Genomic DNA, 70,641 nt, shown 5'->3' on the forward strand with positions numbered 1-70,641 from the left:
CATCCTTTGCTGTGAGGTTAAGTAGTGTGTACTTGCGAATGTCATCAGCCTCAGCCATCTTGCATAGATCGGTAAGACCAATCTCAGTGACGGTCCACAGTTTGCTGTCCATAGCCATGAGTCACTTCTTCATCATGGCCTTCCACCGAGGATACTCATGACCGTCAAAGATGGGACAGGAAACGTTCCTCGATCCTGCAGTCGACATAACTAGAACTCCAGGTGGTTAAACCAAAATCACACAGAACAAGGGAGTACCTTGCTCTGATACCAATTGAAAGTGCGTTATATCGACTAGAGGGGGGTGAATAGGTGATTTTTATGAATTCTTCACTGAGGAATTTGCTGGTGAGGAAATTCCTAAATGAAGAACTACTTACATCGGAATAAGTACTCAGAAGGGAACATAACAGAACACAGGCATAGTCATCATGATGAAATGAAGACAAGCATAGAGTACAGAAAGCGTAAACACAGGATAACACAAGGAAGAAGACGATCATACTGAAGAAGTAGAACTGAAGAAATTGAGAAAGTCTTCAGTCAAAGTCTTCAAACAGATATGAACAGGCACACAACAACATACATGAGGAATTTAAAGAGTTGAGGAAATAGAACCAGTAAGCTCGGTGAAGACAATGATTTGGTAGACCAGTTCCAACTGTTGTCTCAGTTGTACATCTGGTTGGAGCGGCTGAGTATTTAAACTCGAGGACACCCAGTCCCGGACACACAGTCCTCACCGTATTCTCCTTGAGCTAAGGTCACACAGACCTCGCCCAATCACTCGTGGTAAGTCTTCAAGTGACTTCCGAACCTTCACAAACTCGGTCACTCGGCGATCCACAATTCCTCTTGGATGCTCTAGACCTTGACACCTAACCGTCTGGAAGAAGCACAGTCTTCAAAGGGAACAAGTGTCGGATCCACGCAGGATCAATCTCTTCAGTGATGCTCAATCACTTGGGGTTTTGTAGGTTTGGGTTTGGGATTTCCTCACTTGATGATTTTCACTCAAAGTCCTCGGAGGATGGGTTGCTCTCAAATGACAAGTGTTAGTTTCTCTCGGAGCAGCCAACCAACTAGTGGTTGTAGGGGGCGGCTATTTATAGCCTAGGAAGCAGCCCGACATGATAAGACATAAATGCCCTTGTCTGATATGACCGTTAGGTGGGTAGATATTTTGGGACAGCTGGCGCGTAGCACAGCATTTCTTTTTGATCGAGTTTTTCGAAGATTGATTGGACTTGAATTCCCGAGACTACAACGTATAGTGTTACCGACGATGTTTCGCTTTCGTCTTCGGTGCCTGGCGTGGTGCTATCATCACATTGATCTACCCGCCCTTCTATTCCCTTCCCTAGCTTTCGTGTTTGAGTAGTCATGCCAGATTTTGATTCGGATGCAAACTTAGGTCGAACGGAGTGGTGCCAGAGCTCTAAAGTGGCTCTAAATATCCATTTCTTTGATTTTCCTGTGTGCTTTTTAGGCGGCTATCTATATTAGCCAGAAAGCACTTACATTTGAGACCGGGCACTTCGTCATCAGGTGGAACAATTCCCGAGGCACTCTTCAACGATTGAGGAGATTCCCGAGGCAGTCTTAGTGCTATCGTCAGGGTCACCAGCCTACTGTACCCCTTATTCTGGCTTAGCCTTGCTTAAACAGAAGAGGTTGCAACGCTTGGAATATTTGAGGTTCGAATTCCTCAGGGCTATCATGTTCCTCACTTGGTAGGTAATCCGCACTGGTGAACTCCTAACTCTTCAGTCAGAACAAATTTCTCAAAGACCAGAAGAACTTCGTCTCTGTCACTGAAGAATATGGCTGAACTGTGCAAGATTTCCAATGGCTTCACTCGAAGGGATTGGTAGGTGTAGTATTTGAGCTGAGCATCACATGGAAATTTCTCCTTAGTATTTCCTCGACCCCCTTTAACAGTACGGTGTTTCCTATGACTCAAGAAAGAGAAAATGAAACTATGAAAACAAAAGTCTTCGCGCTTCATGTTCCTCGAATGAATACCAAGTCTTCAAGGTCACACCAATTTCTTCACTTTCAAAGTCTTCAGAAAGTCTTCAGAAATCCAAAGTCTTCAGTCGAAGAACTTCATTTTTAGGGGTCGACTTTCGCTGTAAATATCAAACTCCTCATAGACTTATAGACATGTGTACACTTACAAACACATCAGTCTCTTAACCTATAAGTCTTCAATACACCAAAATCACTAAGGGGAACTAGATGCACTTACATGGGCATAGGTGGAGGCGAGACGACAATGCGGCCAGAGTGCGGTTCAGCCGCCATGAGGCCCGCATACAATTTTTTCTTTTTTCAGGACCCCACTTTCGGGCAGCCCCTTCAGAGAGATCGGATAACCGGACTCATTACATAGGGAACACCAAGGAGGCAAGAAGGTTTGCACACAAGGGAATACTCAGGTGGTCTTCTTCAATGATCATTATACCTATCCTTACATACCCACATGTAGCCTGCCCTTGGATAGGACATGTCAAATAGTCCTATTTCTTTCTACTTAATGCATTAATTGTACACCTACGCCTTGTCGTATTGTCCAAATAAATTGGAAGTAGTACACATCGTCAGCTTCTTATTACTATCTTCATATTTTCTGTTGAATATTTATTCAATATTGCATCCGTACATTTTGGTACGGTCAGTTTGCCAGGGGCTTCTTATCGAGCCCCATAATATGGCAAGAAAAGTCCGAACACTTTCGACAGTGCGGCACCCCGAACTTATAGCATTATATGCATCAGCTTCGAATCATGTCTTGGGTCAATAGTTGGGTTAGCCCGGCTCCCTTGTTTTGGTACCTTACGTTCCGTTATATCGGCTAAGGTAGCGCAGGGAGAACTACTGCGATTGTGTCCCGGTTCTTCCGGACAAGCACCTCAGTAGAGAAAGCCAAAAATTGACCGTCATGATGCGGCGAGAGCTGGTCGCTGTTCGCGAGGTACTAAATCCCTAAAGATTTTTTCTGCTTAAGGTGAGGAATCGGCCTTGCCCAATTTAGGCGTGTATAACGCCCCAGTTCGGCCTTCCGAATACTAGGGGCTTCACCGAAATTTAAAATTATAGACTTCTATGGCCAAGTGAGAGTTATAAAGCCGAATAGTTTGATTGCCTTGTTCGCTGCGCTAAACACCTCCTTAAAGGACCAAGAATTTGGAAAAAGAGTGTTTGGGTTTTCCACGAACAGCCCAGTACTTGTTACAAGGGGGCGGAAGCCGACGACTGGCCTACTTTTAGATTTTGATAAACGGCCGCAGAGAAGGTAATATTTTAAATCAAACAAAGCGTTATATAGCGCAATCAAACTCGTCCTCATATTACACAAACGACAGGAGTACATTTACTCGAAAATAATGTTCTTAGGACATTCATTCGCCACAAGCCGAGCGCCTTTCATAACGCCATTATAATATTTTTTGGGGTAGCGATGCTCCTTGCCCTTCGGGGGTCTATCCTTCACGAGCTTCTCAGCATCCAGTTTGGCCCAATGCATCTTCGCGCGGGCAAAGGCCCGTCGAGCACCCTCAATACATACGGACTGCTTGATAACTTCTAGCCATGGACAGGCATGCACCATCTGCTTCACCAGGCCAAAGTAGCTGCCGGGCAGGGGCTCGCCAGGCCACATCCGGACTATGAGGTCCTTCATGGCCTGTTCGGCCGCATTGTGGAGTTCGACCAGCTGCTTCAGTTGGTCACTCAGAGGCATCGGGTGTTCGGCCCCAGTATATTGGGACCAGAACAGCTTCTCCGTGGAGCTCCCCTCTTCAGCGCGATAGAACTCCGCGGCATCCGAAATGCTACGTGGCAAATCTGCGAATGCCCCTGGAGAGCTCCGGATTCGTGTAAGTAAAAGAAATGACTCCTCCACATGCTTGCTTTGCATAAAGAATGCCTTACCCTCCGCTATCTTCTTGGCTGCCTGGATTTCCTGGAGGGCCTTTTGGGCTTCGGCCTTAGCGTCGGCCGCACTCTGGAGGGCCTTCGCAAGCTCAGACGCTTGCGTTTTGAAGTCATGCTCCAAGGAGTCGAACTTCTTGCTGAGCTCCTGGAGCTCTTGCTGTACCTCTCCCACCCGAGCATCTTGCTTCTTACGCTTGGTGCGCTCCGTATCCGCCTTGGCTTCGGTCGTGGACAGCGCTTCCTTCAGGGCTGCCACTTCGGTCACGGTTCCTATCAAAAGCCATGATGCTTTTTATTAGCATCACCAACTTTTTATCCTCTATACGACATATGGACGGGGTTTCACTTACCTTTGTTCTCCTCGAGCTGCTTCTTCACGAGGCCGAGCTCTTCTTTGGCCTGCCCCAGTTCACGCTTGAGTCCGACAACCTCAGTCTTGCGTGCAGCAGCGGTCAGCAGCAGTGCCTGTTTGTTCATACAAACAAGTATTATTAGCTTCATGTGGTTTTTTAGTTGACCCTCCGTTTGGCTTTTCTTTCCGAACACCAACCAGAGTATCAGGGGCTACTGTCTATCGGGTGATATTTCCTCACACTTTTTTACCTCAAAGCCTATTAGCAGGCTGGTGCAGGCTTCGGTCAATCCGCTCTTGGCGAACCGAACCTTCTCAATCACCGTACCCACAAGCGTACGGTGTTCATCGTCGATGGAAGCGCCTTGAAGCACTTCCAACAAATTATCCGATGCCTCTGGCTGGGCGGAGGTCATCGGCATGGCCGGCTCTCCCTCCTTCGCGAGGGACTGCTTACTGGAATCTGGAACCTTTGTAGGCTCCGGCGTAGTAACCGGCTGGGAGCCAGACTTGTTGTGGCTCCTGTCAGCATAATCCATGGGGGTCTCACCCCCCATGTGTCCGGCGCCCGGGATTTTTCCTTGAGGCGTCTCCGGAACCATCGCCTCCTGCTCTGGCATCCTCCGGGACAAAACCTCGGTGTCATCCGCAGGTCGTGGGGAGGTGGCCGTCGGGAGTGAATTCATCTCCGACTCGTTCAGAGACTCCTCCGAAGAGGACACCTCGAGATCGGACCCGGCCAGACTGCATATACGTGATTCGGCGTCATTACAAACCATGAGGTCAAAGTCGCACGGAAAATATTATGGAATGCGGATACTTACGACCTCACTCGGGGTTTTCCCCTGGGCAGCCACTCCTCGTCGCTGAAAGTGGCGGTAGTGGAGTGATCTAGAAGGGACACCTTTCCCTTCTTCGGCGTCCCGACCTCCCCCGATGAGGTGGCCTTCCTTTTCTTCTCCTCCCTAGCACGGGGAGGGGCACTCTTCATGTTTTCCCCCGTCTTCAGGGGGGAATCTTCCTCGTCATCTTCGGATGATGATTCTATCATGGCCTTGCGCCGGAGACCTTTTCTGGTCCCCACGGCCACCTTCTTGGACCCTTAGGCCCCCTCAATTGAGGTGGCCTTCCTCTTCCTCTCCTCCCCTTCGTGGGAGGAGTGCGCCTCGTCCTCTTCCTCTCCCCCCTTTGTGGGAGGAGTGTGCCTCGTCCTCTTCCTCTCCTCCCCTTCGTGGGAGTAGTGCGCCTCGTCCTCTTCTGGCAAGGCGCCGGGTGCCGCCTCGCGCCGAAGCCCCTTCCGGGTGCCCATGGACTTCTTTTCGGACTTTTTCTCCGGCACCTTGTAAGGCGCCGGAACCAGCATCTATGCTAGGAGTGCGTCTACTGGGTCCTCGAGCAATGGAGCCGGACAGTCAATCCGCTCCGCCGTCTCCACCATCTCCACCCAATCCTGTTTGGTCAGCATGGTGACTTAAAAATCCTCCCCCGAATGTACTAAAGGAACACCTTGTAATAGTCAGAGGACTTACCAGACTGGCAAGGCGCTTTGCGTTGAGCCCACGGTCCTTGGAAAGGGGAGGAGGAACTTCGCCGGTCTTGAATAGCACCTTCCAGATTTCTTTGTGCATTGTGTCAAAGAGCTCTAGCAGCATCTGGTGTTCGGCCGGGTCGAACTCCCACATATCAAATGCCCGTCTTTGACACGGGAGAATCCGGTGAATGAGCATGACCTGGACCACGTTGACAAGCTTGATCTTCTTGTCCCTCATACTCTTGATGCAGGTCTCGAGCCCGGTCAGCTTCATGGGTTCGCCCTAGGCCAGGCCCTTCTTTTCCCAAGAAGTGAGCCGCATGGTGATTCCGGATCTGAATTTGGGGGCCGCCACCCAGTTGGCGTCACGCGGATCGGTGATGTAGAACCACCCTGATTGCCATCCTTTTATGGTCTCCACGAAGGAGCCGTCGAGCCATGTGACATTGGGCATCTTGCCCACCATGGCGCCTCCACACTCCGCTTGTTGGCCGCTCACGATCTTCGGCTTCACGCAGAAGATTTTCAACCACAGGCCAAAGTGAGGCTTGATGCAGAGGAAGGCCTCGCACACGACGATGAACGGCGAGATGTTGAGGACGAAATTTGGGGCCGGATCGTGAAAATCTAGCCCGTAGTAGTACATGAGCCCGCGGACAAACAGGTGGAGTGGAAATCCTAGTCCACGGACGAAATGAGGGAGAAATACTACTCTCTCCCGAGACTTTGGAGTGGGGGTGATCTGTCGCTCTGCCAGAAGCCTGTGCGCGATGCTCTCGGCCAGGTATCCGGCCTCCCGAAGCTTGGTGATGTTCTCCTCTGTGACAGAGGAGGCCATCCACTTGCCTCCCACTCCGGACATGTTGCGGTCCTACGAAGAAGGTGAGAACTTGGGCGCTGGAGCTCGAGGGTGCAAGAACGGATGAGCAAAGGAGGAAGAAGGCGTGGGTGAAAACGGGAGATCTCTGTCCCTTTATAAAGGCGATGTAGAATGTGCGCCTCCCCACTTGCCTCTCAAAATCTCTTATTTTTCCAAGCGCCTCGATTGATGGCGCTGGTTGGGTTACCCATACCCGTATTGATGGAGATCCCGCGATAAGGGGACACGATCTCTGCTTTGACAAGACGTGCCAAAGAAACCGCCTCGCGATGTGTACGGAAGCAGGTTGTAGACAACGGTTCGAATAATTACCGAGTCGTGGCGTGATGTCACACTACGAAGAGTTGTCAGCAGATCAGATTCGTGGATTATATTTCTCTCTACGGTGGTATATGGAATTTATCTTGCAGAGCCGGACACGGTCCTTGTGTTCGGGACTTATCTTGAAGTATTCGGAGATGGAACCCGCCTCGCAATGCCGAAGACAATTTACGTGCCAGACTCATCGTCATTGAAGCCTGGTTCAGGGGCTACTGACGGAGTCCTGGATAAGGGGGTATCCGGACAGCCGGACTATATACTTTGGCCGGACTGTTGGACTATGAAGATACAAGATAGAAGACTTTGTCCCGTGTCCGGATGGGACTCTCCTTGGCGTGGAAGGCAAGCTTGGCGATACGGATTATAGATCTCCTTCTCTGTAACCGACTTTGTGTAACCCTAGCCCCCTCCGGTGTCTATATAAACCAGAGGGTTTAGTCCATAGGACAAGAACAATCATACCATAGGCTAGCTTCTAGGGTTTAGCCTCTCTGATCTCGTGGTAGATCAACTCTTGTAATACTCATATCATCAAGATCAATCAAGCAGGAAGTAGGGTATTACCTCCATCGAGAGGGCCCGAACCTGGGTAAACATCGTGTCCCCAGCCTCCTGTTACCATTAGCCTTAGACGCACAGTTCGGGACCCCCTACCGGAGATCCGCTAGTTTTGACACCGACATTGGTGCTTTCATTGAGAGTTTCTCTGTGTCATCGCTGTAAGGCTCAATGGCTTCTCCAACCTTCAACAACACCGTCCTGGGTGAGAATTTTCTCCCCGGACAGATCTTCGTGTTCGGCGGCTTCGCACTGCGGGCCAACTTGCTTAGCCATCTGGAGTAGATCGATAGCTACACCCCTGGCCATCAGGTCAGGTTTGGGAACCTAAACTACACTACCGACATCTGCGGAGACTTGATCTTGGACGGATTCGGGCCTGTGTCAGGAGCGCTGAACGATCACGACGTGCATGACCTAGATCTACAGTCGGACAGTATTCGGAACATCGCACCTGCTATAGCTCTGGACTTCGTTCCAGAGCAGGTCGTGCCTTTCGAGGACGGGTGAATGGACCCCGCCCCAGAGGCCACACACTCCTCGGCGTTGGAGCCGAAAACAGACTCCTCTCCTAAAGGAATCTATATCTCCGGACCCCCCAGATTCATCTCCGGTGGTGTGTTCCGGACAGCGCGCATCCGTGCCCATTGAATCTAACTGGGCTCCGGTTATGGAGTTTTCCGCCACGGATATCTTTCAGCACTCACCCTTCGGAGACGTGCTAGATTCATTAAGGACTCTCTCTCTGTCAGGAGACTCCTGGCCGAACTATGTCCGGCTCAAGTGGGAGGCTGACGACGAAGAAATTCGTTACCCACCCACCACCCACTTAATAGCCACGGTCGATGACTTAACCGACATGCTTGTCCCGTGTACGGATGGGACTCTCCTTAGCGTGGAAGGCAAGCTTGGTGATCTGGATTATAGATCTCCTTCTCTGTAACCGACTTTGTGTAACCCTAGCCCCATCTGGTGTCTATATAAACCGGAGGGTTTAGTCCGTAGGACAAGAACAATCATACCATAGGCTAGCTTCTAGGGTTTAGCCTCTCCGATCTCGTGGTAGATCAACTCTTGTAATACTCATATCATCAAGATCAATCAAGCAGGAAGTAGGGTATTACCTCCATCGAGAGGGCTCGTCCTGTGTCCGGATGGGACTCTCCTTAGCGTGGAAGGCAAGCTTGGTGATCTGGATTATAGATCTCCTTCTCTGTAACCGACTTTGTGTAACCCTAGCCCCATCCGGTGTCTATATAAACCGGAGGGTTTAGTCCGTAGGACAAGAACAATCATACCATAGGCTAGCTTCTAGGGTTTAGCCTCTCTGATCTCGTGGTAGTTCAACTCTTGTAATACTCATATCATTAAGATCAATCAAGCAGGAAGTAGGGTATTACCTCCATCGAGAGGGCCCGAACCTGGGTAAACATTGTGTCCCCAGCCTCCTGTTACCATTAGCCTTAGATGCACAGTTTGGGACCCCCTACCCGCCGCCGTTTTGACACCGACACCCTCCAAGCACCATCATCCGAGCCTCTTCGCCTTAGCCCCATTTCCGCCTTAAGCCATCTGCCAAATTGGGCCTCCTTTCCTTTTTTAAGCTTTATGGAACAATCCTTCTCTCCATGCCCCAATGATACTGCAAGTATAGGAGAGATCCGGAAGGAACTCGTACTCAAAGCGGCACCATGCACCCTCTTCCTCCTCCTCTCCCACCTTGCCCTTCTTCTTATTCTTCATTTGTTGGGCCTCCTGATCATCATCCTCGAGGGTAAAACCCCTCATGATAGGCTTATCAATGGACATCCTCACCTTCACTCTCATAAACTTCCCCACCGCTTTCCATCCTTGTCCGTGTCTGCCTCGACAAAGCTCCCAATAAGATTGCCGATCGCTTCCGCCGACTCCTCGTTCATCATGCCAAGAGGGAGTCCAAACACCCTCACCCATATTGGGATGTTATTGAATTCGTAGTCCTCCATTCTTCTTCTCGGCACATAATCCTCCACCACCACCAGATCCTTATCAAACATCCATGGCCCATCCTCGATCGCCTTCCTCTTACCGGATTGTTGATTGAATGTGAACAAGAAGAGATTATCCCCCACATCCTTGCAGTTCGTGCCCTTGATCGGACACCACACCCGCCCCAATGAGAGGGAGATCGCGTCCTGATGTGCCAGCTTATCCGACAGTACCTTACCCACTGCAAGGCACTCCTCGCCCCGGCCCTTCTCCCTTGCAGGGACCCGGATCTTCACTCCTTTCCTCTCCTCCTCCGAGAGCTTCAACCCTTTCATCATCCCCGCAACCCCCTCCATGAGACACCTCGCGCCCCCCTTCTCCTCCTAGGGTTTTGGTGTATTACGACGGCGCGCCCTAGGGAGCATGCCGAAGATTGAAAAGGCTAGACCTAGACTAGATCGCGTGCGGATCACCGATCACACAAGTTGGGGGAAACGGCAGACTCTCGTACCCCTAATCGCCCCTAGATCGCCAGGGCGAACTCTAACCGTCACCAGGAGGGACGGACTCTGGGCTGAGGAGTTGAGGAGTTTGAGGCTGTAAAGGGTTACCGAACACGCCCTTAAGTACTAGAGAGAATGAAAAAGAAATACTAAACTAAGCGGAGAAATAAACTATTAGCCACATGTGGTCTTATTAAACCAAGTGATGGACTGGATAAATGTGTTGTCACGTACTACTCTTGGTGAGGGAATAGATTGACGTCCATAGGCAAGCTGCACGGTAAATCCAATTTGACGCCTCCAGCACTCGTTATACTGTTTTCCGCAAAAGGGCACACACTACCACTCCGGGACGGGCCGTTTATCCAGCTTCCGTTATAGTGTTTTCCGCAAACGGGCGCACACTACCACTCCATGCTGGCCCGGCCCGTTTATCCTTTCTTTTTCTGTTTTAAACTGCAAAAAACAAGCTCGTGCAAGTGACTCTGAACCCATGACCTCCATGTTTACAGTTCGCAACGGTAGCCAGCTAGGCATCTAACATGATGTGATTTGTTACATTTTCTTTCCTCCTTTCTTCCTTCTTCTTTTTCTTTTTCTTTTTTACTTTTACTTTTATGCTTTCTTTTTTTCTTGTTTCTTTTTTATTTTTCAAAATACGCAAAGTTTGTCTTTCAAATTGATGGACCTTTTCAAATTCCTGAACTTTTTTTTTCAAAATCTAGTGAATTTTTTCAAATTTGTGAAAGAAAAATGAAATTTGATTTATTTTTTTTGAATTCGTGAACATTTTTTTAATCAAAATTGATGAACTTTTTTCGCAAAATCCGGTGGAATTTTTCAAAAATGTGTGAACTTTTTTATCATAATTGGTGAAAAAAATTCAATTCCAGTGAACTTTTTTTAAGATCCCGTGAACCTTTTCGCATTAGTGGAAATTTTTTAAAATTGATAACCTTTCCGATTTTGTGAACAATTTTTTGTTAAATCTGTGACTTTTATTTTTCAAAATCGATGATCTTTCTAAAATTCGTGAATTCATTTGCAAAAATGCATTTTATTTTTCAAATAATTTATAATTGCACTGAAAACAAGGGTCAAGTACCGCTCTTTTTTGATATATGACATGAAAGTCATCGCGGTGCAGTAGTTATTGCGATAATTCCGTCGACGATGGCATGTGAGTTCGAACCCACCATAGTCGCAGAATAATAGTGTTGATTATTTTTTCCGTTGCCTCATGCGAGTGATGCTTGGCCAGGCCAGTACCGTCGCCTTCGAGCGCCCACTTACCTAAATGGCGCTGTGGGCGTCGAACAGGAGCTCCCAAGCTGCACAGTTCTCGTTTTGATAGTAGAACCGGGCCCTTCCCTGCCCTGCTTTTAGTTAGGGTCGTAGCTAGGGGAAAAAATGAATAACCTGCACCGTGAAGTTCTGCAATTAAGCTCACCAACAACTTCCCTCCCAAGGGAAGATGCTAACCGACCAAAGTTTCAACCTTGATAAGGTTAAACAGCCAATTTTCCGCACCGTTTTTTTCTGTTTTATTTTGTTTTCTCCAAGTTTTCTTCTTCTTTTTTTCGTTTTCTTTTGTTTCTTTTCTTCTCTGTTTTTTTTCACATTTGTTTTTTCATTTTATTTTTCGTTTTTTCTTTGTTTTTGTTTCTTTGGTTTTCTTTGTTTCTCTTGGATCTCATTCTACATTTTTTGATATGTAAAAAATATTTTTCTAATACACGTTGAACATTTTTCAATACAAATTGAACATTTTTTAATACATGGTCAATATTTTTATACAGATTTTTAATATTGTTTAAATGCTTCATTAACATTTTTCAAACATAAGATAAAGATTTTTTGAATACGTGGTCAACATCTTTCATAAACACACATTTAAACTTTTTCATATGCTTGATTAATATTTTTTTAATACAAGATTATAACACATGGTCTACATTTTTTGTATGCTCCTTTAACATTTTTCAACTGCTTGGTTAACATATCCTAAATACAGTATTATCATTTTTTGAACTCATGGTCAACATTTTTCCTAAACACATTTAACATTTTATAAATGCTTGATTAATATTTTTAAATACATGATCCGATTTTTCATCATTTTTAATAGATCGTCAACATTTTTTCTATACACATTTAACATTTTTCAAATGGTTGATTAACATTTTTTGAATACTTGTTCAATATTTTTTTCAAATGTTTGATTAACATTTTTATATACATGATGACAAAATTCATCAATTTTTAAAACGTGGTCTGCATTTGTTCTATACATATTTAACATTTTCCAAATGCTTGATTAACAATTTTGAAAAACTTGTGCATTTTTTTTCAAATACTTGATTAATATTTTTTAAATACATGATCAAATTGTTTCATACACATTTTTTTCCTATATATATTTTTTGTATATGTGATAAACATTTCTCTATACACGTTTAACATTTTTTTATTCTGTATATGAAGTAATTTTTATTACAGATATATCTATAAAATTACAGAGTATAAGCAAAAATTTAAAGGAGTAAAATACAAGGCAAAAGACTGAAAAGGGAAACATAAGAAAAAATGTTGAATGCCCATGCTCCCCGTTGGGCTGGCCCATTATGGGTGGTGCTTGAGCGAGTGCCCGCTTCATCTCGCGTGAAGCGAGGCATATCAGCACCCTTCCCGAGGCAACAAGTCTATCGTTCGATAACGGCTACCCGGGTCTCATGGGCTCGTTCTGGGCCGCAAGTCCGCACTGCAAGCAATGGGGCAGCTCGCCATTACCAGCACTAGCAAGCGCCCAACGTCGTCGCCCCGGTGGCGGTGACGCTCATCGAGGCCGCGTGGTTCAAGGAGATCGCCAATAATTGGAATCAGGACTCACGCTTGGCGATCTCAAGAACCTGGTGCTCAAGTGGAAGCAATGACGGAACCAGGGGAGAGGGGGGGCATCCCCCCCCCCCCCCAAAAAAAATTCAAAGAGAGCCTTCAAATTTCTAAACAAGGACGTGTGGGAGGGGGAGCAACGGAGCCACCCAACTAGGGAAGCTTGAGGTCGGGATCGGGATCCACACCAAGCAGAAGTTGACCAATGATGCTCTTCTCGTGCTGCTCTGGCCTTGGAAGCAGAAATGCATGAACAAAATTACGTGGCTCAACTAGATGCTCGATCGCCACGAAATAAAATACTACTACTATAGCAGAAATGCACCTTGGAAGCAGAAATCCAGCGTGCCTTCAAAACTTCCAGTCCTGAATGATTTGCCAATGTAGGCTCTCGGTTTCTCCAACATCGAGATACCACCATGACAGCGAGGAACATCACAGCCACAACAGACAAGTGTATGTTCATTGCAGAAAAAAAGAGCGTGTCAAGAAATTGCATGGCAAACTCTACAACGCGTAAATTCAAGGTGTGTTGGAAATATGCCCTAGAGGCAATAATATTGTATTATTATGTTTTCGTGTTTATAATTAATAGTTTATATTCTATTCTATAACTGTTATGATCCCGGAATGTGCGGTTGAGTGGAAAACTCATATGCACGTGTGGCATGACAAACGGTAAAACTTGATTCTTAGTCTCGCCTCTAAGACTAGCTCAAGTGTTGTTAGTGATCATGTTTTCCGGATTTTAGGTTATAGTTAAGTGTAACGATAGTCCTAAAACAACTTTGAGAGTGTGACTTTGGAAGAACGATCATATTGAATTGACCCAAACTTGTTTGTTATACTTTGAGATACAATTGTCACAAGTCAATTGTTATAACACAGAGAGTTAATGTATGCCTTAGTTCCTTAGACCATGAGAGTATCGTATTCACTTCTTACCATACGATGGACTTTAGGGATGCTTAAACGTCATCTGTAACACGGTGATCATAACGACAACTACATGTTCATCGGAAAGTTTGACAAGGTGCTAGATAGCTCAAGAGTGGGATTTTCACCTCCGACGATGAAGAGATATTCTTAGGGCCCTCTCAGTGTGGCAACATTCATCATCGTCTCACCAGGCACAGGTGACTAGGTCACAGGGATGCCGGAACATGTCAATGAGAAAGAAGAACAAAACCGGTAACGAGGAGACCGGTACAGTGAGCATGAGAATAACTCAAGAGTATAATGATATATATATATATATATATATATATCACCACAGGTTTTTTAAAATATTGCGAAGCAAAAGGAATAGCACATGATAACCAAAGGTTCACTCGAATGCCATTCTTGTATTCCTAGGGATCAATATTGATGTCCATGGTTCTGCTATTGGTCATTGAACGAAAGGGATTTTGTTCATGTCTATGTTCTACGGAACATACAAGGTCACAAGGATAAGGGAATCACGATCTGATGAGTGTTAGTGGAGCAAGAGTTATGTGAAAAAACTTATGTAATAGTTTCATTAATGTTAGGAATAGTTTCGAGACAAACCGGAAGCATTCCGGGGTTATCGGAAGGGTTTCCGGAGATGTTAAATTAATAATAAAAGGCTCTAATAATGATTAGGAGGCTTTTATAATTATTTAAATATTAATGGGCAAGGAAAATACTTAAAAGGCCAAATGGTGGAGAGCTATTGGAGATAAAAGTTTTGTAGATGATCTAATTAGAGCTAGGCCTAGATCTCTCTAATCCTTAAAATAGAGAAGCCCTGTGCGGTTCTCTTCTTCTTCTTCCTCTAATTCTTCGGCGACGATTAGCTCTGGACGGTGAAGCGCTGCCGAATCGTGAAGCCCGAACGCTTGCAATCTGTAGAGAGGTTGTGCTTTCGGTCTTCGGTTAGAGGGATCGTTCGTGAATGGTTGGAGGGACTTCATCGACGATCTAGACCAACTCTTCTTCCGCTACAACTCATAGTTAGCAACGATACAATATAAACCCCTTGTGCATCTTCATAGTGTTCTGGGACTGTGATCGTAGGATGATTTTTTTTCTCTAGTTCTGTGCCTCCATGAGAAGTAAGCATGTGCCTCTCGTGAAAGCAAAAAAAAACACATGTTTTTTCCTTTTCTAAGATGTACAAGTGTAACTCTCGCAAGAGCAAATATGTGCCACCACGAGAAATAAATCCATGCCTCTCGCCAAAGAAAGAAAATAATAAAACACATTTTCACGCATTTTTTCCCAAAAAAAAATTTTGTCCAAAAACCTATGGAAAACAGGGCAAAAGTCGAACCCCCCCCCCCCCCCCCCCCCAAACCCATCTAAAACCCAAAAACGCATACAAAAAGAACACACAAATCTTGAGGGAATGCCCAGCACTCTACACATGGCGGTGGCTTACAGCGCGCCACATCAAAAGTGACCGTTGTGGGAGCCCACAATGAGTACTCCTCAGCTAGTTGATCATGTTGTTCTCCTTCACAATGCCAACACAAAGGGGAGCCCCTATAGGGCGCCTTCAGCGCTGGCTTGAGGGACTGGCGCCTAGGCGCTCGCGAACTGGGCGGCCCAGGTCGCCTTGTTTGCTCGTCCCGCACGTCACCCCGTTCGCTCGATCATGGTTGACTTTTGAAAAATAAGGAAAAAAATTGAAAAAATATAGGTAATGAAAAAATGTTCACGAATTCTGAAAGAAATTTCACAAACTTCAAAAATAGTTCACGAATTTTAAAAAAATTCATCCATTTTAAAAAAGTTCATCAAGTTTAAAAAAGTTCATCAATTTGAAAGCAGTTTGTTGATTTTGAGAAGAAAGTACATTTATTTTGAAAAAAAGTTCATCCAAATTTGAAAAAAGTCACCAATTTTGAAAAAAGTTCACACACTTAAAAAAAGTTCACAGATGTGAAAAAAGTTCACCAATTTGAAAAAAAGTTCACCAATTTTTAGAAAAGTCATCGAATTTGAAAAATGTTCAGTGAATTAAAAAAAAGTTCATTGATTTTTAAACAATGTTCACCGAATTTGAAAAAACGTTCATAAAACTTAGTGAATTTTTTTCATCAAGTTATAAAAAAGGAATAATAATAAGAAGAAGAAGAAAGGAAAGGAAAAAGAAAAATAGTGAAGAACAAAGGAATGAAAAGGATGTAAATAGTCACATCGGTTTGATTGGTCTAGTTGGCTATTCTAGGTAGCTTGCATGAGGAGGTCGTAGCTTTGAAACTTGCCGGTCTCTCTTTTTTGCACCTTTTCAAACAGAAAGAAAAGGGAAAAATGGCCCAGCCCAGCGCGACGCGGCGGGCGCACCCGTTTGCGTACATTGAAGGGATAGGGGCACCGTTTAGGATTTACCAGCATAAAGTCGGAAAACCCTATGTGCCGCTCGCTGTGTCAAAATGTCGACGCAACACGCACGTGAAGAGCCGCATCACTAGCAATGGGCCGGCCCACTATAAAATCTACGCAGCTGGTTTTGACCGTTTTTATCTTTTTGACCGGTTTTTCTGTTTCTTCTTGGGTTTTATTGTTTTTCGGTTTTTTTCTATTTCTTCTTCTTCTTTCTTTATTTTGTTTTTTTCTCCGTTTTCTTTTTTTTCGCTTTTACTTTTATTTTATTTTTCAAGTTTACTTTTTAAAAGATCATGTTTCGAAAATTGTTCTAAATTTTCAAAAAATGTTCCTGTTCTCAAAAAGTTAAAAATTTTAAAAAATGTTCGTGCTTTATTATTTTTCAAAAATTAAAAAAATGTTCCTGTTTTAAAAAGTTCAAATTTGAAAATTGTGCGTGTTTTAGAAAATTGTTCATAAATTCCAAAATGTTCCTGTTTTAAAAAGTTGTTCGCATTTTGAAAAAATTCCGAAAATTATTCGCATTTTTCAAAAGTTGTTCTGGAATTTTAAAAAATGTTTTTGTTTTACAAATAATGTTTGAATGTTTTCTTTTCAAATTTTTGACAATGTTCAAAAAATGTTCCTCTTTTTAAAAATTGTTCACAAGTTTCTTCAAAATCATGTTTTCAAAAAAAATTCAGGAATTTTCAAATATGTTCACTTTTCCCAATTTTGTTTTGGAATTTGGAAAAATGTTCCCGTTTCAAAAAATTGTTCATGATTTAAATTTTGTTCCTGTTTTCCAAAATATTTTTTCACAATTTTGAAAAGTGTTTGTGTCTGATGGAACAATCCGTTTTTCTAAAAAAAATTTGCTTTCATAATTTCTAAACTAATTCGCATCTGCTCAGCGTATTTGGTTCTGCCCAGTCGAAGACATGGCCGTGCGAATCCTCAACAACTTTTTTTTGAAAGATCCAGGTTCGCTGCATTCATTGATGATAGCAAAGAGCAACCGAAAACAACAAAGGTGGTGAAGGTCCTAGGACCAAAAGACCCGAAGGTCAAAGAAAAAAAAAGAAAAAATAGCAACCCTAATAGCTACAACACAACACTCCATACAATCCACACAAGACAACGCAGCTCCGACTCCGACGAGGAACTAGGCAAGGTTGGCGTCACAGAGGATCACCGAACGAACCACCTGTCACGCGTCATCGTATACCACCTGGCCACCGCCACCGCGGCTTCGACTTCACAGCAACAAACAGTCGAAGCAACCCGACGGACACGACGGAGAAGAAGAGCCGACTACCACGACCAAAACCACGCCTCTGACATTGCTCACCGTCGTCATCATTGCCACAAAAGTCACCATGCACGTCCAGACGTAGGAGGCACCAAAGGGATCAAGGTCTTCAAGACGACGCCCTAAAGAGGGGAATGACGTTGAAGACGACGCCACCGCCCGATCCTGCAGCAGGATCTGGGCTTTCACCTGAAGAACTTGATCCGGGAGTAGAGGCTATGAAGATTCCTGACAACGCCTCCAAGGAGGATGGCGACGCCCACGGGCACCGTCGCCGCCGGCCAGCTTTCACCCGGTGTAGCCACTCCCACGCAGCAGGCCAAGGTCGGCCCGTACCTCCACTGAACACACACACCCCACACAACGGGCACGCCACCGCCGTGCAGGGCCACCAGCTAGCCTCTCCAACGACGGGCCTGCATACACTAGACGAGTCCTGAACCCCGCATCCAACCGCGGCCAGAGCCTCCCTGCTCCAACAAGCGGCATCTGGGCCCCACCAGCAGCCGGTAGAGCCCCTCCCGGGCCGCCAGCCACGGACGACCTTCCAGATCTAGGCCCCTCCTGCCGGAAAACCACGCGTAGAAGCCCAGCGACCCTTGACGCAGAGAGCGTCACATAGGACATCTCCATAAAGTCCTAACCCACGGGTGAAAAAAAGCCTAAAGAGAAGGCATCCTATTTAAATGAGCGATGGGCCTAACAACACGGAAATGAAGGTTGTCCTATTTTCTTTTGTGAAGATGGGCCCAGTAGGTCAACTAAAAATTGAAGAAAACTGGTTGAGCGACCCAACGAAATTCCTACGGCGAGTTTTGAGTTCTTGCATGCGACGAATAAGCGGTAGTTAAACAAATTAATGGAGAAAGTAAAAGTATATATAGCTAAATTCTATATGAAATCAGCATCCGTCGTCAGTCAAGAGTTCAAAGAGGTCTGAATTTTTCATGAAGGCAGGAAGTCCAATTTGAAAGCTCACAATTTTGTAAAAAGCGCTTTATCGTCACTCATGATCGATATAACTGACTGCTGCAGCCGAATGACACTATAATTGTACCATATATTATCATGCAATAAAGAGACCATGATTTCTCTAAAAAAAAGAGTTCCTGCTTGTGAGTAGTTTGATAATGCTCCGAAGGAACTCAATCCTCTCCTAGTAAACGGTTAACAATTATTGCATGGTAACGATGTGTTTTTTCTTTCTTCCACGTAAAGAAAGAAAGTCACTCAAACATTTAGAGTTTCCTTGCATCTCGTCGGTGGCGCCGCCGACCTGCCTCATCTGTAGATCCCGACCCTTGTCGGCGGGATGACTCATGCTTCGTTGTTAGGTGCCATTTGAGTCTGCTTAGGGTTTGTGTCCTGTTCATGAAGGTGAGGCGGCGGGGACTCTCTGAAGATGGAATAAGGTTCTTCCCGTCTAGCCCCCATCCTGGCGGTGCATTTTGCGTCGTCGGAGGCAGTTCGTCCGAGGAGCGCCTGATAACCGCTACGAAAGGGTACGATGTTGAAAATTAACTCTTCGCTTCGGAAGTTATCCGGAGTACCGAAGACCACGTCCAAGTTGATGCTGCCCGAGCATTGTGTCTCAACTCTTGGTATTATTTGGTTAAAGGTGGTAGTGTTGGGGCTTGATTCTTGCCGGATCCATATGCATTTTGTTGATGCTGTCGGTGTATATCAAGTTGAGACTGCTACCCTGTCAATGAGGACTCGTCTTAGGTGAAAGCCGTCCACTATGGGGTTGAGAACCAGGATCGCAGTGCCTCCGTGACAGATGCTCGTCGGGTGATCCCTTTGGTCAAAGGTGATCGGAATTTCCGACCACGGGCTATAGGTTGGCGCTGCTAGCTCTACGGCGTAAACATCTCGAAGCGCGCGTTTTCATTCCTTCCTTGTGACGTGTGTGGGGTAGATCATATTCACGTCTTTGAAAAACCCAAAGGATGATGTTCTCCCCGGTGAGGAAGGGGCGATGATGGCGGTGCGTCTCTGGATCACTTTAGTGATTGTAGCGTCGCTAGGTGGTGTTAGATAGGCTAGTAGTTGTGTACGTGACATAGTTGTCACGGTGTAACTTGTGTACGTGTGTGGAGTTGTATCCCGAGCAGGTTGTTGTGTAGATTGATCTCTATCTTGTGTATAGACTTGGACTAGGGGTCAAGCCACAACAACAACCTGCCGATCTTGTATCTGGTTCATTATATAAACACGTATGCGTCCCTGTCACATATGACATACGCTTCCACCATCGTAGTTTTTACATGGTAACCAGAGCCATCCTCGAGCACATCCATGGCGTCGTCTTCAAGTTCCTTCCCATCCTCGCCATTCGCGCACGCTGCCACTAAGAAGCTCACGAAGGGCAATCAGGCCCTATGGCAGGCGACGGTGCTCTCGGCCATCCGAGGCGCACAGATGGTCAAGTACCTCGACGTCGAGCAGCCACCGCCGCCCATGCAGATTGATGTCACTTCATCTGATGGCAAGACAACGATGAAGGCACCAAACCCTGAATTCCAAACCTGGTATGCTCAAGATCAGTAAGTTTTCTCCTATCTCCTGACGACACTGCCTCGTGAGATCGCCATCCAGGTTGCATCATGTCACACCGCGGCTGAACTCTGGAACACGGTGGAGGGGATGCTTGCATCTCACACCCGTTCTCAGACCACCAACGTCAGGATTGCCCTCGCCAACCTGCAGAAGGGCAACTCCTCCATCACCGACTATGTCGGGAAGATCAAGTCCCTCTGCGATGAGCTGATCACTGCAGGGAAGAAGGTGGATGACGACGACATCGTCTCCCACATCCTCGCCGGGCTAGATGAAGATTTCGACCCGGTGGTGTCCGCCATGTGTTCCCGGGTGGAGCCGGTGACCGTGGCCGAGCTGTTTTCACAGTTGCTTAGCTTCGAGACGAGGCTCAATCTTCGGGGTGGAGGGTCTCAATCCTCTGCCAATGCTGCTACTCGTGGCTATAGAAACGGTGGCGGCGGTGATCGCGGTCGCCGCCAAGGCGGCAATGGTGGTGACCGCAGCGGGCGCGGCGGCGGTTACTCCAAGTCAGGAGGGCGCGGCGATGGACACAACGGTGGTGGCGGGGGCAACTACAACAACCATGCCTCTGCCGCCCCTAGAGTCCAGTGCCAAATTTGCGGCAAGATGGGCCATCCAGCTTGGAAATGCTGGAAGCGCTATGACGAATCCTACCAAGGCGTGGAGGAGAAGTCGGCCAACCTAGCTGCACCGCAGTATGGGGTTGACACAAATTGGTACTTGGACAGTGGTGCCACCGATCACATCACTGGAGACTTGGAGAAGCTGACCGTGCGTGATCGCTACAATGGAGACGAGCAGATTCACACTGCCAGTGGGTCAGGTATGGTTATCAAACACATCGGTCATTCGGCAATTCACACTCCTGATTGTGATCTCCTTCTAAATAATATCCTTCATGTGCCTCAAGCAAACAAAAGTCTAATTTCTGCTAGCCGCCTTGCTATTGACAACAATTCCTTTGTTGAAATTCATCCCTATTCTTTTCTTGTCAAGGAACGGGGAACGAAGAAGGTGCTCCTTTGAGGCAGGGGTAGACGAGGACTCTACCCGGTTAGGCACACGGGATCTGACGTCAAGAAGCATATGCTCAGTGCCACCAAGCTATCTCCGGATAGGAGGCACCGACGTCTAGGCCATCCATCTCCTCTTATTGTTAGCAAAATCATTAGCAAGAATAATCTCCCGTGTGCAAATTCTTTCAATAAAGATTTTGTATGTGACGCATGCCAAAAAGGCAAAAGTCACCAGTTGCCTTATCCTAAGTCAATAAGTGAATCAAAATTTCCCTTAGAACTTTCTGATATTTGGGGTCCTGCTGTTGAAACAGTAGGAAGAAAGAAGTACTATGTGAGTTTCATCGACGATTTCAGTAAATTCAAATGGATCTATTTGATCAAACACAAGTCTGAGGTCTTTCAAAAATTCCATGATTTTCAGCACCTAGTACAACGACAATTTGATCAAAAAATACTTGCCCTACAAACAGACTGGGGAGGGGAGTATGAAAAATTAAACTCCTTCTTCAACAAGATAGGGATATCTCACCATGTTTCATGTCCTCACGCTCACCAACAAAATGGGTCGGCTGAGAGAAAACATAGACACATTGTCGAAGTAGGGCTATCTCTTCTTGCTCAAACCTCCATGCCTTTGAAATTTTGGGATGAGGCTTTCATTGCTGCTCCTTATTTGATAAACCGAATCCCTAGCAAGGTTATCAATTTTGAAACACCCTATGAAAAACTACTCCATGAAAAACCCAACTATTCTATCCTTCGAATCTTTGGGTGTGCTTGCTGGCCCAATCTTCGACCCTATAACAATCACAAACTTCAGTTCCGGTCTAAGCAATGTGCTTTTCTTGGATACAGCAATTTGCACAAAGGTTTTAAATATCTTGATATATCTACTGGTCGTGTCTATATATCCAGAGATGTCATCTTCGACGAGAATGTTTTTCCTTTTGCTAGCCTCCATCCAAACGCCGGTGCACGGCTACGTGCTGAAATTTTGTTACTTTCTCCGGAGTTATTAAATCCTTCTGATCATGGGGGTGAATGTTTTGCTGATGATCATGTGTTTAATAATCCTAATCCTGCCACTAACAGAGGCTGTGCTGAGAAAGACAGTGAAAAAAACAGCACTTTCGATCGTCATTTTATGCAGCACATGAGGCCAAATTGGACCAGCGCTGGACACGAGGCGGAGGCGGATCCTCCTGGAGTTGCCAATCGCGAGAGATTCGGCGGCGGCGCAGAGGAGCCTGACACGGGCACGCCCCCGACACCACCAGGCGCGCCAGCCGGCAGCCCGTACGCACGTGACACACGGCGTGAGTCACCCGTGCGGGGCGGCGGCACCGATATAGGTGGGTCCCCCACCGACAGCAGGCGGCGTCTGAGTGGGCCTGGGTCGCCATCCGCCACAGGCAATGATGGTGTGCGCCGGTCCCCTGGTGCTGATTTGCCCTCGCCAGATCTGGTGGGCCTGGAGCGGTCGCGGGATCCGACGTCCGACCTCGCGACAGACGAGGCCGATTCTCTGGTGGTACGAGGTAGCGGATCTTCTGCGCCGACCACCGGATCCTCTGTGGCTACAAATCCTGAACGTCCTAATACACGTTCTAAACGAGGTATTTTCAAACCCATGGTTCCCAAGGATGGAACAGTCAGGTATGATAAAAACTTTAAAGTGGTAAACGTTGCTGCCACTCAAGAACCTCGTGATCCAATTGAAGCCTTGCAAGATAAAAACTGGAAAAATGCTATGGAAGTAGAATATGATGCACTCATGAAGAATAAGACCTGGCATCTAGTTCCACCTAGGCTAGGTAGAAACATTATAGATTGTAAGTGGGTGTATAAAATAAAGAGAAAATCTGATGGGACAATAGATAGGTACAAAGCTAGGTTAGTGGCTAAAGGCTTTAAGCAACGCTATGGCATTGATTATGAGGACACGTTTAGTCCAGTTGTTAAAGCTGCTACTATCAGATTGGTTTTGTCTATTGTTGTATTCAGGGGGTGGAGTCTTCGTCAATTGGATGTACAAAATGTGTTTCTACATGGCGTTCTCGAGGAAGAGGTCTATATGCGACAACCACCTGGTTTTGTGGATAATACTAAACCACAACATGTGTGTAGGTTGGACAAGGTTCTGTATGGGTTAAAACAAGCACCTAGAGCCTGGTATTCAAGACTAAATTCAAAGCTACAACAACTTGGTTTTCGGCCATCCAAGGGAGATACCTCCCTGTTTTATTTCAAGAGAGGAAAGGTGATCATTTTCATGCTCATTTATGTAGATGACATAATTGTTGCTAGCTCCTCTCAAGAGGCCACCGTAGCTTTGCTTAAAAATTTGAAGAGTGAGTTTGCTTTGAAAGATCTGGGAGAGTTGCATTATTTCCTATGCATTGAAGTAAAGAAAGTGAATGATGGTATTCTGCTAACCCAAGAGAAGTATGCAACAGAAATACTTAAACGTGTAGGCATGAAGGATTGTAAACCCTCTAGTACACCTCTGTCTACTACTGAACATCTGTCATTGCATGAAGGAGAATTGCTTAGTCCAGAAGAAGGAACAAAATACAGAAGTTTAGTTGGGGCACTACAATACTTGACTTTGACAAGACCTGATATAGCTTTCTCTGTTAATAAGGTTTGTCAATTTTTGCATTCTCCTACATCTTTGCATTGGACAGCTGTTAAAAGGATATTAAGGTATATTCAAGGAAGTGCTGGAATTGGTCTAAGGATCTGTAAATCACCCTCAACAACAGTAAGTGCCTTCTCTGATGCAGATTGGGCAGGGTGCCCTGATGACAGAAGGTCTACTGGTGGGTTTGCTGTTTTCTTTGGTTCTAACCTTATATCTTGGAATGCAAAGAAACAAGCTACTGTCTCACGTTCTAGCACTGAAGCAGAATACAAGTCTTTGGAAAATGCAACAGCTGAGGTAATGTGGGTAGAAACTCTGTTGGATGAATTGGGAATTGCAAGACCACGAGTTTCTTGTTTATGGTGTGATAATTTGGGGGCAATTTATCTGTCTGCAAATCCTGTATTTCATGCAAGAACAAAGCATATAGAAATTGATTTCCACTTCGTTCGTGAAAGAGTTGCAAAGAAGCTCTTGGACATCAGGTTTATTCCAACAGGAGATCAAGTTGCTGATGGTTTCACAAAGCCTCTACAAGCTCGACAACTTCAAACCTTCAAAAACAATCTCAACCTTGACGTGTTTAGATTGAGGGAGAATGTTAGATAGGCTAGTAGTTGTGTACGTGACATAGTTGTCACGGTGTAACTTGTGTACGTGTGTGGAGTTGTATCCCGAGCAGGTTGTTGTGTAGATTGATCTCTATCTTGTGTATAGACTTGGACTAGGGGTCAAGCCACAACAACAACCTGCCGATCTTGTATCTGGTTCATTATATAAACACGTACGCGTCCCTGTCACAGATGACATACGCTTCCACCATCGTAGTTTTTAAAGGTGGCCTACAAACATGGATGTGATTGTTACTTCTCATGCTCTTTATGCTGCCATGATATTTGATGAATAGCTCAGAAGTTTTTCTAAAAATAAAATAAAAAAATAGAGCGGTATTATGTCAAATGAAAAATTGGAGCTCCAAGTTTCCAAGCATAAAAATCCATAGTAGTACACATCGCGCGGTGGCTATTGGACGACAAATTATCTGACCCAGTGACCAACTGACCATGATCGATCCATCTACATAGATATACCAATCTCATGCATGCATGCCGTTTGATCTTGAAATGCATCTCACAGTCGGCGCGTTACATGGCTTAATTATGTAGCAACGTCGTCGACGGATGATCTTATGTCCGGCGCGTACCAGCCGAGCTCCTGCGCGACAGCGCCGACCCTCTGCTCCTGGCCCCGCGAGTCGCCGAGGGCGGTGGTGAAGGGGTAGACGAAGGTGACCTTAGTGGCCACGCAGCGGTAGGCCACCACGCCGGCGTTCTTCTTCACGAGGAACTCCATCACGTCCCGGCCGAAACCGCCGTCCACCTCCGCCTGGATGTACTGGCCTGCATACACGCATATGTACATTACATTTTCGGAGATGCATTCAGATTTCAGAATCACATATACATTCTTGAGCTAAGCCGTCTGTAACGGAATTCAGTATGTAGTTTGGTTCCAGCTAGGCTAGTTGAGGTTGCAACTAATTTAAATGCAGTGCGTAGCGTACCGTGGGGAGTTTGCTGGTCAACGTTGAAGCTGACATTCTTCTGCGTCTTGAGGATGGCTTGCCGCAACAACTGAATGAATGAATGGAATTAGCTAGCGATGCAGTCTGTAACAGACCGATGATGCTGCATTTACAGTCCCTGCATGAGATTGATCGAATAGGTAGCTAGGTGGATTAGTATGGGTACCTGAGCGGCAGCGTCGGCGGAGGTGGAGTCCGGGATGATGAGCGGGGAGGCGACGGAGGAGGAGGCGCCGACGGTGGGGTTGGTGCACACGCACCCGGGATTGGTGGAGGGGCATGTCCGAATCTTCCTGCATCCATCGATCCATCGATCATACGCATGTGGTGTGGTGACTGGAATGAACAGCAAGAAGAGTGGACGATCATTCAAAATCCATGGAAGGTACCCAACCCGTTGGTGTCGAGGCCGAGCTGCAGCGTCCGGGACTGGGAGTAGGGCGTGGAGAAGGGGTTGGCGGCGGCCTGGGCCACTGCAGGAACGACGGCGGCGAGCGTGAGGGGCGAGGTGGACAAGAGCAGTGCTCTCCTGGTTGTGGCCGGGGGAGCAGAGGAGGAGGGAGCCGTTGCAGCGGCGGCAGCAATGGTAGAAGAAGAAGACGACGCCAGCGGCGGCCTCATGTCAGTCCAGCTAGCTTAGCTCGCCTCTTGTTTTGTTCCCAAGAAAATAATAATTCATTTGCACATTTATCTTGGATCGTGGACACGGATCTTATCTCTCCAGGGTGAAGCTGGTCCACAAGCCACATGTGTATATACTCCAGCGATCTGGTGTAAGTGGATCTCTTCTTCTCAGCTCAGCTGTCGGATTAGATCATTCCGGACACGGCAGATCGAGCTCGTCACGTGGAATTGGATCGCCGTCGACGACATGCCGGCGGCCGGCCACACTAAGGGATCCACCACTAGCTAATTTAATTCATATATGCAGTGCTTAGTAATTGTGTGATCGCAGTTAGGCCAGCACATGCAGGTATTGTACGCTACCGGACGACCTCCCGTGAGCGATCGAGCTGCCGGCTGGGACATTTGGTTCGTGACTGGTCTCCGTCGTCTTCCTGCGCACCAAACTGTGGGCTCATACGGCGGTCCGAAGTCGAGCTTTCTAGCTAGGCGGCAATGTGGTTGAATTGAGAGCATGTACAGCCCGATCCTTCAAACTGCCCTTACTCGTCGGTCACGAAAACGCAACTCAATTATACCCCTCACAAAATCATTATACATGTCCGGACTCTCGTGCATCCTTCAAACTCAGCCCATATCTGAGGCAGATATAGGCAGGCCCGATCACATTGGATCCAGACCAAACTGGCCCACTTCGACCCCACAAATATCCCCCCCCCCCCCCTCCTCATTCGCACGAAACGCTAGCCACTTGCTAGTCCACTTCACTTTCACGGCTCATCTCAAATGATCAGCCTTCTCCGGCATGACAGGCAGTGGATCCGAGTCCGGCAACTTCGGGTCCATCGACTGAGACATTGTCCCGTGTGAGGATGGGAGGAGTTTGCCATCCACCTGGCTCTCCTCATCATATTGTCAACATATACTCTGTACAACTAGTATTCATCCCAAAACACTCCATAATTTTTTTTAAACGAACACAACATCCTACTACTTTGTACAACAAGAACAAGGAGGGGTGGGGGAGTAGAGAAGGAGGGAGGGAGGAGTGTTGACTACCTCATATTTTAGCTCTGCTCGTCGGCATCGCGCCGGTCATCGACGTCCGTGGTTGGACAGTTGGGTGGGAGCGGCTGCTCGCGGTAGGGCCTCGCTGTCTGCCGGCACAAGCAACTCGACGGGGGAGCAGAGGCTAAACTGGTGCGGGGGATGGAGGCGGAGGGTGGGCTAGGCGCGCGGCGCTTGAGGGACACAAGCAGCTGCTGCTAGGAACCCTAGCCATCTGGGTCCGGAGTAGTGGTTGATCTGTTCGTTTGGAGGTGATTGCCTAGTGGGTTTGCTCATGGTCTTCTATCCATCCCATCGTTTTTCGCTTGGGAGTGGCAAAAGTAGGTAAATACTGCCTCTGTTCGGAATTACTCGTCCAAGAAATGATTGTATCTAGATGTATTTTAGTTGTAGATACATCCATTTCTATCTATTTTTGTGACAAGTAATTCCGAACGGAGGGAGTAGTAAGCAATTTCTAGAGGACGGCTGAACGGTTCGCTAAGAATCTCGAGAAGTTGAGGTAGGCTGGCTGTGAGATTTGCACCACGTGGAAGTTATAGGTTTTACAAAAGTTGATGTCAAAATTTTCCCTTTGGTTAGCTTCTAGCTTTTTGAAAGCCGAAGTTACAAAAATAAGCTCAACCAAACACAGGCTAACTCATGCTTCAAAACTGTACTAACCATATTTCAAGATTGTACTAACTTGTGCTCCCCCATTTTGAAGCACAACTGTGCTACCATGAAAACACATGTGCCGGAGGCGCGGGCCTCCCGCACGACGGCGGTGGAGGTGGTTTCCTCCCGCTCGGCCTTGATGTTGCTGCTCCCGTCACTCGGATCTTCTCTCCGGTCCTCTTGTCCTCGTGGTGGTGTTCGCAGCGAGACAGTGTTGGAGGCGGCGCAACCGTGTTGGCGCATAGTTGGGCGGTGGTTTGGTTGGTCGGTGGGGTTTGGCGTGCGGGAGAAATCCTTGCCGGTTCGTCCGGCTCCGATGCGGTGACACCGGCGGGTGCCACTATCCCTTCGTGGAGGGTGTCGGGAGTAGCTATCCCCCACCTCCCTCTGCGTACTGGGGGAAACCCTAGGACTTGTCCGGGCAGCAACGTCGTCGGTGTCGCATCCCTTCTTGGAGGTGCTGCTTAGTTCGCGGTAGTTCGGAGCCTTGGGCTATGGTGGTTTGTTTCCGGAGGGCGCAGCGGTCGCGTGTCTTCCTCGCTTTGTCGAGCTGCCGTTGTTGACATTTATTTCTTCTTCTTTTTTTTGGGCTTGTTGTGTTGCTCGCCCCGGCATTGCGATGTGTATTATGGTGGTTTGCTTTGGAATACAAAGCGGGGAAAACCCTTTTTCGATAAAACACATGTGTACTAAGTTGTGTTCCTATATATTGAAGCAAAATTATGCTCCCATAAAGAAATGGGCATGTGTTTCGCAAAGTTTACCAACTTTGTGCTCCGGTGAAGCACATATGTGCTTCACTTTTGAAGAAGCACGGTTGTGCTTTCACACAAAGAACCGGACGAGAATTTAGGGCACGCAAGTGCGGGGGCACTTGGGTCCCTGGTGCCGCCTTTTTATTTTGGCTTCCGATTTTGAAAGTTCTATAACTTTTAAATGAAAATTTTAAATTAAGTTGTGTTTTCATATTCGCATTTCTCGTGACCAACTCTTTGAAATAAGAACCATTTTGAATATATTTTGACGACTTTTAGAAAAAAATATGTTAAGTTTTAATGTTGAAACTTAGTACGAGCGGTCGATAAAAAACAATTATTCTGTGTCTACGACCAAGAGGAAAAATTACCTAAAATTTTATCTCTAAAACTTGTTGAAATTGGGCATTTTTAGATGCAAAAACCGTAAATTTTATCCTTGAATCTTAAAGTTTTTTGAGAGATTTTTTTACTATGCTCTCGTGCGTGATTTCAACTACTTTATGAATCGTGATGCAAATCCAACGAACGGCAGGGCTTGACAGTTGAGTGCCCTCGCACTTACGTGGCACTGCAAATTTCCGATAAAGAAGCACATATCTACTTCACACGTGAAGCACACCCTATGCTCCATGAAGAAACCCGACGAGTAGACTAAAACAAAAGGAGAAAAAAAACACAAGAAAAAACAAAGAAACAAAACGTCACAAGGAGAAAAGTGTTTGCCATGCGACACGTGGCACGCTAGCCCCACGGATGGCACCATTCAGCTCAGAAAAAGGACGAGAGGGGAGAAATGCTTGGTACTTCCTTTAGATCACTAAAACTAAAGTAGTGATCTAAATGCTTTTATATTTCTTTACCTTTTTAAGGGAGGACGAAAATGATTGATATATTTTTCAGGAAAGTTGTTCTCTTTGTATGATTTTCGGGAAGCTGTTTGTCACACGAGATGAACGGCCGACTACTTACTGACACGGTCGTACGCCACAACTTGTACATGTAGCACGGGAATACGCAGGGCCCAACAGTTCATGGGCCCAACAGATTAAAATAAATATTCGAGTACGAACTGGACCGGATACCGCCAAAAGAGGCCAGGCCAGCCCAACTTCCCTTCCTCTCCGTGCTCCGCGTCCACTCCCTCACTCACTCACCGGCTCACCGCCACCGCCACCGCCACGGTAATGCCGCCGCCGATGGGAATGCGGGCGCTTCTGCTGCTCCTGATGCTCGCCTTCGCCGCCGGCACGACCAGTGCCCGCCCTAGCGGAGAAAGCCCGATCAAGAACGTGGTGGTGCTGGCGCTGGAGAACCGGTCCTTCGACCACATGCTGGGCTGGATGCGCCGCCTGCTCGGCCTCCCCATCGACGGCCTCACCGGCGCCGAGTGCAACGTCGACCCCACCAACTCCTCCCTCCCGCCCGTCTGCGTCTCCGCCGACGCCTCCCTCGTCGTCCCCGACGACCCCGGCCACTCCTTCGAGGACGTGCTCGACCAGGTCTTCGGGTTCCGCCCCAACTCCACCGCCGGCGCCGCCGACCAGCCGGATCCCCCCACCATGTCGGGCTTCGTGCGCTCCGCGCTCTCCGTCAACTCCCTGCTCTCCTCCGCCGTCATGCGGGGCTTCACCCCGTCCCTCCTCCCGGCCTTCTCCGCGCTCGCCGCCGACTTCGCCGTCTTCGACCGCTGGTTCTCCTCCCTCCCGGGCCCCACGCAGCCCAACCGCCTCTTCCTCTACTCCGCCACCTCCCACGGCGCCGTCGCGCACGACAAGTGGAACCTCCTCCGCGGCTACCCGCAGCACACCATCTTCGACTCCCTCGCCGCCGACGGCCGCCGCTTCAACGTCTACTTCAAGACCATCCCCACCACCCTCTTCTACCGCAACCTCCGCACCGTGCGCGCCGCCGCCCAGAGCTTCCACTTCTACGACTCCGCATTCAGGGACCACGCCCGGAGGGGGCGGCTGCCGGCGCTGTCCGTCATCGAGCCCAGGTACTTCGACCTCACCGGCACACCCGCCGACGACGACCACCCGGCCCACGACGTCGCCAACGGGCAGAGGCTCGTCAAGGACGTGTACGAGACGCTGCGGGCCAGCCCGCAGTGGAACGACACCCTGCTCATCGTCACCTACGACGAGCACGGCGGCTTCTACGACCACGTCGCCACGCCCGTCGCCGGCGTGCCCAGCCCCGACGGCCTCAGGGGCCCCGTCCCCTTCTTCTTCAAGTTCGACCGGCTCGGGGTCAGGGTGCCCACAATGATGGTGTCGCCGTGGATCAAGAAGGGGACGGTGGTGGGGCGACCGCCGAACGGGCCGACGGCCACATCCGAGTACGAGCACTCCTCCATCCCGGCGACCATCAAGAAGATCTTCAACCTCAGATCTGATTTCCTCACCAAAAGAGACGAATGGGCAGGCACATTTGAGCACATCTTCACCCAACTCGACCAACCAAGGACAGATTGCCCAGGTACTACTACTGAGGATCTCTCACATGAACACAATGGGGAATTTGGCAGATTTATAGTCAGAGTTCACTTAATTTAGAAGTATTATAGTCAGATTTCACTTAATTTAGCAGAATTATAGTCACATTTCACTTAATTTGGATCCTCTCTACTTAATACTACCGAGGATCTCTCACATGAACACAATGGGGAATTCATTTCAGCAGAATCATGGTCATCACAATTCCACTTATTCAGATGCTCTCTACATAATTTGAAGCTTAAAGAGTATGAATGAAGAATGGGAAATTTGGCAGAACTATAGTCACAATTCACTTAATTTGGATGCTCTCTGCTTAGTTTGAAGCTTACAGTATGAATGAAGAAACTTTGTTCTGTTTTCATCCTTTACAGAGACTTTGCCAGAAGTACCATTTGAGAGAACAACCCCAGCGAAAGAACACGGAATTCTCTCGGATTTCCAGCGTGAGCTCGTCGAATTAGCAAGCTTCTTGAACGGCGACTACATGTTGACGAGTTCCACTCAGGAGACGCAGAAAAAGATGACCGTGAAGCAGGCCGACACATATGTGAGACGAGCCATCAAAGGTTTTCTGCAGGCAAGTAAGCAGGCCAGACGATTAGGCGCAAATGAGTCTGCAATTGTTACCATGAGGTCATCTTTGACAAGTAAGAGTACCACCACAAGTCCTTAATTAGATAACTCAAAGGCTTAGCAAGGCTAGCATCTATGATGTTGTGAAATATTAGTATATATGAAATGCCATGTAACACAATTATAACCGAATAGGGGGCTGCAAGAACCTTAACTGTATAGCCCCTTTTGCCAATGTAATACTCATTTTTACCTCAAAAATGTAGAGTGCACATCTGGGGAATTTCCTTGAATTTCGTTATGGAGGAACACATTATTATATATTCATTACCGAGGAACATATTATTATATATAACAAAAAATTACGGAGGACAATTGTCTTTGACAAATGATTACCTGGGGTGTTTGTTTGTTTTAGTTTATTGTTCACTGAGACTGGTTGGAGGGATGTATAAAATTTATCTTCTTATTTATTTATTTTAGAGTGGACATTGTTTGGTATATATGGGCCATAACCCATTGAGCTTCTGATATCTCAACCTCTCTATGGCAAAGCCTATTAAGTAGTCAACATTTCGATCGTTATTTGTACTTCTGTGAGCATGATCATCTGGAACACTAGCATAGCAGACACAGAAGAGGGGGAATCAGGAGTAGTAACTAGTAGTTGGTTGACCCAGTGCTGGATGCCTGGATCGGTCAAGTACCTTGTGACATAATTATAACTGAATAGGGGCCTCCGAGAGCCTTCATGATACAGCCCTGATTGCCTATGTAGCTAACTTTTACATTGAAATGTAATGCACATGTGTGGACCATTTGCTTGAATTTCGTTACAGAGGAACATATTATATCTATAACGAGAAATTACGGGGGACAATTGTCTTTGGGCAAATGGTTACCTATGGTGCTTTGTGTTAAATTTGTTGTTCACTGAGAAAGTTAGACTGATTGGAGGGATGTGTGATTTCAAGTTATGGACATAATCAAGCTTAGGTTCTTATCTTTTCATTTTAGATTGGCCATGGTTTGGTTCAAATGGATCATAACCCATTGGGCTTCTTATATCTCAATGTTTCTTCTGCAAAGCATAGCTAGTGCAGTGGCAGCTATTGAGGAGGGATCTATTCTGACAAGCATATCTGTTTGTTAATAGAGACAGGATTTCTTCCTCGAACATTTCAGCCGTTTGTTGTGTTTCTGTCGACATGATCATCTGCAACACCTTTGCTGATGCTGGATTCATCTTTGCGTCTGTCTTTAAGACTGTTTTTCTGATTGTGCTTGTTACCAAACTTTCAGTCAGATTTGTATTTAATTTTTTTCGTATTCTTGCAAGTTATAGATCACTATCATTGTGTAAAGCAGGGGGCCTAGAGTAAGTAATGAAGTTCCTGATAAACCTGGAGTTGAAACAAGGTCCCTTTCATGCTTTTGATTCAGAAAGCAAGCAACCAAAGGCTTCATCATGCATGCATGGTCCATTCAGCACACCACTAGTCCATTCTTGTTTTTGCTTTGGTAGCCGACACAGACATTCCACTTACTCCCTAACCGATACATATTCTCAGTCTCACCCACGGACACACGCAGTGATCTAATCTTGTCAATGTGACAGACCTATGAACAGCATGCTTTAACCTGTCAAGTCACGACAAGACAAAGACTTGGCATGAGATTTGCGGGGGTCCGGACTCTTCTACTACTTCACCATCATCTTTCATGTTCTCGAGCGCACGTCTAAATGCGTGTCATTTTAATTATGATCATCTTTCGTGCTTTTGCTTTTTTGCAAGAGAGGATCCTTATGAAGAAGACAACGCTCAAATCGCCAGTAACTACTGCCTATCGGTGTAACTTGGTAACTAGGAACTTGCTTTTGCTTGCTGTTTATCAGGAACCATTTCTGTGTGGTCAGGAAAGTTAGTAAGATTTGGTGTGTGGCTATTTAGGTGTCCTCTGCCTACCCAGTTCATCGGTCTGCTTAAGTAGTTAGCTGTCCACCAAAACCAACCAATGGTTAACCTAGCTGACCTTCCTTTCTGAAGCCATGTACTCCTACATAGACAACTTTTTTTTAGACAAATTCCCCTTACCAACAACAAGTATACTCTTATCAGCTCCTATGCATCCAGTAACCTGCTGAGTTTCCTTTTTCATCAGTCTTACAAACACATCTGAATTCTGTTCTACATGGTTTATTGTGAGACAGAAACATGAATGGCATGACATACTCCCTCTGTAAAAAAGTAGTATAAGAGTGTTTAGATAGTGATCTAAACGCTCTTATATTGCTTTACGGAGGGAGTACTAGTTAGCAGTTACTTCTGTTAACTACTCCAGCACCAATTATTGATCCATTTAATTTACTGGACACCAGATTGCTTAGGAACAGAAAATTCCAGCCTTTACAACCGCCTCTTAACTGCCCAAGTGAAAAGTAGTCCATTTTTAGTGCTTATGAAAGACTTAGACTGCCCTTGCCCTTGCCTGGTGTGGTAACCCTAAAGAGGCCACGTTTCTTCCTGGAATGAATGGAATGTGCATGCATGAAAGCTCTGCTGCAACCTCCTTTCCTCCATCTACTGGCATTGTATGGCCACCATATAGCACTGCTGCACAAAGAGACCGAGCATCTTCTATTCTATCCGAGGAGGAGGAGGAGACGGAGGGTGGAGAGGGGAGAAGATGCAGGACTGGTCCTGCTGACATTATCTTTAACTAAAGTGACATTTTGATTACCAAGGAAATTATCTGCATCTTGGTAACTAAAATGACGTTTTAATTAGCAGTAACTGTTGAGATTTAACAAGGAACTTACAAATAACATGCTTTGACCTGTCAAGTCACGACGAAGATTTGCGGTGGTCTGGACTCTACCAGTGCATGCTTTTAACCATCTTCTTTCATTCTCTCGAACGCGCGTCTAATTGCGTGTCATTTTTAGCTACCATCATCTTTCATGCTTTTTCTTTTCACCCAGACAAATTTCAAACTATCAGTAGCTATTGTCTAATTGTGTGAGTTGATAACAAGGAACTTGCTTTTGCCAGCTGTTTTATCAGGAATCTTTTTTGTGTGGTCAGGAAATCTTTTTTGTGAGGATCTCCATTTAGGTGTCCTCTTCCTATCCAGTTCATTGGTCTGACTTTGAAGTGCCAGCTTAATTAATTATTAGGTGCCCTCACCAACCAATGGTTAACCTAGCTGACCTCCCTTTCTGAAGCCATGTACATACCCCTACACAGGCAGCTTATTCCCCTTGCCAACAATTAGTGTCACTTAGCTCCTATGCTTGCAGTAACCTGCTGGCTTCCCTTTTTTATCAGTCCTATTAAAACATCTGAATTACTGCTGTGTAATGCATGGTATGTTGTGAGACAGAAACATGAATCAGTGCCACTACATCTGTTAAATACTCCAACACCAATTATTGATCCTTAATTTATTCTACACCAGATTGGTTAGGAACAGAGAAGCATGAATAGCATGTTTTGTGAGACAGAAAAACATGAATAGCATGAACAGCATGCCATACTTGTTGCTAGATCTGACCAATTGTTGATCCAATTAATTAATTTATTCTGCACCAAATATATTGTTTAGGAACAGAAAATTTCCAGCCTTTCTAACTGCCTCCAACTGCCCAAGTGAAAAGGGGTCCATTTTTGGTGCTCATAAAAGGCTCGGCTGCCCTTTGCCTGTTGTGGTTAAAGTAGAGAGGCCGTGTTTCTTCTTCCTGGAATGATGGCATGTGCAGCATGAATGAAAGCTCTGCCCCAACCTCCTCCTCCTCCTCCTCCTCCATCTACTGGTATCCATTGTATGGCCATTATATAAAGACTGCACAAAGAGATAGACTGGCTAGCTTAGCTGCTACTATATAGACAGGCTCCTCCTCTGCAGTGTGTCAGAGCATACTCTGTTCTACCTTAGGAGGAGGAGACAGAAGTTAGAGGGAGGGAGGAGAAGATGCAGGACTGGGCTGGAGTGTTCATCCCTCTGGTGCTCTTCATCCTGCTGTCGCCGGGGCTGCTGTTCCAGATCCCCGGCAAGTGCCGGATCATCGAGTTCGGCAACTTCCACACCAGCGCCGTGTCCATCATCGTCCACGCCATCATCTTCTTCAGCTTCGCCGCCATCTTCCTCATCGCCGTCGGGGTGCACATCGACCTCGGCCCCTAAACCGAACCCGGTGTTCCGTGTTTTCGCCATCCATCCATCAGCTGAACATGTAGCTGGGCTGGGTTCTCTGAAAGTTTAGGGTATTGTTTCTGTGGGTTCATGCATAATAGTGTCCCTCGCTCGCTCGCCGTGTCGATCGGCGATGTTGCCGTGGCGACTGAGGATGAAACTGGTTCTTTGCTTGTAGCTAGATTCACTTACCACAAGATAAATAAAGCTCTGTTTCTGTGACACTTCTCATCATTCAGATTGTTTGCGTTTCCCTTGTGTCTGAAGCTGCTTCAGGAGAGGACGAAGCAGGTTAGCAGTAGTAGTTACAGTGTCTGTCAGATACAGCAGTGTGGGTCGGACAGGAGTGTTTGGTGTGGAGTCGCGGTAGGATGTGAGTGGTGCAGGAAAGGAACAAAATGGAGAGCATCCATCAAAGTCCCCAGCTGAGGGTGAGTGGATAATTCCTCGTTCTAAAAGAAACGCACAGAGCATTCAGTGAAGAAGTGAGCCTGGTTTTGAGAGTGATTGAGGAAGAAATTTGTTCCTAGCTAAGATTCAGCCACCTCTGAAGATGAATTTTCATTTTGTAACCTCCATCCTTGTTCAGATTGTTTGCATTTCTCTTCTCCCTGAAACTGCTTCAGCGCCGCTGCTGCGCCGAGGAAACAAGGTCAGTAGTTACAGCGTGTGTGGTGTAAAATGAGCTCAGGTAACAAAGGAGGGTTTGGTGTCGAGTCGCGGTGCTGTGTTGGACTTTATCTACAAAGCGGGGCGAAAGCCTGCTTTCTGAGTAGCGAGTGCTGCAGGAAAGGAACAAAATCCAGCTTAGGTGAGTGTGACCTCGTGTCAAAAGCAACATACAGGAAGAATTGTGTGCTCGGGGGAGGGGGTGTGTCTGTGCGGTGTCTCTGTAAATTGGTCTGAAAGTGATTCAGAGAATGATGCAGAGCAGCTGCTGCTTGTGCTTCAGTCAATCCTTGCATTCAGGCTGCAAGTGATTCAGAGAATGATGCGGAGCTGCTTCAGTGAAGAGCTGAGCCTGGTCTTCAGAGTCTCACAGTGAGGATGTGGTGGACGGTGTCTGTCTTGGCTACTGTAGCTGGCCGGTGTGCCTGATGTGTAGCCGTGCTGACAAGTGAGCATACATGCAGGCTGCGTCGTTAAGCTTCTGACAGTGACATACAATCTGCACACACACACACACATACATACACCAGTCAAGTGTACAGTGGTTAGTTAGTGGCATCAGGAAACACAGATCACATGTTCAGCTGGTGTAGTACACGAGGCAACGCAAGGCAAGATGATGAGAGACACAAGTGATCTTCTTCCAGACTGCAAATAAGTTGCCTAGGTCTCACAAGATGTAGTGGTAGCCTTTGGGGTCTCAGAAGCCGTGATGTGATGGATGCGTTTTGTTTTGTTGCCTCGGTCCACCCAACACTGAGCTCGCCTGCTAATGACAATTCCTCGCCGGCCGGCCGGCCGGCCGCCACTCCCTGGACGGCACGGCAGCTCGCCCGATCTGGTCACGCCAGACGCCACACTGTCATCACCGTCGTCGTCATCGTCCCGCCAACGTTCTATTTATAGATGGAAACCTAGCTAGGAGAGCAGCACTAGCATTAGTAAGAGTGTAAGACAGAGTTCTTGAGGAGAGAGGGGCGGCGCTCACCGTTGATCGGATCGTCTCCATGTCGGGCGACTGGGGCCCGGTGCTGATCGCGACGGCCTTCTTCGTGGTGATGCTGCCGGGGCTCATCTGCGAGATCCCCGGCGGCGGGGGGCGCGGCCGGCCCGAGTTCCACAGCATGAAGACCAACGGCATCGCCATGTTCGTCCACACCGTCATCTTCTTCGCCTTCTGCGCCATCTTCATGGTCGCCGTCGGCGTCCACGTCTACGCCGGCTAGCCCTCCGGCGCCATACATTCTACCACAAGACCACCGGCTAGCTATCGTGTGTGTTCCATGTTTGATTTTTTTCTCTCTTTTTTTATCCATATATGCTCAGGATTGTCTGTCAGCTCATCAACCTGTGATTTATTGAATGGTTGATTTGAGCCGTACCCCCAAAAAATACCAAAAAAAAAGTGCAATTCGGTATCACCAGTCAAAGAGGGCTAAAATTGCTGAGTGGATTTCATCGACCCAAGAAAAAAAATCTAAGAAAAAAACGAGACCAGATTGGCATGTTCAAGTTTCACAGCTTTGATTTAAAAAAAACTTTGATTTACATGCAACAGACACATCACAACCAGCTTTTGTTCCTTCTTCCTTGAGTGGAACCAACAGAGCTTCCACCTCTCTACATAATTTAATCATGAGACAACAATTGCATAATTTGCATTGAGCTGCGCTGAATTCCCACAAAATTCAGCGCTACCACAAACATCCGGCAGGGAATCAATCACCGGTCGGTCACCGGCGTCTTCGCAAATGGGGTTATTGCCTCCTGCTGCTGCTGCTGGAAGGAGAAGAGGCCATCTTTCCCTCGACGTACTGAGCGAATTTCACCCTTGGGCCCTGAATTCATTCAAAGACACAGTTGCTTAGTTAAACCGACTCCATCGAGTTCTCATGGCAAACCGTTGCGCAAGGTAGAGGGAGGCCACTCACAGGAATTTTGCAGTGAGAGTTGAGCTCAGCCAGCATCTGCTGCCGGCGCTCCTTGGCCACCTCCTCTACCCGCAACGCCCTCTGGCAAGCTTCCATCTGCTCCTGCTGCATATTTAACAGAAATGTTTCTTCAGTACTGAGGTTTTTTTTTTTTAAAAGGCAAATATATTGCAAGTCACAGTGATGCTACAGGCAGCTAAAATCTTCAAACAGGATTCTCATCCATGATGAGTTAACAGGCAAAATAAATTATAAGCTGAGAAAGGGCAGGCCAGATTACAGGCATTGCACTCCCAGGTTTTAATTTAGTGTTGAAAGCCAGTTTCCTAATATGTTTTACTAGTATGTTTGCACACATAAATAGAATACACAAGCAGTGCCATGCAGAGGGCTCATGTCAGATATAACCATGATTTAAAAACTGCGGCCAAGTTTAAAAAATGCATGTGGGTGACAGCCTGAATTAAGTCTTGGTCCTGACAATGAATTTTCATTTAGGCAGATGATGATTCATTTAAAACAAGTAGCAAAGCAAAATATATTCAGCGTTTCTCTCCTTTGGAAAGAAATGCAAGTGTAGAACTTCATCACAAGGACGAGAAACTGAAAGTGAAGTGCCGGTGAATACACTTACTTGGCCAGAAGATTTCTCCGCCAGACTCCTAAGACTTGCCACCTCCTCCAGTAAGTTCACTATTATATCATCTGCCTCTTGCATTTGCTTCCTAGAGAACTCAAAAGCTCTATCAGCATGTAGACGAAATACGCTGCAGTCCAAGCACATGCAGATGCCCCTGCACCCCATTGTATGCCTCTTAAGTATTCCCTTCTTTGGAGAAAGTTTCTTCGGAGAAAAGCCCCGTTTCTTCAGAAAAGAGGCGCCGCTGAAAGCGCCACTGCTAGGGGAGGGTATCTTCGGAGAAAGGCGTTGTTGTTCCAAACAAGGAGAACCCAATGGAGACGGTGTGCCCACTTTACTCAACCCTGATTCAGCATGTGCAACACAACCAGACATTCCCTCTGCTGATAAGGGTGAGCCAATAGAAGGTTCAGAAGGCTTGCTGATCATTCCCACATCAAGCAGTAGGCCACCAAGAGAAGCCACAGAATCATGTCTCTCTGGTGCGCCATGTGGATCAGCTCCACCATCCACCATTACTGTCTTGATAGAACATCCTGACTCTGGGCTCTGGCATTGTTGTGCTACAGCAAGATCAGCATTGCATTGTAACTCCTTTGAGCCACATGCCTGAGGCTGATCTTTCATCAGAAACTCACCCTTGTCTGCTGCTAATCCACTTGACTCATCTCCATCTGCAGTCAATGCTGGTTTCTCTGTTACCTCTTTCATTTCATCTGTATCGCCATCCTCAGGAGATACTTCAGAGACAGCAGACTGGATATCTTTGCCATTAAGTACAGAATTCTCATCTGATTTTGTTGCCTTTTCTTCAACTATCCTCTCAGCTTCAGCTACATCACTTTCCTTAGCAGAGCCGTCTGAGACAGCAAGCTGACACTGACCACCAGCTAGGACATCATTCCTCTCCAATGTTAGCTCACCCTTGTCTGGGGATAATAGGTCTCCATCTGAAGCCAACACTTCTTGTGTGACTTTCTGCATTTCAGCTGTACTGACATCCAGAGAGACTTCTGTAACTGGAACAACAGACTGAAGCTGTACACCCTTCAAAAGATAGTTCTCATCTGGTATAAATGATATTTCTTCTACAATTCTGTCAAGTTCAGCTTGGTAGCATGCTTCAGGAGAGCCTTCTGAGACAGAAAGATGATTTCCACTAGCCAACACATCATTTTCAGGCAATGCTAATTGCTTCTCTTCCGAGACTGTTTGAAGTTTGGCCATGTCTTCTTTCTGAGAAGAGGTTTCTGATACAGAAAGACAACAGCACACTATAAGAACAAACAACTCTAAAATAAGTGTCACGGATCATTAAACAGCAAAATACAGCAATGGACTCACCATTCTGCATGAGAAATGGCAGCATCCTCTTGTAACTAAATGAGCTTCGATGGGGAACAAACTTTGACCTCATGCAGCGGGGAATGGACTGAAACAGGCAGAAGAATACATGATGTCAATTGTCAAAACTATACAGGAAATGCAGTTAACATTGTTTAATTTACACGTGCAAATAAGAGACATAGTTTCAAGAGCTCACCGGCTTGCTGCTTGCAAGATCACCAGGTACAATCTTGGTTTCCTCTTTGGCACTGTCACAGCAATCCTTCACCTCCTGAGTTCCTTCAGCCTTCACAACAGGTGGCTCTACAGAATCCATAGGAACAGGCTTCTCATCTGATTTTGACGCCTTCTCTTCCACGGTGCTTTCAACTTCAGCTACATTTCCTTCATCAGGAGTGTCTTCTGAAACAGGAGGCTGGCGCTGTCCACCGGCTGGGACAGCATCTGATGCTAATGCACCCTTCTCTGAAGACAATGGGTCTCCAACTGAAGCTAGCTCTTCTCCTTGTGTGGCTTTCTGCACTTCAGCTGCACTGGCATCCAGAGAAACTTCTACAGTGGCAGGCTGGATCTGTCCACTGGCCTGGACATCATTCTGGTCAGATGTAATTTGTTTCTCTTCAGACAATCTTCTGAACTTGGCCCTGTCTCCTTCCTGAGAGGAGATGTCTGGTACAGAAAGATAATAGCACACTATCAGAAAGCCGAACTCTAAGAGAAGCGCAGTAAGATAACAATCAGCTGCACGCAGCAGTCGACTCACCGTTCTCCATGAGAAATGGCAGCATCCTCTTGTAGCTGAATGAGCTCGGGTGATGAACAAACTTTGACCTCGTGCAGCGGGCAAGAGACTGAAACGAGCAGAAGCACAGATTATCTCAGTGCTATGCAGGAAATGTAACCAGCCCTGCGTAATTTAGACGCAAACAAGAGACGTGGTAGTATCAAGAAACTCACGGGCTTGCTGCTTGCGAGATCAACAGGGACGACAACCTTGGTTTCTTCTTTGACACTGTCACAGATCTCACTGTCTGTTCCATCCTTCACAACAGGCGGCTCCACGGAACCCACAGGAGCAGCTCCGCCTTGACTCCCAACCACAGGAGGCATCTCATCAGCCAACCCAGAGTCAGATCTGCTGAGCTCCTTGTTTGGGATGGGAACCTTGTTTTCCGAGGGCATGTCCTTGACGCTTGAGATATCTGAACCTGTAAAACACGGTCGAGGAAATGGGGAATGAAATGCGAGCCCAAGCACAAGAACACGGGGGGGGAGGGGAACCAAGTAAGAGGGTGGGTGGTGCTGCTACCTTTGTTGGCCATCTGGTTGAGGAAAGGGAGCAGCCTCCGGTAGCCGAAGGAGCCCGGGTCGCGCACGAGCTTGGACCGCGGCAGGATCTGATCCATTCACCGACGAAGCGGGATGAGATGGGGAACAGCAGAGAGGTCGAGAGATGCGTAAGGAAGGAGCGGGATCAAGAAACAGCGGGGGGACTCACCGGCTTCCTCTCGCGGTCTTCGGCCGCCGCCGCCGGCTCCGGCGGGGTGCTCTGGATCTGGACGGATCCGGGCTTGGCGGCGGCGGCGGCGCACTCGGGGGAGACGTCGAGCGTCGCGGACGCGGGAGGGACGACGCGGCGGAGGCGGAGGTCCTTGACGGACGCGCCGCCGCCGGCGGCGGCACCCCCGTCCCCTTCGACGAGGTGGAGCAGGAGCTTGGCGTGGCGGCGGGAGGTGATGCCGCCGACCGGCGTGGCCGGGATCTGCTGGCTCGGCATGGTGGGGGCGGTGGGGGCGGCGGCTGCGTTCGCGCGCGCCTCGGGCTCGGGAGCTGTCTGGGCGGGATTGGGCGATGGGAGAGGGAGGGTTTGGGGGGAGAAGAGGACGGGATTGGGCGGCAAAGCTGGGCTGTTTTGGCGCCAAAACGGGTTCGAGGCGGGGAGGCGGGCTGGTGAAATTGAATTCTTTCTTTTTACGGGGAAAGCCGCGTAGGTTTTTCGAAGCTTGAACGGTAAAAAATGCGGGGTGCCCCGCGAGAGTTTATTTCTTTCTAAAAAAAATTAAACGAGATTTCGTTTCTTTCTGATTTTAGAGGATTTTCCGTATGATCAAATTTCCACTCTTGTTCCTGCATGAAAGCTGCCAAAAAAGGGTGAAATTTAGCGAATGTGCGATGATACTACTATATGGGTGTACTCATTCTGTAAAGAAATATAAGAGCGTTTGCTGGGGGAGTAACAGGCAGATGTTACCTTGAGTTGCGAGGCGGCTAAGTTGTTGAGAAATGTAGGGCATGTTTTGGTTATTATGGCATCTCCAATGCCGACCACAAAACGGACACGGTGTCCATCCACAGATTGTCCACACGAGTCTGCGGATATAGATGCAGGTACTTTTGGAACACCAATGGGCATATTAGATTAATATTATTAAATTTAATGAATTGGTCATCCAACCATGTCTGCATACGTTTTCAAAGCCAAATTGAACGGACAAATTCCATACAACCTGGTTGATTTTCACTTAAGTTGGATCGAATTCATTACATTCTTGACATATTTCCACTAAACAATAACTAGACTAGGCTTTTTTAACCTAGTCTAAATAATCGCCGGCTGCGGCGGCAACCGTTTCTCATGACATGTTTTCCTCATGTTCGTCAAGCTCACCAGCTGGCCGTGAGGCCCTGAAAATGAAACTTCGTCGGAAAGGGAAGAGTAGTGGTCGTCCTCATACCCAAGCCACGACGGCTACCGATGTGCTACTCTTCCTCGCCAGTGTCCTCCATGTCGAAGGCATCAGACGTGGATGTGTCGGCCTCGCCGTCGTGGCGACGGGGTGTGAACGGCGGTGGTAACGCGGCAGACACAAAGCTGACAACATCTGCGAGCTCCTGCTCTTCCTACTCCATCGCGTCAATGCCCATGAACAGGGCGTATTTCTTCGCCCATAGGACGTTGGTACGTCTCAAATGTATTTTTTTTATTGTTTCATGCTATTATACTACCATTCTTATATGGTTTATATGTCATTCTATATCTTTCTGGACTGACCAGTTAAAGGAAATATGCCCTAGAGGCAATAATAAAGTTATTATTTATTTTCTTATTTCATGATAAATGTTTATTATTCATGCTAGAATTGTACTAACCGAAAACATAATACATGTGTGAATACATAGACAAACATAGTGTCACTAGTATGCCTCTACTTGACTAGCTCGTGAATCAAAGATGGTTAAGTTTCCTAGCCATAGACATGAGTTGTCATTTGATTAACGGGATCACATCATTAGGAGAATGATGTGATTGACATGACCCATTCCGTTAGCCTAGCACTTGATCGTTTAGTATGTTGCTATTGCTTTCTTCATGACTTATACATGTTCCTGTAACTATGAGATTATGCAACTCCCGTTTGCCGGAGGAACACTTTGGGTGCTACCAAACATCACAACATAACTGGGTGATTATAAAGGAGTACTGCAGGTGTCTCCAAAGGTACATGTTGGGTTGGCGTATTTCGAGATTAGGTTTTGTCACTCCGATTGTCGGAGAGGTATCTCTGGGCCCTCTCGGTAATGCACATCACTATAAGCCTTGCAAGCAATGTAACTAATGAGTTAGTTACGGAATGATGCATTATGTAACGAGTAAAGAGACTTGCCAGTAACGAGATTGAACTAGGTATTGGATACCGACGATCGAATCTCGGGCAAGTAACATACCGATGATAAAGGGAACAACATATGTTGTTATGCGGTCTGACCGATAAAGATCTTCGTAGAATATGTGGGAGCCAATATGAGCATCCAGGTTCCGCTATTGGTTATTGACCGGAGACGTGTCTCGGTCATGTCTACATAGTTCTCGAACCCGTAGGGTCCGCACGCTTAAGGTTTCGATGACAGTTATATTATGAGTTTATGAGTTTTGATGTACCGAAGGAGTCCGGAGTCCCGAATGAGATCGGGGACATGACGAGGAGTCTCAAAATGGTCGAGACATAAAGATCGATATATTGGACGACTATATTCGGACTTCGGAAAGGTTCCGAGTGATTCGGGTATTTATCGGAGTACCGGAGAGTTACGGGAATTCGCCGGGGAGAAGTATTGGGCCTTATTGGGCCATACGGGAAAGAGAGAGGGGCTGCCTAGGGCAGGCCGCCCCCCCCCCCCCCGAGGCCTAGTCCGAATTGGACTAGGGGGAGGGGCCGCACCCCCTCCTTCCTTCCCTTCTCTCTTCCCCTTCCTTATCTCCTACTCCTAGTACATGGAAGGGCTCCTAGTTCTACTAGGAAAGGGGGAGTCCTACTCCGGCCCTCCCCCTCCTCCACTCCTTTATATACGGGGCAGGGGGCACCCCATAGACACACAAGTTGATCTACGGATCGTTCCTTAGCCGTGTGCGGTGCCCCTCTCCACCATATTCCACCTCGGTCATATCGTCGCGGAGTTTAGGCAAAGCCCTACGTCGGTAGAGCATCATCATCGTCACCACGCCGTCGTGCTGACGGAACTCATCCCCGACACTTTACTGGATCGGAGTCCGGGGATCGTCATCGAGTTGAACGTGTGCTGAACTTGGAGGTGTCGTACGTTCGGTACTTGGATCCGTCGGATCGTGAAGACGTATGACTACATCAACCGCGTTGTCATAACGCTTCTGCTTACGGTCTACGAGGGTACGTGGACAGCACTCTCCCCTCTCGTTGCTATGCATCACCATGATCTTGCGTGTGCGTAGGAAATTATTTGAAATTACTACGTTCCCCAACAGTGGCATCCGAGCCTAGGTTTTATGCGTTGATGTTATATGCACGAGTAGAACACAAGTGAGTTGTGGGCGATACAAGTCATACTGCTTACCAGCATGTCATACTTTGGTTCAGCGGCATTGTTGGATGAAGCGGCCCGGACCGACATTACGTGTACGCTTACGCGAGACTGGTTTTACCGCCGTGCTTTGCACACAGGTGACTAGCGGGTGTCTGTTTCTCCAACTTTAGTTGAACCGAGTGTGGCTACGCCCGGTCCTTGCGAAGGTTAAAACAACACTAACTTGACAAACTATCGTTGTGGTTTTGATGCGTAGGTAAGAACGGTTCTTGCTCAGCCCGTAGCAGCCACGTAAAACTTGCAACAACAAAGTAGAGGACGTCTAACTTGTTTTTGCAGGGCATGTTGTGATGTGATATGGTCAAGACGTGATGCTATATTTTATTGTATGAGATGATCATGTTTTGTAACCGAAGTTATCGGCAACTAGCAGGAGCCATATGGTTGTCGCTTTATTGTATGAAATGCAAACGCCCTGTAATTGCTTTACTTTTATCACTAAGTGGTAGCAATAGTCATAGAGCAATAGATGGCGTAAACGACAACGATGCTACGATGGAGATCAAGGTGTCGCGCCGGTGACGATGGTGATCATGATGGTGCTTCGGAGATGGAGATCACAAGCACAAGATGATGATGGCCATATCATATCACTTATATTGATTGCATGTGATGTTTATCCTTTATGCATCTTATCTTGCTTTGATTGACGGTAGCATTTTAAGATGATCTCTCACTAATTATCAAGAAGTGTTCTCCCTGAGTATGCACCATTGCGAAAGTTCTTCGTGCTGAGACACCACGTGATGATCGGGTGTGATAGGCTCTACGTTCAAATACAACGGATGCAAAACGGTTGCACACGCGAAATACTCAGGTTAAACTTAACGAGCCTAGCATATACAGATATGGCCTCGGAACACGGAGACCGAAAGGTCGAGCGTGAATCATATAGTAGATATGATCAACATAGTGATGTTCACCATTGAAAACTACTCCATCTCACATGATGATCGGACATGGTTTAGTTGATTTGGATCACGTGATCACTTAGATGACTAGAGAGATGTCTGTCTAAGTGGGATTTCTTAAGTAATATGATTAATTGAACTTAAATTTATCATGAACTTAGTCCTGGTAGTATTTTTGCAAATTATGTTGTAGATCAATAGCTCGCGTTGTTGCTTTCATATGTTTATTTTGATATGTTCCTAGAGAAAATTGTGTTGAAAGATGTTAGTAGCAATGATGCGGATTGGATCCGTGATCTGAGGTTTATCCTCATTGCTGCACAGAAGAATTATGTCCTTGATGCACCGCTAGGTGACAAACCTATTGCAGGAGCAGATGCAGACGTTATGAACGTTTGGCTAGCTCAATATGATGACTACTTGATAGTTTAGTGCACCATGCTTAACGATTTAGAATCGGGACTTCAAAGACATTTTGAACGTCATGGACCATATGAGATGTTCCAGGAGTTGAAGTTAATATTTCCAGCAAATACCCGAGTTGAGAGATATGAAGTCTCCAACAAGTTCTATAGCTAAAAGATGGAGGAGAATCGCTCAACTAGTGAGCATGTGCTCAGATTGTCTGGGTACTTCAATCGCTTGAATCAAGTGGTAGTTAATCTTCCAGATAAGATAGTGATTGACAGAATTCTCTAGTCACCATCACTAAGTTACTAGAACTTCGTGATGAACTATAGTATGCAAGGGATGACGAAAACGATTCCCGAGCTCTTCGTAATGTTGAAATCGATGAAGGTAGAAATCAAGAAAGAGCATCAAGTGTTGATGATTAACAAGACCACTAGTTTCAAGAAAAGGGCAAAGGAAAAGAAATGGAAACTTCAAGTAGAATGGCAAACAAGTTGTCACTCCCGTGAAGAAGACCAAAGCTGGACCAAAGCCTGAAACTGAGTGTTAACACTGCAAAGGAAATGGTCACTGGAAGCGGAAATGCCCTGAATATTTGGTGGATAAGAAGGATGGCAAAGTGAACAAGCGTATATTTGATATACAGGTTATTGATGTGTGCCTTACTAGTGTTTATAGTAGCCCCTGAGTATTTGATACTTGTTCGGTTGCTAAGATTAGTAACTCGAAACAGGAGTTACAGAATAAACAAAGACTAGTTAAGGGTGAAGTGACGATGAGTGTTGGAAGTGGTTCCAAGATTGATATGATCATCATCGCACACTCCCTATACTTTCGGGATTAGTGTTAAACCTAAATAAATGTTATTTGGCGTTTGCGTTGAGCATGAATATGATTTGATCATGTTTATTGCAATATGGTTATTCATTTAAAGTCAGAGGATAATTGTTGTTTTGTTTACATGAATAAAACCTTCAATGGTCATACACCCAATGAAAATAGTTTGTTGGATCTCGATCGTAGTGATACACATATTCATAATGTTGAAGCCAAAAGATGCAAAGTTAATAATGATAGTGCAACTTATTTGTGGTACTGCCGTTTGGGTCATATCGGTGTAAAGCGCATGAAGAAACTCCATAAAGATGGATTTTCGGAATCACTTGGTTATGAATCATTTGATGCTTGCGAACCGTGCCTATTGGGCAAGATGACTAAAACTCCGTTCTCCGGAACAATGGAATGAGCTACTGACTTATTGGAAATAATACATACCGATGTATGCAATCCAATGAGTGTTGATGCTCGTGGCAAGTATCATTATTTTCTGACCTTCACAGATGATTTGAGCAGATATGGGTATATCTACTTGATGAAACATAAGTCTGAAATAGTTGAAAGGTTCAAAGAATTTCAGAGTGAAGTGGAAAAATCATCGTAACAAGAAAATAAAGTTTCTGCGATCTGATCGCGGAGACGAATATTTGAGTTACGAGTTTGGTCTTCAATTAAAACAATGTGGAATAGTTTCACAGCTCACGCCACCTGGAACACCACAACGTTATGGTGTGTCCGAACATCGTAACCGCACTTTATTGGATATGGTGCAATCTATGATGTCTCTTACTGATTTACCACTATTGTTTTGGGGTTATGCATTAGAGACATCTACATTCACATTAAAAGGGCACCATCTTAATCCGTTGAGACGACACTGTATGAACTATGGTTTAGCAGTAAACCTAAGCTGCCATTTCTTAAAGTTTGGAGTTGCGATGCTTATATGAAAAAAGTTTTTCAACCTGATGAGCTCGAACCCAAATCGGAGAAGTACGTCTTCATAGAATACCCAAAGGAAGCTGTTGGGTACTCCTTCTATCACAGATCCGAAGGCAAAACATTCGTTGCTAAGAATGGATCCTTTCTAGAGAAGGAGTTTCTCTCGAAAGAAGTGAGTGGGAGGAAAGTAGAGCTTGATATGGTAATTGTACCTTCTCCCGAATTGGAAAGTAGTTAATCACAGAAATCGGTTCCAGTGATTCCTACACCAATTAGCGAGGAAGCTAATGATGATAATCATGAAACTTTAGATCAAGTTACTACCGAACCTCGTAGGTCTTCCAGAGTAAGATCCGCACCAGAGTGGGACGGTAATCCTGTTCTGGAAGTCATGTTACTAGACCAAGATAAACCTACAAACTATGAGGAAGCGACGATGAGCCCAGATTCCGCGAAATGGCTTGAGGCCATAAAATCTGAGATAGGATCCATGTATGAGAACAAAGTATGGACTTTGGTTAACTTGCTCGATGATCAGCAAGCCATGTTAAATAAATGGATCTTCAAGAGGAAGACGAACGATGATAGTAGTGTTACTATCTACAAAGCTCGACTTGTTGTGAAAGGTTTTCAACAAGTTCAAGATGTTGAATACGATGAGATTTTCTTACTCGTAACGATGCTTAAGTCTATCTGAATCATGTTAGCAATTGCCACATTTTATGAAATCTGGCAAATAGATGTCAAAACTGCATTCCTTAATGGATTTATTAAAGAAGAGCTGTATATGATGCAACCAGAAGGTTTTGTCAATCCTAAAGGTGCTAACAAAATGTGCAAGCTCCAGCAATCCATCAATGGACTGGTGCAAGCATCTCGGAGTTGGAATATACGCTTTAATGAGTTGATCAAAGCATATGGTTTTATACAGACTTTTGAAAGGCCTGTATTTACAAGAAAGTGAGTGGGAGCACTACAACCTTTCTGATAAGTATATGTGAATGACATATTGTTGATCGGAAATGATGTAGAATTTTCTGGAAAGCATAAAGAAGTGTTTGAAAGGAGTTTTTCAAAGAAAGACCTCGGTGAAGCTGCTTACACATTAAGCATCAAGATCTATAGAGATAGATCAAGACGCTTGATACGATTTTTTCAATGAGTACATACCTTGACAAAATTTTGAAGTAGTTCAAAATGGAACAGTCAAAGAAAGAGTTCTTGCCTGTGTTGCAAAGGTATGAAATTGAGTAAGACTCAAATCCCGACCACGGCAGAAAATAGAAAGAGAATGAAAGTCATTCCCTATGCATCAGTCATAGGTTCTATAAAAGTATGTCATGCTATGGGCCAGACCTATTGTATACTCTGCCTTGGTTTGGCAAGGGAGTACAATAGTGATCTAGGAGTAGATCACTAGACATTGGTCAAAATTATCCTTAGTGAAATAAGGATATGTTTCTCGATTATGGAGGTGATAAAAGAGCCCGTCGTAAAGAGTTACATCGGTGCAAGCTTTTACACCGATCCAGATGACTCTAAGTCTCAATCTGGATACATATTGAAAGCGGGAGCAATTAGCTAGAGTAGCTCCATGCAGAGCATTGTAGACATACAATATTTGCAAAATACATATGGCTCTGAATGTGACAGACCCGTTGACTAAACTTCTCTCACGAGCAAAACATGATCATACCTTAGTACTCTTTGGGTGTTAATCACGTAGTGATGTGAACTAGATTATTGACTCTAGTAAACCCTTTGGGTGTTGATTACATGACGATGTGAACTATGGGTATTAATCACATACAGATGTGAATATTGGTGTTAAATCACATGGTGATGTGAACTAGATTATTGACTCTAGTGCAAGTGGGAGACTGAAGGAAATATGCCCTAGAGGCAATAATAAAGTTATTATTTATTTCCTTATTTCATGATAAATGTTTATTATTCATGCTAGAATTGTACTAACCGGAAACATAATACATGTGTGAATACATAGACAAACATAGCGTCACTAGTATGCCTCTACTTGACTAGCTCGTGAATCAAAGATGGTTAAGTTTCCTAGCCATAGACATGAGTTGTCATTTGATTAACGGGATCACATCGTTAGGAGAATGATGTGATTGACATGACCCATTCCGTTAACCTAGCACTTGATCGTTTAGTATGTTGCTATTGCTTTCTTCATGACTTATACATGTTCCTGTAACTATGAGATTATGCAACTCCCGTTTGCCGGAGGAACACTTTGGGTGCTACCAAACGTCACAATGTAACTGGGTGATTATAAAGGAGTACTACAGGTGTCTCCAAAGGTACATGTTGGGTTGGCGTATTTCGAGATTAGGTTTTGTCACTCCGATTGTCGGAGAGGTATCTCTGGGCCCTCTCGGTAATGCACATCACTATAAGTCTTGCAAGCAATGTAACTAATGAGTTAGTTACGGAATGATGCATTACGTAACGAGTAAAGAGACTTGCCAGTAACAAGATTGAACTAGGTATTGGATACCGACGATCGAATCTCGGGCAAGTAACATACCGATGACAAAGGGAACAACGTATATTGTTGTGCGGTCTGACCGATAAAGATCTTCGTAGAATATGTGGGAGCCAATATGAGTATCCAGGTTCCGCTATTGGTTATTGACCGAAGGCATGTCTCGGTCATGTCTACATAGTTCTCGAACCCGTAGGGTCCGCACGCTTAAGGTTTCGATGACAGTTATATTATGAGTTTATGAGTTTTGATGTACCGAAGGAGTTCGGAGTCCCGGATGAGATCGGGGACATGACGAGGAGTCTCGAAATGGTCGAGACGTAAAGATCGATATATTGGACGACTATATTCGGACTTCGGAAAGGTTTCGAGTGATTCGGGTATTTATCGGAGTAACGGAGAGTTACGGGAATTCGCCGGGGAGAAGTATTGGGCCTTATTGGGCCATACGGGAAAGAGAGAGGGGCTGCCTAGGGCAGGCCGCGCCCCCCCCCCAAGGCCTAGTCCGAATTGGACTAGGGGGAGGGGCCGCACCCCCTCCTTCCTTCCCTTCTCTCTTCCCCCTCCTTATCTCCTACTCCTAGTACATGGAAGGGCTCCTAGTTCTACTAGGAAAGGGGGAATCCTACTCCCGGTGGGAGTAGGACTCCCCTAGGGCGCGCCATAGAGAGGGTCGGCCCTCCCCCTCCTCCACTCCTTTATATACGGGGCAGGGGGCACCCCATAGACACACAAGTTGATCTACAGATCGTTCCTTAGCCGTATGCGGTGCCCCCTCCACCATATTCCATCTCGGTCATATCGTCGCGGAGTTTAGGCAAAGCCCTGCGCCGGTAGAGCATCATCATCGTCACCACGCCGTCGTGCTCACGGAACTCATCCCCGACACTTTACTGGATCGGAGTCCGGGGATCGTCATCGAGCTGAACGTGTGCTGAACTCGGAGGTGCCGTACGTTCGGTACTTGGATTGGTCGGATTGTGAAGACGTACGACTACATCAACCGCGTTGTCATAACGCTTCCGCTTACGGTCTACGAGGGTACGTGGACAACACTCTCCCCTCTCGTTGCTATGCATCACCATGATCTTGCGTGTGCGTAGGAATTCTTTTGAAATTACTACGTTCCCCAACACTAGTGTCAATTCATGTTTTTTGTCTATTTATTTTGCAGAAAAACGGTACCAAACGAAGTCCAAACACGATGAAACTTTACGGTTTTCTAGACCAAGAAAGACCCTAGAAACTTCGAGGAGGGACCAGAAGATGCACGAGGGAGAGACAAGCTCACACAACGAGCCCCAAGGGGGTAGGCGCATTGTCAGCCTTCTCGTGCCCATGTAGCTCCGTTCGACCTAATCTCAGGCCTATAGATTCCCTAATATTCCAAAAACATCAAAGCAAGACCTGAAACAAATTTATCACCGCTGCAAGCCTTTGTTCTTCTGTGATCCCATCTGGAGGTCTTTTTGTACTCTGTCAGAGGGGAAACCTGGGGAGGCAATCTTCATCGACCTTGTTGCCTCCATGATGATGTGTGAATAGTTCCCACAGGACCTACGGGTCCATGGCAGTAGCTAGATGGTTTTCTCTCTCCCTCCCTTTGATCTTCAATACAATGATCTCTTCAGAGATCTATTCGATGTAAACTTTTGCGGTGTATTTGTTGGGATTCGGTGAATTGTGGGTTTATGATTAGATTATTCACTAAACATTATTTGAGTCTTTTCTGAGATTTATATATGTGTGATTTTATAGCCTTGTACTTCTCTTTGATCTATCTGTCTTATTTGGCCAGGTAGATTGATTTATCTTTTGTGGGAGTGGTGCTTGGTCGTAGGTTCAATCTTGCGGTGCCCTTACTCTATGACAGGAGGAGTTGCAAGGCGCGTATTTTATTGTTGCTACTAAGGATAAAATGACGGGGTTCGAACATATTAGTTGGTTTTATTTTGTCTATGTTATGTCATCATGTTTAAGGTGTTACTTTGTTTGTCATAAACTTTTTGAGATGTGTGTTGGATAGAGGTCTTGGGGTGCAGTAATAGTAGTAGATGTAGTTCGATTATATGTTCAACTTATCGCAGACATAATTCCTATATATTTATCATGCCATGAAGAATCATAACTATGCGCTACTCTGTCAATTGCCCAACAATAACTTGTTTACCCACTGATGATATGTTTATGAGAGAGATGCCTCTAGTGAACCTATGGCCCCCGGGTCCATTTTACATAGTTACTAAAACCCTAAATTTGCTTGTTGTTTCTATTTTATTTTATATATCTACGACTATCAGATTTAATCCTTACAATTGGCGAGAACAAGGGGATTGACAACCCTCTTGCCTTCGTTGGGTGCAAGCATTTGCTTTGTGTGTGTGCAGGTACCACTTATCTTGTTTGTGTGGCGTCTCATATTGGTTCAATAAACCTTAGTTCTTAACTAAGAGAAATATTGTCTGCTACTGTACTACATCACCCTTCCTCTTCGGAGAATCCCAACACCTATCATAAGTATCAGAAGAAATTTGGGCGCCGTTGCCAGGGAGGCTTCACCAAACAAGTTCAGGTTCCTTCGCTCACATTTATCAATTTGCTTGTTTTTATTTTCTTTGCCATTTGCCTTCTCTTTTTCATCCCCCCTCCTCTAAAAAAATATAAATACCATAAACACTTGTGTTGCTATCTTTGCTTGAATCATTACCATGGAAACTACTCCTCATATTCCCCCATTTTTTGAGAGGGCTATGAGGTCCTGAACTTTAGACAATCCCATGACGAATCCTTGACAGGAGCCTAGCATATAATGCTAGAAATATATGAAAGAGCTACCCCAAATGCCATGTCATGATTTTCTTGAAAAGTTCTATGTCGGGTTGTCCCTTTGTCATAGACATATTCTAGATTTAATATTTGAAGGAGATTTTATTATAAAAACGTCTTTGACTAATATGAAATATTGAAAAAATTGTTAGGGAAACCAAGAGTAGGAATTGTCGAGCTCCCTCATTCTACTAATCCGAAGACAAACTGAACTTCTAAGTGAAACTAAAACTAGTATGGATGCAAATTTTAAGGTGTTGTACAACCTTACCAATAAATTGAATAGCCATATTTTTCACTCAAAACAAGAAGTATGATGTATTGGATTTTTTTTGAGAATTAACATGTAAAGGTGGATCATCTATTACAAGCGATTAATGAGTGCAAAGAAAATAGCTTGGGGAAGCGTAAGGTTGGAGATGACAATACCTGATAATATGCGTTATTCCTTTTATTTCCTTTTTATTTTTGTGGCTCCCAACATGATTATTAATATTGTAATGATTAATTTTTATATCTTTGCTTTTGGATTTTGTGCCACGTAAAGCCTTTAGGATGATCCTGTGCAGAAACGGAAACTTTTGCATCCGGTATATGAATAATCATTATGTACTGGAGCATGATCAACTCCTGAATTTTTTACACGGTATTGGGCTACAAATTTTTTATGCTGTCCTAATTTTTAAGAATTTTAGAGTTACATCAGTATGACTAAATATTTCATCATTACGTGTTGTTATGTTTTAGACAAATTCTATTTTTATTGCATAGCGTGCTTGTTCTGAAGTTTCTATGGATTGTATCGGGGGGTATATGATAACCCACAAGTATAGGGGATAGCAACAGTTTTCGAGGGTATAGTATTCAATCCAAATTTATTGATTCGACACAAGGTGTTGGAGATATAACTCACGGCATGACCCGACCACGATATGACTCGGCCATCGTTCAGGAGCTCATAAATGATCTTGCTGTTTAGGCCATGATGAGTTAGAATTCAGGGCCCAAGAGGCAGCTTGAAGACGGGGCCAACTCATGGCCTAGTGTTGGGCAGCCCAGCTTGATGAGGAGGCCATAAGGAATCTCCCTTGCTTGAGGAATAAGATGAGTAGAAAATATACTAAGACACGGGTTGTAGTTTGACCCGGATTCTGTTGTGACCTCAGGGCCTCAACCTATATATAAAGGGGAGCCCCTGAGGCAGAAAGAGTAGGTTACAATCAATCGAGAGCTAGGTTAGCAAATCCCCATCATTGTAATCAAAATTCCCAGCAATATCAATCAAGTAGGAGTAGGTCTTTACCTCCACCATGAGGGGCCGAACCTGGGTAAACTCTGCGTTCTTCGTTCCCGATCAACCCCTTCAAGCAACCACCTAGTTGTGATGGCCTCTAGACTTAGTCCTTTTTTGAGGACATCTGTCGCGAAAAAACCACGAAAGTTGGCGCCCACCATGGGGCATGTGCATGGTGGTGTTGAGTTCTTGGAGGGAGCTCTCCCAGGGATTAAGGGATATGCAATCGGCCGGATGACCAAGGGTCACCGCGGAAAGCTCTACATTGACGATTCAGGCTGGGGTCCCGAGGTCGACTCAATTGAGTACGGGTACCATGTCCCCTTTGGCAAGATCCACGTATTCATCGGCAAAATCGGCGAGTTAGATCTCGAGGCAGACATCTGCACCGACATCGTCGAGCCGGCTAGGCGCTCCCAACCCGGCCGGGCTCAAGACGGCCAGACTCACGTCTTTGTCGGCTTCACTCGGGGGGTCGATCTCGTGGAGAATTCTGCATCCGGTGGGGAGACCCTCATATATTCTGATGGCGAGTCCTTGGTTGGAGACACTGAGTTGATTCTTCCACTCTTCCATGGAAATCTTGGGGGCTACTCCAACGATGAGACCATTCCAGAGGACTCGAGCCGCCTCGGCGAGCCGTCGTCTTCATGGCAGGGACAACACTGGCCCTCAACTGCACGACGGCTGGTGTAGTGACTAGGACTGTCACTTCAACACCGACTCCAAACGCAGTCGACTCTACCAAAACTTCGGCTCAGGCTATGGCCGACTTAATGGCTGCCATGCGACGCTTCTGGAAACCCTGGTAACCGCGGAGAATTAGGCGGAGCGTAACACCGAGATGACCAAGATTCGCGAGCAGATGGCTACTGTTTAGGAGGATATCAACGCTGAGAATATTCGCATGGCGGAGGTGCAGACTCACATCCACAACAAGGGCGAATGCCTGAAGGTAGAAGCCTGGCATCTGGGTTTTTGGTCAGAACGCTTCAAATGGGGTTCATCTCAGGAGACATGTAAGCCGCCTGCCCTTTAACTATGAGACTACACGCCTGTTCATCACACCACAGTATGCTCGAGTCACCGGTTATACCCCAATTAACCAGGGTAGAGCCCCCAATGCAGGGGTTGGGCAGCCGCAGCCAGCTCAGCCTTGTTTCCAAACACCGGTGGGTCATTTTTCCAATCCTATGGATAATATGCTGGAGGCGACTCATAATCTTATTGCACTTCCGATCATGGGGATCACCCCAATTGAGATTGAGGCTAGGAACGCCATCGAGATGTTAAAGACCGTGGTCACCTAGCATGTGAACTACTCCTATAGTCATGACTGGGTTCACTCTACCCCACATGAGAGTCGCGACAGAAGTCACACATGGAGTAACCCACATTTTCTAGTAGTGAATGTAGGCAGCGTGCTCAGAACCCTCTAGCCCGGCCATCGGTGTTAGACGCACGGGAAATTGTCGATGCAACTCGGGCCACAAGGGAAGCAAAAGCAGCAAACGCAGGGGTCATTCAGACACCTCCCATTACAACACCATTGGTTTCACAAGGTACATGATTAAGTACCAGAACCATTGGAATACCCTGTATCGCACCAGTTTTACGTAATGAGCGCATGCCTAAAGACTTCAAAGGCCCTCGCAAGGTTCCCAACTACACGACTGATCTTGAACTGGCCGCATGGATCGAGAGCTACGAGATAGCCATGGACATGCTGGATGTTAGTGATGCGTTCTGCACCAAGTAATTGACTATGATGTTGGAAGGGCCGGCTCGTACATGGCTGAAAAACCTGTCCCCCGACTCAATCAATACCTGGGCGAAGTTAAAAGATAGCTTCATAAAAAAATTCCAAGGAATATGCAAGCGTCCGATGACCATTGTCGACTTGAAGCATTGTGTCCTGTGCAAGCATGAGTCTGCTCACCACTGGTCTTGCCGGGTCGTAGAGATCATTCACTCTTCCGATAGTATAACAGCCGCTCAAGCCGTCTTAATCTTGGAAAAGAACTGTCACTTTCAGCCCCTCATTCAGAAGCTTGGGCGCCTCAAGCGGAAGGTCCAAGACACGGATTACCTCATGGATATCCTTACCTGGTATGTTGAGTCGGACAACACAAAAGATCCTGGTGCAGGCGATGACAAGTCCGTCAAAGGCAAGAAAAATAGCGATGGCAAGGGTCACCAGCAAAACACTCCAAGGAATAATGGAAACCATGGTAGTCAAGGCAATGGTGGTAAGCACAAACATCGAGAGGGAGGATCAGACTTTGTCGCCTACACCAATGTTGGCCTCAAGGGCCAGAGGAGGAACAACAGCTCTGGGAGATCATATAATGGGAACAAGCCTCGTAATTATGAGGAAGCACTTAAAGGCCTTGCCCCAAGCATAGCTTCCCAGACAAGCCGGCCAACCACTCATGGGAAAACTACTTTATCATGCAGGAATTTCACAATCAGGCTTATCAGAATCATCACATCGGTGGTGGCGGCGGACACATGGGTCAATCGGCCCTAGCGGGTTTGGGGTCAGCTTCCTAGGAGCCAGCTCATCCAGAGGAAATTCTGGCTTTCAAGGGTCAGGCGGCTGAGGAGCCAACTTTCAGGGGTCTGGAAATAACACAAGTGGAAATCAGTGCCCTGGTCAGGGAAATCAACAGCAAAGCAATCAGTCTGGTTTTTAGAGCGACCCTAAACAGTTAAACATCAGGCAATATCATGCATTCACAACGAGCACTTGTAAATGTGATCGCAAGCTTCAACAGAGGGCCCTCAATATGGTTGAGTCGGCTATTCCCGAATACTTAAATTGGTCAGAACAACCAATCACATGGCGCAGAGATGATCATCCTCATCAGGTTGATAATCCCGGTTGTCTTGCTCTGGTGGTGGCACCTCAAGTTGGAGGTTATAAGCTCACGAAAGTACTCATGAATGGTGTGTTGTGGTTTTCTCACGGCAGATGTCCTAGTGTGAGGACTTAGTCGTGAAGCCATCGCAATTAGATAATAGCTTGAACGGGGTTGACCGGAATCGAGAGACGCGAGTTTTACCCAGGTTCGCCCCCTCACGGTGGAGGTAAAAGCCTACATTCTGCTTGATTTATATTGATCATCATGGTCTCAATTACAAGGGCGCTATTTAGCTGCCTCTATCTCGAGAACCCTTAAAACATCTATCTCGAGACCTACTGAAACGCCTGTCTCGAGACTTGTCTATCTAAGACCGGGCGGCTTACATGTAGAGTCCTAGTAGGACTTGGACTTAGCCTATTCTGGCTTCTTATCGCGGGCTTCTTACCGCGGGCGACTTAACGCAATCTTCTTATCTTGGGCTTCTCACAGTGGGCTTCTTACATCAGGATTGTTATCTCTAGGACTCATCTTGCCGGGTTAGAATCCAGGTTAAGATCCTGGTTACCCAATCTGCCGGGTTACCCAACCTGCCGGGTTACACAATATGTCGGGTTACACCTACCGGGTTACGCCTGCCGGGTTAAGTAAGATGTCAGGTTAAGTCCAGAGATGACTTAATAGGGTTGATTAAGTTCAAAGATGACTTAATGTCATGAGCCGGGTTTACCCGCGGGTAATTCCCCCGACATTAGCCCCCAGATTAGCTTGAATACAGGCTTGGCATGCATTCATGCTAAGATTCTTGAAATAAGAATAGATAGTGAACCGACTCCTGAAAATCTGGGTCCACTACAAAAGAAAGACACATCCATGATATTTTGGGCCGAACGATTTTTTTCTGTCATGCTTATGACACTTCTATGATGATAATTGTGACAAAACCACGTATCATCACAGATGTGGTGGGATCCTACTTCTATGACAAAACTCATGACAAAAAGGGCTTTTCATCCTAGGCGGACCGGGGACGCACCTGCATGACATTCTTTGGGTCGTCCATGATGGAAAAAATCATGGTAGAAGCGAGGGTGAGGAAAATATCGGGGAGTTCCCGGTTACGGTGGGTGGTCGGGGCTAAGTGATGCACGGAGGTTTGCGCGTTTCTCTCGTACACATACGCGCTTGTGTGCAAGGCACTGGGCTCTAACTGAACCCGAGCAAGGCATTCGCTTACTGAACCTGAGCGATTGCACTAGCTACGTACGCGCGTTACTGAACCCAAGCGATTGATCCCTTGGTTGTTAACTGAACCCGAGCAATTCCCCCTCTACTGCTGCTAACTGAATCCGATCGAACCTGCCTCTTGGTGAACAGTGACCATTGTTCGGGGTTGGATGAACAGTTCCTGGTGGGGGGTGGATGAACAGGACCCCCGTGGTAGTAGAGGCACCCGTTCCCGCTGGATGAACATGACCCTGATCGAGGAGGTGGGTGGATGAACAGGACCCCATGGAGGACTGGTTGAATAGTAGCCGATGGAGGTTGGATGAACAGTAGCTCCTGGAGGCAAGAGGAAGGTCACGGTGGATGAATAGTAGCAGGTGGAGGCTGGAGGAAGTCGACGGTGGATGAACAGTAGCCCGTGGAGGCCGGAGCGAGGCAGTAGACGGTGGATGAACAGTAGCCCATGGAGTACTGTTTTGCGGTATGCCACCCCCTCCTGATGAACAGGACCCAGGCGCTCCAACACAAGTCCGTTTCCTCCGTTTTGTGGTACGCCACACCCCTCCCAATCAACAACACCCCGTTTTGACCGTAGGACCTCGAACATAATTCTGTTTCCTCCGTTCTATGGTACGCCACACCCCTCCTGATCAACATGACCCCGTTTCGACCGTAGGAGCTTGAACATAAGTTCTTTTCCTCCGTTATGCGGTAGCCAGACCTCGTTTCAGCTGTTCCGTCCAAGCCGGTTGGCACCCGATGAACAAGACGTATTCTGACCCAGTCTGTTGCCTCTCGATGAACATGATGTTGTTTTCTCCGTTCCAACCCAGCTGGCTGGCTGCCGATGAACAGGACATTGTTTCTGTACGCGTTAGAGACCCCTCCCGTATGTACATACATAGCCATATTTACTTTCTTGCAGCGTGGCTGCACGTACATGTACACGATATAGACAGGACTATGTAACTGCTACGTTCGCGCCTCTACTATGACACGTGTTGCTCCTTACTCGGCATTGGTTCATCGCCGCAGAGAGACCGATCAACCAGTATGTTCATACACGTTCGCGACCAGACAGACAAACCTACATATGGTTCGACCGGGTGGGTCCCAACTGTTAGGGAGGATAAGGAGGCACTTCCTTGCGTGCGAAGATATAGCTGGTGGGTCCCAGCTGTCAGGGGAGGAATCGTTTTTTTGCCCGTAATAAGGACGCACTTCCTTGTGTGCGAAGTTGTTACTCGTGGGTCCCAGCTGACAGGGGGAAACATTTTTTTCGCAAAATACGGTAGCCCTTCTGATGGGTCCCCTCTGTCAGGTGGAGGAATCATTATTTTGCGCGTAATAAGGAGGCACTTCCTTGCTGCGACCGTGGTCCTAGCTGTCAGCCTCTTCACGTACAGTCCTCTTCCGATGGAAGTCGTTCCTTGATCACATTGACCATGCCACGCCGAGAGCACCAAGGCGGTGGACGACGATGAGGCCTAGGAAGGGAATGACCCAGAGCCGTGGAAGACTCAGCAGTTGTTTCCCACGTGGATGGGAGTACGAGGGTTTACTGGTTCGGCTACCGTCGCCGGAGAATAACATGAGGTCTGGGTGAGTACAGGGATGGCCAGGGCAGCGATGGGAGTAGGGTGCAGCGGTGAGGCCTGCGTGGCAGCACAGTCGGCCACGGGATGCAGGAGCAGGCGGCACGGCCCGCGATGGTTTGGGCAGCTGGAGCAAGAACACCAGAGGTTGAAGAAACATGACGGTCGTTGGATGGACATCATATGGTCACAGGAACTAGAATCGTTTATATAGACTAAGTTGATGAATCTTGCGTCCGCGTCAACTTAGTAGGCCCACAAGTCAGCCTCCAAATATGGTGGGTCCCAACTAGAAAGGGGAGTATTCATTTTTTTGTGCGTAAAAAGGATGCACTTCCTTGCTTGCGAAGATATATAGCTGATGCGTCCGAGGTGTTAGCAGGAGGAACTTTTTTTTGCGAAATAAAGAGGCCCTTTCGGTGGTGAAAGTGCAACTAATCCCTGGGTGGTTTTGGTAATTCTTAACAACATATAGTTCATTGAACTAATGCTCTTTCAAGATGAGCATTTCAGAAAGTTCAATGATTGGCATGGCATGGACTAGAGATGTGGACCCCTCAAAATGCTAAGGACACATATTGACAACAAGCTCAAGACTCTACATTTTCATTTTAGTGATCCAAGATCACATTGAGTCCATAGGAAAGCCAATACTATTTAAAGGGGATGAGGTGTTGCTTAATGGCTTGCTTGCTCAAAATGCTTAGTGATATGCTCCAAAACCCTCAACCACTTCCTCACATCCACATATGCCCTAAACCTAAAATTCAAATTCGGACCCACCGATTTGATCTATCTAGCGCCACCGAGTTTCATTTGACATAGCCACTGCCACAAACCCTAGTTACTTCGGTCTCACCGATAGGGATCTCGGTCTCACCGAGATGGGATTCCAAACTCCTTGTTTCCTTTTTGTAACATTTCGGTCACAACGAAATGAGCAAATCGGTCCCACTGAGTCTGCATTGCAAACTTCATGTTTCCTTTTCGTAACACTATGGTTCCACCGAAGTGAGCAAATCGGTCCCACCGAGTTTGCCTGACTAACTCTCTATGTGCCTATTCCCAAAATCGGTCCCACCGAGTTTATGCGATTAGTCACACCCAGATTATGTTATGCCCTAACCCTAGCACATCGGTCTCACCGAGATGACTAAGTTGGTCCCACCGAAAACTCTAACGTTCATATTTTTACCTGGATCGGTCTGACCGAGTTTTAGGATTCGGTTTCACCGAGTTTGGGAATTTGTGTGTAATGGTTAGATTTTGTGTGGAGGCTATATTGTCGGGGAACGCGGCAATTTCAAAAAAATCCTACGATCACGCAAGATCTATCTAGGTGATGCATAGCAACGATAGGGGAGAGTGTGTCCACGTACCCTCGTAGACCGAAAGCGGAAGCGTTATGACTGTCGGAGTAATGGGCCACAGGTAGGCTAACCCGAGCCCCAGAACCTTTCAAGACATCGGGGCAGGCTGCGGCCCTTCAAGCCGAGTCCCAGACGGCGACTCCAAGATAAACCGAGTCTCAGACGGCGACTCCAAGATAAGCCGAGTCTCAGATGGCGACTCCAAGATAAGCCGAGTCTCAGACGGCGACTCCAAGATAAGCCGACTCATGGCCGGTGACTTCCGGAGGAGCCGGCTATAGAGAGTCGGCCCGCGGATCCACTCTCGTCACGATAGGCGAGGCAGGTACGACCACGGCATGGCCGTCACCTCTTGCTTACGTGGGGCCGGCATGGCCACAGCGTGCCGTACCGCTGGAGATCTCCGGCGTGGCCCAGCACTGTTGCCATGCCTGCCCCGACCTCAGCCACAATGGGCGGCGCTCTATGGCCACGACGGCCTACCTGTACGGCTCAGAGACGGCGGACCCGCCTGTCAGTGAGAGCATGGAAGGCGGCAGATATGCCCCGAAGGCGGCCCTGTGGGAGTCGGCTCCCTAGAGTCGGCCAGCCTCTCCCATGGGTCCCACGCGCCATTAACCAGATAAGATGGGGGGTGACGACAGTGATCGACCCGATAGACAGCGGCACTGTTGCCATGACCCCATGACCAAGCCTGCGTCATCAGAAGCACGGCTACAGTGCCGGATTCGCCGGCGGGGCCCACTAGTCAGCGGGCCCCAGCAGTCGGCGAAGAAGATAGCGGCCTGAAAGACAGACGGCTGGGGCCCGCGCCCAGCCGGATTACCTTTGTACCCCCGGGGGTAGGCCTATATAAACCCCCCGGAGCACCCATGCAAAGGGTTCAAATCCATGAGCGTTAGACCAGATCCTATAGGAAGGAGAGAGCTGGTCTTGCCTTCTCCTACCTCCAGAATACAGCTCTAGGAGCAACCCTGTAGTCACTTTGCCTTAGTGATCATGCGGAGACCCCGCAGAGCAGCAGTAGGGGTGTTATCTCCCCGGAGAGCCCCGAAGCTGGGTAAGATTCGCCGGCGTGCATGCCTTCGCCTCATCTCGTTTCCTGGCACCAGCGACGTTCTACTCGCTCCCACCATGATAAGCCATCCTTTGGCATATGTCGCACCCAACCCCCTACATTTGGCGCCCACCGTGGGGCGAGGTGCACCATCGTCCGGAGACCTGCTTTGGACGGGAACCCTCTTCCTCCCCCGCGAGCGTAGCCAGCTCGGCACGCCCGATGGTGCTTGCCCCGACGCGCTGCAAGGCGTCGACGACGCCTGCGCGGCGAGCTGCCTCGCTGACCTTCTCGGCGAGGTTTGCATCTCCGACGAGCCTGCATCCGATGCGGGCACGGGCGGCCCCGAAAGCCTCCTCGCGGGCCTCCTCGACCATCTCCACGTCACCGACGAGCCTGCCGTGGACTTGGAGTCCGTAGGCTCCACCGACCCGATGCTGGTCGACTCCGACAGTGTGTCGCTCGACACGTTCCCCACCAATGTGGTGATCTACGACGAGCCGCTCCCTCACGAGGAGAGAGGCGGAAGCGCCGTCATGGAGGTGCTCGTTATTGGTCATGGCGAGCACTCCGGTGAAGGAGCTCACGACCCGCTCGACGTGGCTTTGCGAGACCTGACGGCGCCCATTCTGGAGGACGCTGACGCCGAGACGCTAGAGGCACGCCGCCTTCAGCTCATCGAAGGTGCGAAGAAGCTGGCAAGCATGAGACGCTTGTCGGAGGCCTACCAACATGAGATGGATCGCGCCGTGGGCGGCTCGCCAGCCCCGACTGGGCCTAGCCGCCTAGGCGCGGTCCGACAACGCGGCGCGGCCATCGCCAACCTGTTCGGGGCTGATCGCCCTGTGTATGCCATGCCTGCAGAGAACATCCGTGCCGCCCAGGCGGCAGCGGACGAATTAGACAACTTCGAAGGCGAAGAGCGCCGCTTGATGACCGAGCGAGTCTAGCGACTCCTCAAGGCGGCTGTCGCACAGAACGAAGCCGGCTGCCGCATGGAGGCACCGCAACGACAAAATGACGACTTACCTCCCCGCCGAGATCAAGGCGCGATGTCTCGGATGCCGACTGGCGGAGCCCGCGGAAGAAGAGAGAAGGATCCGGCTGTCAGCCACAGTCGGACTCGCATCACCATCGAGCGCGACGAAGACGGCCGCCCGAGAGCAGTGGAACGGCAGGGCGACTACCTGCCTCCCCCACCGCGAAGAGAAAGACGAGTCTCCCCGCCGCCTGTTGAGCATCCAACTCTCGGCGACCGCCTTGGCCGTCGAGAGGGAGTCGGAGAGAACGACGCCCGCCACCGGATCGACCGACTCCACCGATCCCTGGCGCTGGAAGAAGAAGGCGAGCTGGGCCCGCCTTGCTTCGGACCCCGCATCCGAGACGAGCCCTTTCCTAAAGGATTCACGCTCCCCCGAGACACGCCCAAGTACACCGGCTCCATGAAGCCAGAAGATTGGCTAGTTGACTACTCCACAGCCGTCAACATAGCAAACGGCAACAAGCGCGTTGCCGTGAAGTACGTTCCGCTCATGCTCTAGGGTACGGCCCGGACATGGTTGAACAGTTTGAAGCCCCGCAGCATCAACAGTTGGGTCGACTTCACCGAGGCTTTCATGCGCAACTTCACAAGCACGTACAAGCGACCCCCCAAACTGCGCCAGCTCTCCTTGTGCGTGCAAGGCCAAGACGAGTCGACTCACGATTACCTCACACGATGGGGCGAGCTTCGGAACTCCTGCGAGGGCGTGCACGAGGTGCAGGCTATCGAGTACTTCACCGCCGGGTGTAGAGAAGGCACCCTCCTCAAGCATAGGCTCCTCTACGACGAGCCAGAGACCCTCGACGAGTTGCTGGTCATAGTAGACAAGTATGCCACGGCCGACTCCTCCATGAAGACAGAGATTCAAGTTAGTGTGACTGGCAAAGTGGCCCCTCAAGCTCCCAGAACTCCGGATGGAGACACCAGTCGGCGACAGCAGCAGAATGATCACAAGCGCAAGGCCCCGCAGCCGACTTCCAGCAGTCGGCAGGTTGCGACAGTCGAAGACCAACAGCCTGAGGGGCAGCCTCCGGCGAAGCGACAGAAAGGCGGCAAGTCCAACTGGTTGCCGGCCTTCTCTTACGAGCAGACTCTAGATGGTCCCTGCAAGTTCCACCGCGGCGCGAAGCCATCAAACCATACCACCCAAAAATGCCACTGGCTCACCAGAATCGCCAAAGGAGACAGCCTCCTTCCTCCTCCGCCTGCTGGGCCGCCGCCTCCACAGCCGCCCCAGCAGCCGGCTGCCAGGCCAGTCGGCACCGTACAAGATGAATACCCAGAAGAGCACGGAGCTTATGTAGTGTTCACCAGTATGGCTGATGATCAACGCAGGAGACAGTTGCAGCAGCAAGAAGTAAATGCAGTAGCATCAGATACTCCGGAGTTTATGCATTGGTCCGAGAAGCCTATCAGTTGGAGCAGAGCTGATCACCCAGAGGTGATGTCGAATCTGGGCTCCTACGCCTTGGTTCTGAGTGCAACCTTGGCCACTGATAGGCGGGCCGCTCGCTTCTCGCGAGTGTTGATAGACGGAGGCAGCAACATCAACATCCTATACAAGGATACCATGGAGAAATTAGGAATTAAGCAGAGACAGTTCCAAAGCAGCCGAACTGTTTTCCACGACATTGTACCTGGCCTTTCTTGCTCCCCAATCGGCAAGATCCAGATAGATGTCCTCTTTGGAGACAAAGATCATTTTCGCCGAGAGTCAGTTTGGTTTGAAGTGGTGGACCTTGAAAGCCCATACCAAGCATTGCTTGGCCGACCTGCTTTGGCCAAGTTCATGGCGGTCCCCCACTACGCTTACCTCAAGATGAAGATGCCAAGTTCAAAGGGGACTCTGACCGTGGCCGGCGACTACAGGAAGTCGTCCGCCTGCGCGGCCGAGAGTAGTCGGCTGGCCGAGTCCCTGGTGATCGCAGCTGAGAGGCGGCTCCTTGATCGGGTTGTGGCGATGGCCGGCAAGCAGCCAGAGATGTCGCCCGACCCCAAGGAGTCGGAAGCTGAGGGTTCGTTCAAGCCAGCTAAAGAAACAAAGAGGATACCTTTGGACCCGGAGCACCCAGAGAGGCACGCTGTCATAGGTGCAAACCTAGACAGCAAATAGGAAGGCGAGCTCGTCGATTTCCTCCATGAGAATCGAGACATCTTTGCATGGTCCCCTAAAGACATGCCAGGTGTACCGACGGAATTTGTCGAGCACAAGTTACATGTCCAATCTGATGTGAAGCCCGTCAGGCAGCCCTTGTGCCGCTTGTCAGAGGAGAAGAGAAGAGTTGTTGGAGAAGAGATAGCCCGACTCCTAGCGGCCGGCTTCATTATGGAGGTGTTATTTCCAGAATGGCTGGCGAACCCGGTCCTAGTGTTGAAGAAGAACAAGCAGTGGCGGATGTGTATCGACTACACAAGCCTCAACAAAGCTTGCCCCAAAGACCCATTTGCTCTGCCAAGAATTGATCAGGTGATAGACTCCACAGCCGGATGCGAGCTGTTGAGCTTCTTAGATGCATATTCAGGATATCACCAGATCAAGCTGAACCCGGCAGACAGACTGAAGACTGCCTTCATCACGCCGTTTGGAGCCTTCTGCTACCTGACTATGACGTTCGGCTTGAGGAATGCCGGCGCCACCTTTCAGCGTTACATGCAGAAGTGTCTCCTCAGGCAACTCGGCAGAAATGCCCACGTCTACGTGGATGATGTGGTGGTGAAAACGGAAAAGCATGGGAAATTGTTGGAAGATCTCCAAGAAACCTTCGAGAATCTGCGCCGATTCCAGATCAAGCTCAACCCGGAGAAGTGCGTCTTCGGAGTACCAGCCAGCCAGCTCCTTGGCTTCCTGGTCTCTGAATGCGGCATAGAGTGCAACCCTGTAAAGATCAAAGCCATCGAGAGGATGGAAGTCCCCCGCCGACTGTTAGATGTGCAGAAGTTCACCGACTGCTTGGCTTCCATCAGCTGATTCATCAGTCGGCTGGGCAAGAGGCTCTCCCTTTGTACCAACTGATGAAGAAGACCACCTTTTTTGAGTGGAACCACAAGGCGGACGAAGCATTTCTCGAGTTGAAAAAGATGTTGACTACTCCCCCTGTGCTGGCGGCTCCGACTCCTAAAGAGCCTATGCTCCTATACATTGCCGCCACCAGCCGGGTAGTTAGCACAGTTATCGTGGTTGAACGCAAGGAGGAAGGCAAGGCGCTCCCTGTCCAGAGACCGGTATATTACCTGAGCGAGGTACTGTCGACCTCCAAGCAGAACTACCCCCACTACCAGAAGATGTGCTACGGCGTGCATTTCGCCGCCAAGAAGTTGAGCCTTACTTTCAAGAGCATCCAATCACTGTAGTTTGCACCGCTCCACTGGCCGCGATCATCGGAAGCCATGATGCTTCAGGCCGAGTAGCCAAGTGGGCCATAGATCTGGCTCCCTACACCATCTACTACCAGCCCCGCACCGCCATCAAGTCACAAGCACTGGCCGACTTCCTTGTCGACTAGGCCGAGACCCAGTACCTGCCGCCAGCACCCGACTCCACCCATTGGCGGATGCATTTTGATGGCTCCAAGATGCGCACCGGCTTGGGAGCCGGCGTCGTCCTCACCTCCCCCAAAGGCGACAAGCTCAAGTACGCACTGCAGATCCACTTCGCCGCCTCCAACAACGTTGCCGAATACGAGGCGCTCGTTCACGGGCTTCGGCTTGCCAAAGAACTCGGCATCCGCCGGATCCTGTGCTACGGCGATTCCGATTTGGTGGTCCAGCAGTCGTCTGGCGACTGGGATGCCAAAGATGCAAACATGGCGAGCTACCGCTTCCTGGTGCAGCAACTCAGCGGATATTTTGAGGGGTGTGAATTCCTTCAGGTGCCAAGAAATGACAACGACCAAGCAGACGCCCTGGCACGAGTCGGCTCCACCCGTCAAGCAATACCATCCGGCGTCGCCCTTCAACGCCTCCTCAAGCCGTCTATCAAGCCTTCGCCAGAATCAGACTCCATTTTTGTGCCAGCCCCCCCGAAGAAGTTGGATCCGACTCAAGAGCACCAGCAGACGGCACAAGAATTCTTACAGACGGCTCCAAAAATACCGCAGTCGAAGCCGGCCCGGGGACTTCAGAACCCGGCCCGAGGACTGCGACGGTCAGCCTGAAGACTCTAGAGCTCGGCCCAGGGACTGCGCCAGTCGGCCCGAGGACTTCACCGATCCAACAAGCGGCCGCGGATCCCAGCCCTCCGCCTCCCAGCCTAGCCGCCCTTGTCCAAGTCGCAATTGTGGCAATTGAAGAAATAGCAGCACCCTCATGGGCCCAGCCCATCCTCAAGTTCCTAGTAAACAAAGAGCTGCCAGCTGATGAAATCCTGGCTCGGCGAGTGCAACGCCGAGCGGCAACCTATACCATAGTCAACAGAGAGCTGGTCAGGCGCAGTGTCACTGGCGTCTACCAACGCTGTGTCGAGGCAGAACAAGGACAAGCAATTCTTAGAGACATTCATGAAGGCGAGTGCGCTCACCATGCGGCTTCAAGGGCACTCGTCGCCAAAGCCTTCCGGCACGGTTTCTTCTGGCCGACTGCCCTAGAAGAGGCCAAGGAATTAGTCCAAAACTGCAAAGGGTGCCAGATGTTCCGTTCCAAGCCACTCCAGCCGGCTTCCGCGCTCAAGACCATTCCCATCGCCTGGCCCTTTGCGGTTTGGGGCCTGGACATGGTGGGACCATTCAAGACGGCATGAGGCGGCCTAACTTACCTACTTGTCGCGGTGGACAAGTTCACCAAGTGGATAGAAGTAAAACCCATCAAGAAGTTGAATGGTCCGACTGCAGTAACCTTCATCGCCGACATTACGACTCAGTACGGCATACCACACAACATCATCATCGACAATGGCACAAATTTTGCCAAAGGAGCCTTGGCCCATTTCTGCGCAACGCAGGGTATCCGACTGGACTTAGCATCCGTCGCCCATCCGCAGTCAAACGGCCAGGTGGAGCGAGCAAACGGCCTCATCCTATCCGGCATCAAGCCCCGCCTGGTCTAACCACTGGAGCGTTCGGCCAGCTGTTGGCTTGAGGAGCTGCCAGCCGTCCTCTGGAGTCTGCGCACGACTCCAAACAAGTCAACCGGCTTCACGCCTTTCTTCCTCGTCTACAGTGCTGAAGCCGTCATCCCGACGGACATAGAATTCGACTCCCCATGAGTCACCATGTACACCAAGGAGGAAGCGGAAGAAGCACGTCAAGACGGTGTCGATCTGCTGGAAGAGGGCCGGCTGTTGGCACTTAGTCGGTCCGGCATCTACCAGCAGAGCCTGCGCCGATATTACAACAGGAAGGTCATGCCAAGATCTTTCCAAGAAGGCGACCTTGTGCTCCGACTGATCCAGCGGACAGCCGGCCAGCACAAGCTGTCGGCACCTTGGGAAGGCCCCTTCATTGTCAGCAAAGTGCTGGGCAATGACTCCTACTACCTGATTGACGCTCAGAAGCCCCGAGCACGCAAGAGAGACGACTTCGGCAAAGAGTCGGAACGGCCATGGAATGCAAACCTCCTTCAAAGATTTTACAGTTGATTCAGTATGTATCACGCTACCCCTTTGTATTAAAGTACCGAGACTTCGGGCCCCCCAAGACGAGCTCGGGGATTGCCCCTTTTGATTATCTGTATGATAAGAATTATGCCTTCGAGTATGCTACTTCTTGCTACGCCGCTTGGCGCCGGGTTCGACTAGTCGGCCCGGGGACTCGCCGTCTGGCGCTATGAAATGTTTCTTGAAGTCGGACAAGTAGTGTGCGGCGCCTAAGCCGTCTCCTGCCAGAAGCCGCAGCTCGCAGAGCGACTGTTTGGTAGGCAGGAGTAAGGATGAATGGGCGTTCACACGAAAAATGGCTAAGGACCTAAAACATTAACATAGCCTAAGCCGGCTTCCAGCCCCCTTTCACAAGCCGACTCGCGAGTATTCGGCTTGCCGCTTTCTATCCAACTTGTTAAATAAACTCCAATGAAAGGCAAGTACTTGCTTTCCCCAAAGTAGCCAGGCATTTGGTCCAGCGGCAGTCCGCAGAGCGGTCATCCGGCTGACAAAGCGGCAACTAGGGGAAGGCGGCAAAGGAAAAAAGCCAAAGGAGCAATGAGCAAGGAAAGATAAAACTCGGATTAATATTTACATAGCATAGGCCCATTGGCCGAATCTTCAAACAGAAGTTCAAAATACACCCCAAGGGTGGAATTGTGCAAATTAACAAAGTTCCTCAAAGACTTTCTAGAGCAGATAAAATAAAGCCAGAAGGCAGCCTAGGGAGCAGCAGACGGGTTTGGAGGGTCGGAGGAGACGGCGGTGTCAGGCGCCGGGGCGGCCGGCTGGGCAGTCTCTGCTTGATCGCCGCCAGCGGCAGTCGGCCCGGTCGGACACGGCTCGTTGCTAGAGGCGCGGTCGAGCTGAGGCTGGTCGCCCGCTCCGTCCTATGGCGCCTCCGTCTCGCCTTCGTCCTCCGCCTCG

At 47.8% G+C, this 70,641-nt stretch overlaps 5 protein-coding genes and 1 pseudogene across 5 annotated transcripts; 4 read left to right on the forward strand and 2 right to left on the reverse strand.

Moving 5' to 3' along the window:
* The first annotated feature begins 20,373 nt into the window (after positions 1 to 20,373).
* LOC123073095 (uncharacterized) lies at positions 20,374 to 20,512 on the forward strand (annotated as a pseudogene).
* Positions 20,513 to 24,747: 4,235 nt separating this feature from the next.
* LOC123064857 (thylakoid lumenal 17.9 kDa protein, chloroplastic) lies at positions 24,748 to 26,065 on the reverse strand. Its single transcript, XM_044488262.1, has 4 exons — positions 25,794 to 26,065; positions 25,566 to 25,692; positions 25,379 to 25,448; positions 24,748 to 25,214 (listed from the first exon to the last, which is right to left on the reverse strand). Exons 1-4 carry the CDS (start codon positions 26,018 to 26,020, stop codon positions 24,973 to 24,975), a joined length of 666 nt encoding a protein of 221 aa, XP_044344197.1. The 5' UTR covers positions 26,021 to 26,065; the 3' UTR covers positions 24,748 to 24,972.
* Positions 26,066 to 29,597: 3,532 nt separating this feature from the next.
* LOC123068704 (non-specific phospholipase C6) lies at positions 29,598 to 32,148 on the forward strand. Its single transcript, XM_044491326.1, has 2 exons — positions 29,598 to 30,984; positions 31,376 to 32,148. The coding sequence occupies exons 1-2, from the start codon at positions 29,691 to 29,693 to the stop codon at positions 31,675 to 31,677; spliced, it is 1,596 nt and encodes a 531-aa protein (XP_044347261.1). The 5' UTR covers positions 29,598 to 29,690; the 3' UTR covers positions 31,678 to 32,148.
* A 3,154-nt stretch (positions 32,149 to 35,302) lies between these two features.
* LOC123068705 (uncharacterized) lies at positions 35,303 to 35,995 on the forward strand. Its single transcript, XM_044491327.1, has one exon. It carries the CDS (start codon positions 35,550 to 35,552, stop codon positions 35,760 to 35,762), a length of 213 nt encoding a protein of 70 aa, XP_044347262.1. The 5' UTR covers positions 35,303 to 35,549; the 3' UTR covers positions 35,763 to 35,995.
* Positions 35,996 to 36,985: 990 nt separating this feature from the next.
* Positions 36,986 to 37,783, forward strand: LOC123068708 (uncharacterized). Its single transcript, XM_044491329.1, has one exon. It carries the CDS (start codon positions 37,448 to 37,450, stop codon positions 37,664 to 37,666), a length of 219 nt encoding a protein of 72 aa, XP_044347264.1. The 5' UTR covers positions 36,986 to 37,447; the 3' UTR covers positions 37,667 to 37,783.
* A 156-nt stretch (positions 37,784 to 37,939) lies between these two features.
* Positions 37,940 to 42,225, reverse strand: LOC123068706 (uncharacterized). The gene is made up of 9 exons (XM_044491328.1): positions 41,857 to 42,225; positions 41,668 to 41,755; positions 41,316 to 41,566; positions 41,122 to 41,209; positions 40,555 to 41,027; positions 40,356 to 40,443; positions 39,006 to 40,261; positions 38,372 to 38,476; positions 37,940 to 38,278 (listed from the first exon to the last, which is right to left on the reverse strand). The coding sequence occupies exons 1-9, from the start codon at positions 42,133 to 42,135 to the stop codon at positions 38,198 to 38,200; spliced, it is 2,709 nt and encodes a 902-aa protein (XP_044347263.1). The 5' UTR covers positions 42,136 to 42,225; the 3' UTR covers positions 37,940 to 38,197.
* Between the last annotated feature and the right edge of the window lie 28,416 nt (positions 42,226 to 70,641).

The sequence above is a fragment of the Triticum aestivum genome, chromosome 3B (assembly GCF_018294505.1).
Source record: "Triticum aestivum cultivar Chinese Spring chromosome 3B, IWGSC CS RefSeq v2.1, whole genome shotgun sequence".
Classification (NCBI taxonomy): domain Eukaryota; kingdom Viridiplantae; phylum Streptophyta; class Magnoliopsida; order Poales; family Poaceae; genus Triticum; species Triticum aestivum.

Excerpts from the sequence above, each read along its gene's own strand:
- LOC123064857 (XM_044488262.1), bottom strand. The coding sequence starts at position 26,020 with ATGAGGCCGCCGCTGGCGTCGTCTTCTTCTTCTACCATTGCTGCCGCC. Across the intron at positions 25,693-25,793 it reads CTCGGCCTCGACACCAACGG|GAAGATTCGGACATGCCCCT; the intron begins GTTGGGTACCTT and ends CGATGGATGCAG. Across the intron at positions 25,215-25,378 it reads TGACCAGCAAACTCCCCACG|GCCAGTACATCCAGGCGGAG; the intron begins GTACGCTACGCA and ends GCGTGTATGCAG.
- LOC123068704 (XM_044491326.1), top strand. The coding sequence starts at position 29,691 with ATGCCGCCGCCGATGGGAATGCGGGCGCTTCTGCTGCTCCTGATGCTC. Across the intron at positions 30,985-31,375 it reads ACCAAGGACAGATTGCCCAG|AGACTTTGCCAGAAGTACCA; the intron begins GTACTACTACTG and ends CATCCTTTACAG.
- LOC123068705 (XM_044491327.1), top strand. The coding sequence starts at position 35,550 with ATGCAGGACTGGGCTGGAGTGTTCATCCCTCTGGTGCTCTTCATCCTG.
- LOC123068708 (XM_044491329.1), top strand. The coding sequence starts at position 37,448 with ATGTCGGGCGACTGGGGCCCGGTGCTGATCGCGACGGCCTTCTTCGTG.
- LOC123068706 (XM_044491328.1), bottom strand. The coding sequence starts at position 42,135 with ATGCCGAGCCAGCAGATCCCGGCCACGCCGGTCGGCGGCATCACCTCC. Across the intron at positions 41,567-41,667 it reads CAACCAGATGGCCAACAAAG|GTTCAGATATCTCAAGCGTC; the intron begins GTAGCAGCACCA and ends CGTGTTTTACAG. Across the intron at positions 41,028-41,121 it reads GCCATTTCTCATGGAGAACG|ACATCTCCTCTCAGGAAGGA; the intron begins GTGAGTCGACTG and ends TTTCTGTACCAG.